The sequence below is a fragment of the Podarcis tiliguerta genome (genome assembly GCF_965153285.1).
Source record: "Podarcis tiliguerta genome assembly, chromosome: 11".
NCBI lineage: Eukaryota > Metazoa > Chordata > Lepidosauria > Squamata > Lacertidae > Podarcis > Podarcis tiliguerta.
In genome coordinates, this window is record NC_139544.1 from 26,431,761 (window position 1) to 26,492,708 (window position 60,948).

At 40.9% G+C, this 60,948-nt stretch overlaps 1 protein-coding gene and 1 long non-coding RNA gene across 3 annotated transcripts in view; one reads left to right on the forward strand and one right to left on the reverse strand.

Annotated features, from left to right (window-relative positions):
* Nucleotides 1-629, reverse strand: part of LOC310660165 — an 18,479-nt gene extending 17,850 nt beyond the window's left edge. Inside the window, exon 1 of the long non-coding RNA XR_014503263.1 lies at nucleotides 463-629. This is a non-coding gene — a long non-coding RNA (uncharacterized lncRNA). The remainder of the gene's footprint in view (nucleotides 1-462) is intronic.
* Nucleotides 630-17,461: 16,832 nt separating this feature from the next.
* CHD1 (chromodomain helicase DNA binding protein 1) lies at nucleotides 17,462-60,129 on the forward strand. 2 transcript variants are annotated; one of them, XM_083403598.1, is made up of 37 exons: nucleotides 17,462-18,048; nucleotides 19,784-19,981; nucleotides 28,282-28,483; nucleotides 29,264-29,368; nucleotides 29,882-29,949; nucleotides 31,189-31,338; nucleotides 32,564-32,829; nucleotides 33,269-33,494; nucleotides 34,431-34,531; nucleotides 34,800-34,978; nucleotides 35,415-35,542; nucleotides 36,411-36,627; nucleotides 39,576-39,665; nucleotides 39,928-40,118; nucleotides 42,010-42,198; nucleotides 42,360-42,522; nucleotides 43,018-43,170; nucleotides 43,278-43,349; nucleotides 43,719-43,868; nucleotides 45,278-45,426; nucleotides 46,036-46,132; nucleotides 46,217-46,312; nucleotides 47,147-47,323; nucleotides 47,462-47,622; nucleotides 48,541-48,582; nucleotides 49,462-49,592; nucleotides 50,861-50,999; nucleotides 51,654-51,804; nucleotides 52,914-53,036; nucleotides 53,123-53,260; nucleotides 53,975-54,232; nucleotides 54,645-54,785; nucleotides 55,358-55,536; nucleotides 56,491-56,587; nucleotides 56,743-56,800; nucleotides 58,116-58,326; nucleotides 59,065-60,129. In XM_083403598.1, the coding sequence occupies exons 2-37, from the start codon at nucleotides 19,929-19,931 to the stop codon at nucleotides 59,405-59,407; spliced, it is 5,394 nt and encodes a 1,797-aa protein (XP_083259724.1). In that variant the 5' UTR covers nucleotides 17,462-18,048; nucleotides 19,784-19,928; the 3' UTR covers nucleotides 59,408-60,129. The 2 variants fall into 2 exon arrangements, with proteins under 2 accessions (XP_083259724.1, XP_083259725.1); XM_083403599.1 differs by having other exon boundaries at nucleotides 56,746-56,800.
* The last annotated feature ends 819 nt before the right edge of the window (nucleotides 60,130-60,948 follow it).

Sequence of the window (60,948 nt, forward strand, 5' to 3'; positions counted from 1 at the left end):
AATTGCAGCAACCCAGAGAGATATATGTTGTAGGAAACAGAAGTGCTGAAATCTTTGTTGCCATGACAACAAACCCCTAATTCCATTTCCAAGGGGAAGCTATTTCCTAAATGGGGAGGGGGGAACGACTCTGCTTCTCTAAGCAAAAATAGCATGTACACATTTTGGGGGATCAATGGATCTCAGAAACAGAGGGAAAGGGGAGCCATCTATAGGCAATTTTGCCAAAAAACAAAGAGCAGTGTTATTTTTTATTATTATTATTATTTTTTAAAAAAACAAATTACTTGCTGTTATGCAAACATCCCGTGTATGATTGAAGCAGAGAATCATTTCAAGTGTGCCCAGGGGTTGCATTTCAAGACATGTATTCAGTTCACTAAAACTTGTTCATTATAAAACCTCAGATAGATCACCAGAGACAATTAGAGGAAGCACTGAAAATATTCTCTTTCTCCTCACCCCAAACTGCAGTTTTCGGAAGATCATTTCAACAGATGAAACTGTCATAAGGGCGGGGGGTGGACTGCTGTCATTGTGAATCTGTTCTGTTCCCAAAACCTGTAAGAAAAGGCCAGTCCATGCTGGTTTCTACCAGTTCACAGCGATAGGACTGTGAATGCAGAGTTTTGCACCTTCCCACTCCTAGAGCAGGTAGGCAGGTGTCTGTATTTTTTCAGGGACACTTCATTTCTGACTGTAGTGGATGCACTGCCAAAACACGACTAATCTACCCTTAGCGCTCTCAGTCCAAAGCGATGAAACCTCGCCTGGGTTGTGTCAGCAGCATTAGCAATTGGGAAAATGACAAGCTCAAGTGTGCAGAGGCTGCTATGTGTTTATTTTGAAGGAGGAGAGGAGCAGAAATGCCAGCTGATGCCAGAGGTTGCAGCACAACCTCCATCCCTCACCCCCATTCTCCCACAAGCATAGAAAAGGGTTCCCCATGCAACTGGGAGCCCTGGGAGGAGGAAGCAAACTCCCTGCAACTGCCTCTTCACTGGCCAATAGCATACCCTCCAACATTTCTCCGATGAAAATAGGGATGTCCTAAGGAAAAGCGGGACATTCCTGGATCAAATGAGAAACTGGGATGGCTTCTGTAAATTCAGGACTGTCCCTGGGAAATAGGGACACTTGTAGGTTCTATAATGGATGGAGCCAGTCTAGTCTTTCCTCTTGATGTGATGATCTTCTTAGGTGGCAGGAGGTACTAACTCCCAGTGGCTCCTAACTTGTGGAAGAAAGCAAAGTGTGCCCCACTTCAGCTCCACAGTCCCAGTTCAGAGACGAAAACAGAGTTCAGGGTAAGGAGAGAGAACTCAAATAAAGTTATTCCAAATTTAAAAGCACCCCACAGAAGTGCAAGAGGAGTGGTTTTGTAGAAACAGAAATTATTTCTGCTAGAATCCCATTTTCCCCCTTGAAAGGCATCTTAATTTAGCTGATATAAGTGCCCCCCTCAACCTCCCACCACCACTCATTCTCAGCCTTGTCTTATCCTCAGTTCTTGTTTCCAAAGTCTCCTGACCCAAACTTTCAAAAAATTCCCAAGCAGCAGTTTGAGAAAGTTGCAGAGGGTAAACACGAGACTACCCACAATGCTTCAATCCAACTGACGTGCCCTTTTCATTCCTACTTCAGCCCATGTATGCTTCCACCTCTCTGTTGCCTTGCCCTTTTGCTCATTGGTGCCAATCAGACAAGTCCCAGAGTTGCTCATGTTGTGCAATATATATATCTTTCCGAGCACCTTGCTAATTCCATTGGGCTTTTTGACACCTGAAAGGAACCTCCATGAGCCATGATTTGAAGGTACTCTGGCTAATTACAAGGAGTGAAATGTGAAACACAAAAACCAGGGAAACTGTAATTTGAGGACAGAGCTGTTGTGAGTAGGCAAGTACGATGATAAAGTGTGGCACTGAGGACATCTACTGACAGCTGGAGAGAATTATTTCTTCAGTAAAAATAGGGCTCTGGTGAGAGAAGAAAGAGCAAGTTCTTTTCCTTTGGTCATTAACTTTAGTTAAATCTCTGATAAGGGTCGTAAGTTTACAAACTGAACTCCATTGCTAAATTTGCCGTTTGGCCAATCATTTTGCAGTTCAGGGCACTAATCTTTTATTATACTCATTTGTTCATTTCCCCTTTAGAGAACATAAGAAGAACACAGCTGGATTCGCCCTCAAGGCCTGTCTAGCCCAGCAGCCGACAAGATGCCTTTAGTGAGCCTGCAAGTGAATTCTAAGGGCAACAGACAGAGTGAGGATACACATTCAACTGCCTAACGGTGCCCGTGTCACACAGGAGATTGCAGCCACTGAGATAAGGAATGAAAAGTCGCTCCATTGTTTGGAGAGGCCACTTCCTGTTTCACATGGATAAGCGGTTTTCAATGAAGCCCAGTAATGGAAGCACACAGCTATAAAGGTAAAAAGTAAAGCACCCCTGGAAGGTTAAGTCCAGTCAAAGGAAGACTATGGGGTTGCGGTGCTCATCTCGCTTTCAGGCTGAGGGAGCCGGTGTTAGTCCACAGACAGCTTTCTGAATCATGTGGCCAGCATGACTAAACTGCTTCTGGTGCAATGGAACACTGTGGCGGAAACCAGAGTGCACGGAAACACTGTTTACCTTCCCACCACAGTGGTACCTATTTACCATATCTACTTGCACTTTGACATGCTTTCGAACTGCTAGGCTGGCAGGATCTGGGACAGAGCAACGGGAGCTCACCCCGTCGCGGGGATTCGAACTGCTGACCTTCTGATTGGCAAGCCCAAGAGCCTCAGTGGTTTAGACTACAGCACCACAGTTATAAAGGTAAAAGGTAAAGGACCCCTGGATGGTTAAGTCTGGTCAAAGGTGACTATGGGGTTGCACCTATATTGCACTGGGTGTTGAAAATTTTGCACCCCTAACAATTCTCCACCTGGGGCAACCATCCCCTGTGCTGTCCCACACACATACTAAACCACTGCCAGTAACTGGTATACATCCCTTCATGAGCAAAGGCTGTGTGATGGGGAAGATCCCAATTTCATCATGCATTGTTTAAATTGATAGACAAATTAAAACTGTTGGATTCGAAGAGCTTCCTTGGTTGCAGCTTTTTGATTCATTTTCAACAGCACAAAGAGCCCGGCTGAATTATTACGTCTGCAATCCGCTCAGAAACGTGGAAGGGGGCATATCTAGCTCCTCGTCCCGTCCCCCCCATGTCTTGACCCTGCCTTTGCAAGAGAAGCAGCTGCAGTGCTGGTTTCCAGGTTCTCTCACTTCTCCTGTGGTGGTAGTGGGCCACTGCTGGAACCCAGAAACTACTACTGTGGCCACATGACTCTGGTAAGCAAGGCTTGGGGGGGGGGGCATGGGTGGAGCACCTTACTGTTTTGCCTCAGGTGGTAAAACGGGGCAGGCTGCCCCTGGCGCATCTGCTGAATGAATCAACCCTGCCAATAAAAACTTCCTGTTTGAAGGGCAAGTGAGGAGTTCAAGTATTGTGTGCATCCCTTCCCCAGAAGCTGATTTGCTGGCAGAGTGAAGATGATCTATTCCACATGGAGATGTTCTTGATCAGGGAAGACGCTGGGCCTTCACTGCTAACACACACACACACACACACACACACACACACACGTGTGCATACCGCACGACCACTTCATAGTATTACTCCAGCCTAAGACACAAATAACAGAGCATATTTCTGAGCTGTACCACAAACAGTGGCAGAGGAAGCCTTGTGGGCACCTGGGGTGGTGCACCCAGGAGCAGGGCGAACCACCCATAGGGACTCGACACGCCGCGCCGCGCGGTCCCCATAGGGGCTAGGGATGGGGCGTGCCACACCATGCCCATAGGGACAAGCAGAGGAGGAGCTAGCAGCGGTGCTGCGCATCCCAGGGGGGTGTGCCAACCGCAATGCGCATCCCAGGTGGGGGCACCGGCGGTGGAGAGAGTTACGGGGGGTGCCGCCTGCTGGAGATGGAGGCTCATACGACTGGGGATAAGGCAATAAAACTTATTGTTGGGACAGAAAGCTAACTTAAGAAATTGTTTCAATATACTGCTGATTTTACATATACTGATGTGTATTATACAGTGGTACCTCGCAAGACGAATGCCTCGGAAAACGAAAAACTCGAAAGACGAAAGAGTTTTTCGTTTTCTGAGTTGCTTTGCAAGACGGATTTCCCTATGGGCTTGCTTCGCAAGACGAAAACGTCTTGCGCCTTTTTTTTTAAACCGCCAATGCATTCCTATGGGAAACCGTCAATACACAGTGGTGCTTCGCAAGACGAAAAAACTCACATAACGAAAAAACTCGCAAAACGAATTAATTTCGTCTTGCGAGGCACCACTGTATCTGTATTTGTTTTTAAAGTTTGATTTTTATCTGTATTTGTTTTGAATATTTTATATTGTCATATATAAAGAACTTAGAGGTTTTTGCTGATTAATCAGCACGATCATATCTTATGCACATTTAATTTAGTTTCAAGAGATCCTTCTGGAGCTCTTCCCAATCCATCTTTGTTTTAACCCTGAAGAATTTAGGACAGTTGGCAAACTTGGCTACCTCACTGCTCACCCCCAACTCTAGATTGTTAAAGTTAAAAAGCGGTTGTCCTAAAACAAACCCTTGATGGGTGCCACTTTCTACATCCTTCCATTGGGAGAACTGTCTATTTATTCCTACTCTCTACTTCCTGCTACTTAACCAGTTCCTGATGCACAAGAGGACCTCTCCTCTTATTCCTGGTAAGCCTGTTCAGGAGTTTTTGGTGGGGTACTTTTTGGAATTCAAGGAACACTATTCCAACAGCATCACCTCTGACTATATGCTTGTTGACGTTCTCAAAGAACTCTTAATAGGTTAATGGAACAGGACTTGTCCTTTCAGAAGCCATGCTGATTCTGCTTCAGCACCTACATATTCTGCAGTTTATCTTCAACCATACTCCCCATCCATTTTCCTGGAAGACACATAAAACTAACTGTCCTTCAATTTCCAGCATCTTCACTGGATCCCTTTTCAGAAATTGGTCTCATATTCACCACTTTCCAGTTCTCAGGTATGTTGGCTGGTCTTTGGGGCGAGTTGCTTATTTTTGTTAGAAGACATTCTTTGGAACACGAACGGACCTGATTTGAAAAGTTTATAAATATAAAATTTAACTGAAATAGTTACCCATTTCCTAAATTTTGTTAGTTTTCTCCCATCCCCCATTTCCCCCACAGTCACTTTCCCGTCAAATCACTTTAGAAGCCATTTTCGTCCAAACAGGCCTGTAATGTCTGGTTTCAATGTTACATCCTCCGTTTTGTCTAGCTCTACCCATTACTGCACCTTTGAGAACTTTAAAAGTCCTAAGCAAACAATCAGCAACACACCATCTGTTCCGGAGTAATAGAACTGGAAGCACGCAAGTCCACACACCTGCTAAGATCTACAGTCTGAATATTTATATTTACTTTTATTTGAGTTGATTGTTCGTGTGAAGTTACCCCAGTGAGATTGAGTCAATAACAACATAGAGATTTACCCAATTACTGCTTAATTATAGCTATTATAAAATCAATAACCCTTGTATTTTGATCCTAAAATCTCACACCTGCAACAGTTATTTGCCTTGCATAGGGGCTCATTTTCTAGATGAATGGAGGCTTTCACTGTGTAAATCATTAATAATACTCTTAGTTGCTATTTAACAGCCTCAGGCAAATCTGGAAAAAGATTGTGTGTTTTTTAAGCACAAGTAGCAAACCGGAGCATACATATTTATTTTCAGAGAAAAATTATAATCCTGAAAAACAGATTGATTAAAATGATAGAATATTGTCTAGCACAATTTTCAAATAAAACATGTATTGACATTTCATGGTCTACCTACATATCAGAAATGCAGATGTATTCCTATACTTATACAGCAGTGATGTCATTAAAAACAAACACCCCAATCCACAGAATCATAGCATAGACACATTCCTAATTATAAAGCAGCTCACAGAACGGGTATAAGGAGCTGCTTCTTTAATTAGAAATGTGTATAAGCTATTATTCCACAGCAGTGCAGGAAGCGATACGGGGAAGGAAGGGAAATCAGCTTCCTGAGAAGCTCAGGTTTCATTTTTTCAAAAGGTTTTCTAGCCCTCATGAGGGTAAAAACTAGTTTGAAATTATGTGGGCAACGCTTGCAGAAATCTCAAAATCCAGCAGCACAATTTACCCCTTGCCATGATTAGCTATGCAAAACCAAACAAAAGCAGAATTATAATAACCCAGTAAAATATAGAGTGGCTTACATTGCAGTGTTTATGCAGCTCACAAGAATTCGTTTTATGCTATTTTTAAAAACAGCACATGTAGATGAGGCCATTGGCATACTCTGACCAGCTGTAAGGTCTCAGCCTTACAGGTCTTTTGTAGCTTAAATACACAAGATTCTTTTAACTGAATATATCAAGGAATGAACCTGAGACCTTACACATACAAAAAAAGTGTGCTTTATTAATGACCAAACATTCATCACCTGCCAGGGAAAGAGGGCATTCAAAGTGGTACGCACAGTCTTCTGGAAAACTCACAGCATGCCCAAGCAAGATACATGAGTCAATAGATTCTTGCCCCCATTTTCCTCTGCAGCACCTTCTTGCAAATGATAGAATCATAGAGTTGGAAGGGACCCTGAGGATCCTCTTGTCCAACCCCCTGCAATGCAGGAGTATGCAGCTATCCCACTATGGGGATCAAACCTGCAACCCTGGCATCATCAGCACCACGTTCTAACCAACTGAGCTATGTATGAGCTGTATGTATGCAGTAGCCAAGAGTCACATGGAGAAAAGTGTGCAGACTGCTCTTTGCTGAGTTGTGGCCATCTTTTACGATTAGCTGATTTCCACCGGTAAGATCACAGCAAGGGATGATGTCTCTTATCCTCACCTTTAAAAAATATTTATACAGAATTTTAAATGAATATGGTGCTTAATAATCCTTACTAGAGATCTGAGGCCACAAATTTGCCTGATTATTTCAAACCAATGTGGCTCCTTCCTTTTCTCCACAGCTCCTCACCATGTGTAGCTCTCAGACCTCCTTCTCTTCCATCTGCATAATCCTCTTCACCAGGGGCTGGCTAGCCTGCAATCCTCCAGATGTTATTAGACTACAACTCCCTGGCCATTGTTAGGAGTTCAACATCTGGAAGGAACTAGGTTCCCCATTCCTTCTCCATACCAAGCCTTTGGCAGCAAGTACACTCCTGCCTGCTGAATCCCTCTACCATGGTAACCTGACTCAGTCAATTGAGGCTAAAAGTTCTGCCACCCATAGTGGTACTGTGGATGAGATGCCTCTCTTGCAAGCTGCGTTGTACTTAGACTTCTGGGAAGACTTTGTAAAAACGAGCTATCAGAGAAAACTTAGACTTTCATAAAATGCCACTAAGAAATGTTGCGGGGTGGTGGTGGTACACAAGCCCAGAGGAGCTTGTCTCCAGACTTCTCTGCCAACCTGGCATTTCCCCAAGCAAACTTCCTCTTGCAAAAGAGGATGTGTTGGCAATCTTGGTGGCTGGAGAAAGCAGAAGCTGCATATGGCTCATTCTCAAGGGCTTTGTCAAGGAGGTGCATGGGAATTGTAAGTTCCAGTGCCTACCAGCACAACTTATGAAACTGAGTGGAACTGGAAACCACAATTCCCATGCTTGTGGCAGTGGATACCCCTGGGTTTACAGGGCTACAAAGCCTTTAAAACTGTTATTTTAAAAAGGGTATACACGTTGAAATAAATTGGGGCATTCTGGAGTGAGCATTTTGGACTTAAATGTGAGTAGTTCTGAAATATTGAAATTTGTCACCACCAGTAGTTTTCACCCATGTACTTGGTGCATATTATTATTATTATTATTATTATTATTATTATTATTACTACTACTACCAATGTGCAATTACCATTCTTTTTTAAATAATCCAGTCAACTCTGGAAAAAACTAGCTTGGGGGACAAAAGGGTGGCAAAGGAACTTTGAAGGGAGAAAGGGTTTAATCCATGTGAAATAGAACCTTCATATACTTGGGCTGAAGGATGGTGGAGCAAATAGGGATGCGGCAAATTTTTTTACCAGCACTTATAGAATTGTAGCATTGGAAATGACCCAAAGGATCATTTAGTCCAACCCCCTGTAATGCAGGAATATGCAGCTGTCCCATACAGGGATCGAGCATGCAACCTTGGTGTTATCAGCACCACACTCTAACCAACTGGGCTATCCAGGCAACCTTTCACTGTCCCTTGAATCATCCATTCACATATTAGTATACGCCTTGAGAAAGATGATTTACCAAATGCTCCTCAATTTTGGCCATTATCACAATGAACTGAAAACTTAGCTGCCCAAACAAAACAATGCTTGGCATCCGGTTCTTTGTTGCAGTTGCTTGCAAAGCTGGAGTTGAATGAGATGGCTATTGACAGCTGCTGGATAATGTGTCTACAATTAACTTATCATTTGTTACCGTTACTTTTTTTAAAAAAAAGTGCCGTAGAAAACTCTAGGGAAGGAAAAGGGAACCAAAAATAAAATCACGTTTCCCCAAACGACCATTACCAGTAAGAGCAAATTGCTCAATCTATTCCACCTGCTCATCTTCTGAAATGACTCCTTGTGTGTGTATTTTGCCCAAGGCCATCCCAAAGAGACTTGTAATGTCAGCATGGGGCCACGTGCAGACTCATTACGATAATATTGTTCCTCTGGTGGAGCTCTAGCCCGCTAATCTGCATCTTACGAGCAAAACAAAATCCCATGTGCCTTAAATTAGTGGAGCACGACCATTAACCTCTCACTTAAAAAGCACAAGTGACACACAATTATATTGATATAGTTAAGCTTAACCTAGCAATTAGACCTTAATGACCAAGACACGGGGAACTTCCTGGGGATTAATGAGTAGAATTCACCTCAGGTCAGCAATTCTCTTCAGAATGGACTAGCCTTTGAAGAAGTCATTGCAACCAGTTATTGTTGTTAGCCTCCTAAGAAGATAGATGCTTGGCCTTTTCTTCTTATTCAAGATGTGGATTCCATGAGGCAGGTGAGGAGAAACACACAACTGATTAATTTATTGTTGAAATTACAAAATACCCAATCCACTAACGGAGATACATATTTTGTAAAAGGGCCAAGGGGAGAAAGGATGCTGTTACAGCCTCTTCTGGCCACCAAAATTGCCTCCCGCTCTCCTCATGCATTTATTTTTGCTGTAGGGCAAAATTAGAGCCCTGCTCACAACAGGGACAAGGGTCCAGGCCTATGGGATGAAAAGGACAGCTGTTCTACTACCCCAGTCTCCTTTTTCACAGGTACTTCCCTGACTGAGATCTAGCAACCGGAGTCAGAATTTTATTTGCTCCATAAAGAGCATATCAAGACTGATAATTGTTGGGGGCTGAGAAGTAGGAACAGCAAATGTGCTTTCTTACTCTGAGTTGAAAGACAAGTTACAGCCAAGTGACTGAAAGCTTCTCGTCACCAAATGGATGGCCTTAGAAACATAGGGCTTCTCAACAGACGATGGAATGAAGAAGGGAGTCTTGAAACTGGCTGATCTCCCAAAATCACCTCAGCTGTAAACTCAGTTTGCAGCTATAGTTGTGCAATTCACATGAGGAAGTAGAACCAATTTCATAACAGCTCTCTTCCCCGGATGTTGAGCTGGCAACGTCACAGAACCTGACTGAACAAATTCAGCACAGGTAAAACTACAAGAAGCCCACCTTTGCTTTTAAATCTTACAAGAAAGGAGCTGGGGATAATGCCTAGAGAAGCCTTTCTCCTCTGTTCTGTTAAGCCAAGGCCTTTGTTGGAGCAGTGCCTCAGATACTATTGAACTCCAGACACATGGATTTAGGCTTTTTGTAGGATAATTAGCAGGGAGCACCTATTCTAACCAACTTGTCCTAAGCTTGTTTATCATTCCTCTGCACTCAGACTCAGTTCCACACACTCTCAGCTTTGTCTATATTGCGTTCATATATATTTATCGTAAGAAAAGGAAACCAACTTATGTAAGCCAGAGGAGGTGACAAATGGGGCTTAACATTCTCAACGGTTTTCTACACAAGGCTTTCTGGGAGAGGGATTCTGACCTCTATTCACTACACCTGATCCCTGCAAGCCATGTGGCACTCAAAAAAAGATAAAAATTAAAGTTTATAGCAGTGGAGTCATATGAAGTTTCCTTATCCTATGTAGGAATTTGCTGCTTTCACATATAGCTATGAAATTCTACATGTGACCTCTCACGTGCAAGCATTTTATACATCGATATTTGGTATATTTCAACTAACTTGGGACAATTTCCTTCTTTCCTGTCTCCAGCTATCCTTACACATATTTCTCCATTAGAGGGAGTCAGGCTCTGCAATGACTCAGAACTATTGAGCCACAAACAGAATTATGTTCGTCTCATTTGTTTTTTTTACAGCTCGCAAGCCCCAATATTATGAAACTACTTAGGAGCCTATAAAATTAGAAGCAAACTGTTATGATTTATGAGCTCAGGTTTAATTTCAGGATTGTAACCTGAACATGTAATTAAAAGGTTAGAAGAGCTTGAAGGTGTTGCGTGGGACGAGGCAAATCTACACTTTCTCAGGACACATTTCCAAATGTAATGAACTTGTTGTGTAAGATTTATGATCAAGTAAAAGGGGGACTGTTGGAGTTCTAAGGTTGCAGATGCTCCATTCCATTCCAGCTTCTCTCACAATTGCAGGGGGTTGGACTAGATGACCCTCGTGTTCCCTTCCAACTCTATGATTCTAAGTGAGAATTCTGAGCTCACTGGGCATGCTCAGTCCTCACTGGGCTACTTTTGGGGTCACTCCCCTTAAGCGTTGTTTTTTTTCTACAAGTGTTTTATACTATGCAAACTTTGGTGTCCTCTCAAGCCCTCTTGTGCTTCGATGGCACTATTCTGGCATCGTAAAGAACAACACTGAGAATCAAAATGATTATTTGTATGAATGTGGATCTCCTTTTTTCAATTAAAAATGCATTCTGCTTGGTATTGCTATCCCATTCGGAGACTGAGGCAGCAGCATACTTTCTCCAGTTAGCTTTGATTCACATCTTGGCAGATTTAAATCCACATTAATAACACTGGCAAGTCCTAGAGGTATTATTGCACAATTTCAGGATTTTGCAGTCACTTCATTGATACTGTTTGAAATAATAATCAAGAAAGGCTGCTGTAGAAAAAACACAGAAAAGTTCCATTACCAACAAAAATACTATATTCTCTGCAACAAACAAATTTGTTGGAAAATGGGCTATTATTTGCAACATTTAGGAACCACTTATTTCAAGAAAACATCCACTTAAATGTTGTGTTTTCTTTGCTGTTACAGTTTTTGTTACAAAACAAAGAAATACATACTTGAGCAAAAAAACCAACAACCCCAACAACCATAAAACAGTAACTTTTGGCAGGTTTGACATATGTTTTAACAGCATTGATCAAGTTAATCAGAACACACTGATGTTTATATCATAAATTGTCATAATGATTTCAGATAACAACATGGTTTGGATGACTGAGTCAATCTTCCCTCCACCTCATCTGCACGTTTACTTATTTGGTATTATTTTTATTCCTTTCTTCAGCTGTAAGATCAGTAATTAAAAGCCTTTCAGTATGCTCTCACTTCAGCAGATGACTGATCTTCATGCTTTTCTCTTAATGCCGTTGACTGATATGCCATTGCCCAGTTTTGCACTGACTCTGTGCAGAAAAGCATGTGTCACAGCTTTTTCTGATATTGCAAACTGGATGAGTAGCTCAAATCTAAAAAACTGAACACTTAGAAGTGAATTCAGATGTCCACAAGCTGTTTTTCTTAAGATTCAAAGCTGCTTCTTTATCATTTAGAAAGGGTCTTTCAAATTACACCACAAAGAACATTGTTTCAGCGCTGGATTGTCACAGAATCTGCTAGATCCTCTTTCATTTCTTTCTTTTTTTAAAATATAATTTTCATTATTACAATTTCCACAATCACATTGACATTCAAATATACATCTCCACTGTTAATATATTTCTTTATACAGTGGTACCTCAGGTTAAGAACTTAATTCGTTCTGGAGGTCCGTTCTTAACCCGAAACTGTTTCTTAACTTGAGGTACCACTTTAGCTAATGGGGCCTGCCGCTGCTGCCACCACAAAATTTCTGTTCTCATCCTGAAGCAAAGATCTTAACTCGAGGTACTATTTCTGGGTTAGCGGAGTCTGTAACCTGAAGCGTCTGTAATCTGAGGTACCACTGTAATGAATTCCCTTCTTCCCCTTCCATTTAGTTTACTTTCTCCCTTTATTATTCATTATATATTATATATTATACTGTTGAATTTACCTTAATCACTTGTTTAGTTATTTTCCAAATACCCCAAAAATTTCCCACTCCTCTTTATATACTTGATCTTCTTGCTCTCTTATTTATTAGACCTGCTAACTCTACATATTCTATCATTTTTGATTGCCAATCCTCCTTATCGGGGACCTCACTCACCCGCCATTTTGGGGCTAACAAGATCTGAGCTGCTGTAGCGGCATACATAAAAAAAAAATTTCTGATACCTGGGTACTGTACTTCCATCTGTAGCATTCCCAAAAGGAATGCCTGTGGGTTATTTATTTTTTTAACATTTAGAACCTGCTAGAACCTGAGCTGACCCTGCTGTGACACATGGCAGCAACAGGCCTGATCCAGGTCTCTTTGCTGCAACAGCCGGGGAGCTGGCACAGCAAAAAAGCATTTTTCCTACATACCCCACACCCCATGAAACTTCTGTGGATCCAGCACCAGTTGCATCGTTCGATTAAGCCCTGCTGCTCTCAGCCAGCAGCTATCGGGTCATTTTCTTTGGATGAGATAGCACTGGAACTTATAGTAACTTTGTAATATTTCTCTTATTAACGAATGCAGTAGAGCATAAGTAGAGGCATTCAGATTAAATAGCAGCTCTGCTCCCCGCCCTAACAACACAAAGTAATTTTTTTTACTGCCAGTTGTTCCACCTTCAGACAACTCTGATGTGCACCTCTTTTAATGGATTGCTTTCCGCACAGTTGCTGTGTCTTCAAAATTACCTTGGTAGATTTTAGAAAACAAAGCAATGTACTTTGTGTATGTTCACCATATACAATTTCTTTATTCTTCATTATGGACTGCTCAACGAAAGCAGAGAGACTTTAAATGCTTTTAATGTGCCTCTCTCACAATATGCCATGTCTTCTTAGCTTTCTGTTATAATGCTGCTGCTTTTTTTCTGGCATTTAGTGCAACATATACCATGTGGTTTATACCACGCAGGTCTAGGGCTCATTGTTCAGGTCGGCAGTTCGAATCCCCACGAGGGGCTGAGCTCCCATTGCTCGGTCCCAGCTTCTGCAAACCTAGCAGTTTGAAAGCACATCAAAGTGCAAGTAGATAAATAGGTACCGCTCGGATGGGAAGGTAAACGCCGTTTCTGTGCGCTGCTTTGGTTCGCCAGAAGTGGCTTAGTCATGCTGGCCACATGACCTGGAAGCTGTACGCCGGCTCCCTCTGCCAGGAAAGCGAGATGAGCGCCGCAACCCCAGAGTCGTTCACGACTGGACCTAACGGTCAGGGGTCCCTTTACCTTTATACCATGATAATATGCCTTTTTGCCAATGAAAACAGCAACATTTATACATGTCAACATTCAGTTGCTTCATGTCCCTTTCAAGGTGTTGTTATTGTTGTTAGGAATATATGTAACTTAAAGCTTTCACCCATGGATGAAGGATTCACAATTCTCAGGTCAGGAAATCATGAAAGCTTTATTGATAAAATCACCACACGATCTTAGCATCAACTCCAAGTACAGGTTCAATCGTAAGTAGAGTTCCAGGATACATGGCTAGGCATAAGCAAAACAGTTGTCTCCAAACTGTTGACACATACAGTCCAATACCTAGTTGTTTCCTGCTTCTGATATATTTAATGCAGTGTTTATTGTTTATCTTTTTTGCCATTTATTTCTCACTTTCTTTCCCCTCCCACTTATTGTTACCTGCAATTCTTTTCCCCAGTATTACTGCTTCTTTTCATTCCCCTTGCTTGGACAAGACCTTCAGGCTCCACGGAAGCCTTCTCAACTATTACAGCTTCTCTGACTCTACTTGTAAATGACATTGACAAGCTCTTGGATTTGTTTGCAGCTTTTCAATCAGTAGCATACATGCTAGCCAAGCTTCTGTTATTGTGGTTTTAAATAACTTCCACACATCCTAAAGAGAATTGGCCCTCTTGACACCCTCTTTTAACCAATTAACTCATTATTTATTTTTTTCCCCTACTTTGGAATTAAATGTGGCTATGCCTTCCACTTACATATTTGTTAGCACGGTGGTTACTGTTTCCAATCAGTCTGACAGCACATATATCTCACATCAGATCTTGGGCACCTCTTGGGATGCAACCCTGGACTGAATCCTAGGATTAAGTGTTCCAAAGCATTTACTGTATCAAAAGGATGTGGGTCTTTCTAAGAATTCCAATGTGCACTTTCCCAGTAACTGAAAATAAAGAACCATTTCAAGATTATTCTCATAGCTTTGGCGAAGGCATGAAAATACAATTATCATACCCAATCTACCTCCCTCAGAACAAAGCATAGCATGGCAGGTATGTTGCTGCTACAGTTCTTCCCATAGGCAGCATTCCTCCCCTTTTTCATCTATGTCATGCCATGACTTCTTGCATATTCTGCCCTATTGTTAATTATATGACCTGGAAGACTTACACCATTCTTCTTTATGGAAGGATCATCCTGAACCCAATGAGTCTAAGCTCCTGATGGCTTTCAAATAGAAAAGAATTTAAAAGTTGATCTGCAAGCTTTCTGATATCAAGTGGCAGTTTTCCAGTTTTGCAGTGGTTTAACTGTAGATCATCCTACCAGCTTTGCTTCAACCAAAATTTCCCCAGTACCTATGCTATATAAACCCCTTTCCCACACCACCACCTGTTATCCACTGAAAGTAGCCCCGGATTTGGACATTTTTATCCCTGAAATGCTTCTTTGGAGATCCTGAATTTAAAAATCTTAGCTAAGTTTTCTTCTTCTTCTTCTTCTTCTTCTTCTAGGACTGCAGCACTACTTTTCTCAACAGCACTGGGATCAACGTGCACCAAAGCCATGGATTTCTCTTCTGCATTTTCTAGATGGCATTCAATATCCATATCCTTCACACCTTGCAGGCAAGCCACCTTGCAGTAAGCATGCCTGTTACAGCTCCACCTCATTGCTGTTCATCATCAAATGGACCCCTTTTAAGCAACTCTTCCTCAGTATGATGCCTTCCTATCCCCAAGGCTCCATTCTGCATCACAACAGATTATATTGTGCCATAACCTTGAAGATCTCATATACAGACCTCTCTTAGCTTCTCCAGGTTAGCTACCCTAGCCTCAAAGGAACAAAGAGCCAGGAGCTCATTGTCTTAGGGACACACCAACAATTTGTTCCCTGCCAGCAGATAATCATACATGTGATGCCCTGTACATTACACAGCCACAGATTCTTTCCAATGAATTTTGGAGTTAGAGTCTTTGAAGTGTGGGAAGCAGGCAGGAATCTAGCAGCCTTGAACACAATGTTACTATCTATAAAACTGAATTCTAACCAAAACTTTTAAAAACAACAACCTATAGTTCTCAGATTTCACTGCAAGAAACCAAATTGATCTTAGTTAAAACACGGTTGGTAGCATACAGATGCCTTAAGACTGGATGTGCTGTAGAGAGCAACTGATCTCTACTGGATGAGGGGTGACCCATGTATTTGCTTCATCTTTCAAATGTCAGGAGATGTGCTGGAAGCATAGCTATATTCATGACAGCTGTGCTTTTAGAGATGACAATGGCCATAAAACGTAAGGTAGGAAGAAACACGGAAGAAGCTGGACAGAATACATGTTTTGCTGGTGTGGAGTTCACTTTTGTAGTCCAGTTTTGATCTGAGAGATAAAAACTGTTAATGTGCTTTACGGAAAATTTGTCTCAGAAGGGGGTGGGGGAACACAAGTTGATAATTAAGAGCAGGAAATTAAGTTTGAATTCTGCTTCTGAAATCTCACTTGAAATCCGCCTTTCCTACCACAAGCATTTGCCAGATGTGAAGTGTGGCTGTGAACTGAGCTGTTTTACAAACCTGGCACTAGAAGGCTATATTCCCAACCAAATTTTGGATTTCCCACTTATGTCCCAGTATTAATCACAGCTTCCGTGAACTCATCCACAGTTCACAGTCTTACATAATGCTCCTATTACTCAGCTACTTTGAGGAATGCACAGCTTGAGCAGTTTTCTCGCCTTAAACCAGTGCACATAGCCTTCCAACTGGGGGGGGGGGGGCAATATAGCTTTCCACAAGCAACTACTTTTTTTCTAAGTTATAAAGCACATACACTTTAAAGGCATATGAATGGGGTGACTTTCACCAACCAAGCGCGAAAGTCTGTCCCTAAGCAAGCTTACTCCAGAAGAAAACAGCCACTGACTTCAGAATTGCAGCCTGAAACTACTACAAGGCAGTAGGACACAGCTACTGAGTTCTCAAGCAGCTGAGAAGTCGGTGGTAAATACAGCAAGTAGGGTTGCCACTTTTGGTTGGGCAAAATATGGGGCAGGTCAGGCAAAGAAAAAGTGGGTTGTGGGGGGGGGATTGGGGGACTTAAAAGTGCAAAAATGATTTCAAAGCAATCTATTACAATGATCAAATGGAAGCCAAGTTCAAACTGTAACAGCAAACATTTCAACAACAATCCTGAAAGGAAATCCTCCCCACCTATTGAATTTCTGCCTGCTGGAAGGATGAATGTAGAAACCCAAACAAAAACAAAAAAGAGAGAAAGGGAAGGGGGAAGGGACTAGAGAGACAGCAACAAGTTCTGCTTCTCTTTCTCTCAGAGCTTTGCCTCCAACATCGTAACAAGGTTTGCATAACCCCTCATCGAGGTACAGTGAATCTGAGAGACCGTAAGTTTTGGGGAGCAGAGAAAAGCAGCGGTGCCAACTTGAATATAAAAAAATGGGAGGGGGGGCTCCCAGGTAAGCCCCGCCCCACATAATCCATCACATGACGCGATGCACACACACTATGTGAATGGCAATGCCCATCAAGTGGGGATGGAGGGGCTCACCCCCTTAAAAAATTTGATTGGTGGGGTGAAGACCCCCTCGGCCCCTGGGAGTCGGCTCCTATGGAGAAGAGTATTTGCACACGCGGGCAGCAAAAGCGAAGTGGGTTTATAAAGCGGAGCCACTGACGGCGCCTTCCCTCACCCCACGAGCCGCAATTCCCACAGACCCCTCGTGACCACTCCACGCGCGCCACAGGCTCCCCGCTTTCTTCCCTCCCGGCAGGCCTGGCGCGGCCCTCTTCTCCTCCTCCCTCCCTCCTCCTGCCTCCTCGCGGCCGCCGCCGTCGCCGCCGTCGTCCTGCGCGAGCCGCGCCGCCCGCTTCCCTTCGCCCGTGACTCCTCCCTCCCCTTCCCGCTCTGTCCCAGGGCTGACATCACGCCCGGGGTTTCCATCGGACGAGGGGAGGGGAGGGGGGTGAAGGAAAGAGGAGGAGGAGGACGCTGTACGGAGCGGCTGCGGCAGCGTGATGGCGGCGGCGGCCGGGAGGACTTAAAGCAACGGCGTCGCGCGCCCGCTCACCTCGGGGTGGTTTTTTTTAACCCGTTCTTTTCCCTCCCGCCGCGCTCTTCCCTATTAAACCGCTTCTCTCTGTTTCTGAGGGGGCTCGCGCTGCTTCTCCCTCCCTCCCGCCCCCCTCTTTTTTCCCCGGGTAGGCCAAGAGGGAGGGCCAGAGAAGCGGCAGAGGGAAGAGGAGAGAGGGAAGAGATCCCGGCAGGCCCCGGAGCGCTCCTTCCTTCCTTCCTTCCTCGAGGCCCGGCTGCAGCGCTCTCCCCCTCGCTGGCTCCTCAGGAGAGGCCCAGGCAGGCCTGGCGGTAAGTGCGGCCTGACGGAGAGCTAAGGAGGAGGGCAGGCTGTGGGGATCGGAGAGAGGCACGCCATACCCGGCCTGGGCGCCTTGTGTAGGCCGCGGTGGGGCAATGGAAGGGCGGAGAGGGAGGGAGCCAGCCAGCTAAACGGGAGTTGGGAGCCGAGGCTCCGGCTTGAGGGAGGAAGGAAGGAAGGAAAGGGCCCGGCCCAGGCGGCTTTGCTCGGTTCTGTGTGGAAAGCGGGCGAGCTGGGGGGGAGAAACGCCGCTTTTGTTCAGCCGCTGCGCCTCAGGCCGGTCCGTTTGTCCGACCGCCTTCGCTTTCTCGCTCTCAGCCCCCGCCCTCCACCCCCTTATAGAGGCTCGCAGGAGCCGACCGCGGTGCTGCTGCTGGTTGTCTTTTCCCCCCCGCCATCTCCCTTTGTTTACCAGGCGGCCGAGGAGAGGCGGTTATGCAGGACGCAGCGAGGCTTTCGCAAGCGGGGCGAGGAGGGGAAAGGCGGGAGGACCGCGGCCGGCCTAAAAAAGAAGCGGCGGCGGCGGCAGTAATAGTGGGAAAGGCGCCCCGCGAGGAGCAGCAGGAGACACCCGCCGCGATAAGGGGGGAACCGGAGGGAGGGGAGAAAGCCCATTTGTTTTGGCACCCACTAAATCCACGAGGCCCGCTGCTCATTGGCTGACAGGCTGGCTATCAGGGACTCGGTGCGGTGCCTTCCTGCTGCTCTGATCAGTGGCCCCGCCTTTTGCTTGGGTTCCCTTAAATAAATATATATATGTAACTGGGTTGATTGAGACCAAGTGGATGATCTTTGCTGCTATGGTATTCCCTGTAAGCTTGTATGGTGCCCAAAGGACGTTGACTTTCTAAGTAGCTAGAAATTGCTCTTGTGCTGGTGGCATTAGCAGCACAAGAGTAATTCCAGCTACTTAACAGAGCTGGCCTTAGTATAGGATTTTGAAAGGGGCAATGCCATAGAAATCATAGTTGGGATCTGTGATTTGTACATTCACCAAGGGTCAGGAAAACAATTTTGTTATAAATCAGTCTTACCTATGTTTACTTGCAGTTTCAGTTCTCAAGTAAGCAGTCAGGAGACTGTAGTTTTAACGGGAGTGAGCAAGCTGCATTTTACTGGTGCTGCAAATTTATAAAATGGTTCACGTATGCATGTTGCTTACAGCACAGTCCTATGTATGTTTACTCAGATGTCAGATGAATTGTTATAATAGGACATGCTCTAGTGAGTTGGTTTAGGATTGCAGCTTTACTTTCAGAAGAAAAAAGTTCCAGCCTGCACCAGCACTACTCCCTTGCTTTCCCTTGGCACTGCCACTAATGGCACTGCTAATTAGATCAATGTCAAAATGCTTCAGAAAGGATCAAATTGGGTTTTCCTGTGTATGAAGTTACTTAGCCTCTGAAGAATAATACTGACCCTGCTGTATGAACTTACAGGGTAAAGATCACTGAGAGAATCCATTATGAGTGTTCACTGTCAAACTAGGACTGGAGAGACTCAGGTTCAAATCCCCCACTAAGCAACATTGGGCCAGTCACTATCTCATGGGTTTGGTGTAATTCGAAAATGGATGGGGGATGGGAATGCAGGGTTATAAATGTAACAAATAATTCAAGAATCTGATGAACTGCACATATCCAGCTAGTTTACTGCAGTATCCTCAAATAGATTACAGATTTGTAAACATTTCACATCTTTATTATTTGTGTATTCATTTTTTAGGGTAACTTGGGGAAAACAAATAACCGCTGAAGTTACATGTGAAATATCTGAAGAGCGAGGAAGACGACTCTTAAGTGGACATTTCATATCCAGCTTCCAAACTGGAAGAACTTTATTTATATTTTTATTTTGGTGAATATTTACAATGAATGGGCACAGTGATGAAGAAAGTGCAAGGAACAGTAGTGGAGAATCAAGGTATGTACTTAAAGATTTGTCTCTGGTAAATCTTACATTTTTGTGAAAGTGAAGTCTTTACCATAATTAAATTGTTTATTTTGAAGTATCGGACCAAGCATTCTTATTTCAAATAAGGACTCTGGAAACTAATTGAATTTACTTAGAAATAAGAGTGTGCACAAGGCTCAGGACCCAATTCTAGTGAATCCATTAATGGTGTGCCTCAGGCAGTAATGGAATATGGTTAACTAACACTCAAATATGCATGTCTTTGCAACAACAGTACGCGTAATGGTTTAGATAGTGTGCTTAGCCCAGCCTGTCATATGTATCTGATTACACAGGACTAAGTGATCTCCATAGGATACATTTTGTGACCATAGCTTAGACAGATTCCTGCTCCAGAATCATGTTCCTCACTTGCATTTCTCACTTTCTGTCTCAGTGGTACTTCATGTCCTCCTTATGTTGTGTTTTAAGGGTGAGAGGAGGGAGTACCACCTCCATATTTGCATGGAACCAAGGAATGGTTTCATCTAGAGTGAGTGCTGGAACTGGAGTAGCTAATTCCTGCATTCCATACTTACCTGGTTAAATAAACTTAAATCCAATTCTATACCATCTTAAGATTTGAACCTTATTTCAGAGTAAACCCATGTGAAGTAGCACATAGTATCTTGGGACTTGTACCAGTGAGGGTTATGTTCATTCTCTAGTGTTGCAGGCAGTATGCATTTGAATACTGGAAATCACAGGTGGGAAGGCTGCTGTTGTATTCAAATTCTCCTTGTGAGCTTCCCATAGGCATTTCGTTGGCCACTGAGGACAGGCCTTTGGCCCAGTCCAGCGGAGTTCTTATATACACTTATATGTACTTGTGTGTTACCCAGCCTTGCAGATAAAGGATCCAATCCTATGCCATTTTCTTTGCAAGTAAACACTGTTGAATGGAACTTAAGAATATATATATTGAATTGTACTGAATTGTACTATAGTGAATTAAATTGTATATATCATGTAGTTTTCCTTGTATGTTCGCATCTTACGTGCTATGGGGTGTCTTGAGCAGTGGTTCTCACAAGCTAGATATCAGAACACCCCCTAGCTGAGTAGCTAGCTGTAAAATTGGACTTGTCTCTGATAAGAAGGCCTGTCTTAGAAGGCCACTTAATGTGTTTCTTTTTGTTCTTCAAAGGATTCCAAAAAACAAATGGATAGGTTTGTTTGTTTGTTCATGTATGTTGAAAACACTACATGTTTATAAATTGGAAGCTTTAGAGAATGTAAGAGGAGCCCTGCTCTAATCCAGCATCCTGATCACAGTGTGGCTATACAGTGGTACCTCGGGTTACAGACGCTTCAGGTTACAGACACTTCAGGTTACAGACTCCGCTAACCCAGAAATAGTACCTCGGGTTAAGAACTTGGCTTCAGGATGAGAACAGAAATCGCGTGGTGGCAGCGGGAGGCCCCATTAGCTAAAGTAGTACCTCAGGTTAAGAACAGTTTCAGGTTAAGAACAGACTTCCGGAATGAATCAAGTTCTTAATCCGAGGTACCACTGTATGTAGTGAATTCTTCTGGAAAACCCACCAGTAGGACATGAAAGGAATAGTCCTCTCCCCACAACCCAGTAACTGCTATTCAGTAGCATAGCGCCTCTGAACCTGCATGCACTGCGTAGCGTATATTGATGGCATGCCTCTGAATACCAGTTGCTGGGGAACGCAAGCGAGAAGAATGCTGTTGTGCTCATATCTTGCTTGTGGGTTTCTCATAAGCATGTGAGAACGTGATGCCAACTGCTGCTTATTCCTGTACTTCACGACCATCTAATCCTCCTTTAAAGCCATCTCAGGTAGTGGCCACCACACCAAATTTCAGCAGTGAATTCTATAAAATGTGTTGTATGGAAGATGTAGTTTGTTTTCTCTCTCGAACCTACTACCACTCTGAACTTAAAATGTGAGGAACAGCTCAATTATTTTCATGGTTCTTGTAGATTAAAATTACAAGGTTTCCCTTTGTCCTAACACTCCCATGAATATTCTGTATTTGGTAATGTTTTGGTACAAAAATAATGCGACCCTCCATTTTTATTGTAGTGTGGAAACTCAAGGACAGCTGTCATTTGAGCCTTAGCTATTATGGCACAGACAGCTGTGTCACAAAGATGGTTACTTGATTTGTAGATAGGTGATCCCCATCAGTACTAGTTCTGGAAGCAGCCTGTAGTTACTAGTGAGCTTTGGCATTGCCTGTTTCTGCAGCCTGGTGGAATGTGGAGCAGAAGCTACCCAGAATTGCTCCCGCTTTCCATCCCAGCCTTCATCTCCTGCAGACTGCAGATTGGTAGTTTGTCATTTCTCTTTATACATCTGGAAATTATATTGGAGACTTGGAAGTAGTGCATGAGAGGTAGTACAATTGTGCTTATATGGATAAAACTTGGGATGCAGATGAAGTTGCCAGATTATGTTCTGTTTTAAGAATTTTGATAGTGTATTTGGTGGAATAATTCATATATTTTCTATATTAGTGGAATATAAAAGAGATTCCCAGGTCATGCTCATTGGCAGGCTAATATGAAACAAGATATATTTGTAATCAAGCCATTCTTATCATTTATAAAGATGCTCTATATGTCTGAATAATCAAGTCTGCCTGTCTACTTGCTGTTCTTAACAGCTTTGTTGCATTCGTGGGAAAGTTTTGGTCAGAAAGTTGTGGAATGCAATAGTGTCTTTGTGGCATCTGACTTCTCAGCTGTGGAAGTGCCCCTTCAAAACCCTCCCAAAATGTCTATTTCCCTCAGGGAATTACATTGAGTAAAATCACTTTAAGGCAGCCTGAGAAGGCTTTGTGATATTGCCAGCCACTACCACTTCAGTCCCATGCTTTTGTATTCTTTCAGCTATTTGTATTCTACTGAGAAGGTGTATTAGATACCCAAGGATTAACTATAGCTATGTAAGGCAGGAGGAAAGATGACATGGAGAGAGGTGGGCTAGGGTTAGTTAACAGACAGAGGCCAGGAGGCTGAGGAAATGAGAGAGGAGGAGGCTGGAACAGTGTCTGTGGAGTGGTGGGGAAATTAGAAAAGCATGACTTACCGTATATGGTTGTAGGAGAAAATGAATGTAGGATGCATGTACTCAGGGATGAGGGAGGGGAAATGGGTTCTGACCAGGGGCATAGCATGGGGGAGGACTGCTGGAGTGATTGACCTGGGTACATTTTTTCAGGGGAGGGGTGCTGCTGCTCACACCGCCCTCCCTATGCCAGCCTTGCGCTGCTTTGTGAGGCTGGGATCATTCCAGCCTCACAAAACAGCTCAGGGCTGGTGCTGCTCCAGTGGCAGCAAGGGCTGGGCTGGTGCGCAGTGAGCTCCTTTTGCCTCCTGCACCCGTCCCCCCAGCGCATGTGCGCCCCAGGCACTATTAAAGCATGCTCCGCGGCTAGTTCTGACTCTTGCTTACCGCATTAAAATACATGTTCCCATCTGAATGTCTCTTCTGTCATGAATTTATAAGATGGTCCCTCTGTCTTAATCATCATTTGTGAAAGCAGGGCAATACCAACAGCCTACCTTATGGGGATTTCTTTTCTTTTTGAATAGTCTGATATGTATTTGAAACACTTTAGAGACTAAAGAATGGAATAAATGTGTGTGGTTATTATTAGCAGTTAGTATGATGATACTACTTTTCCCTGCTGGGTTTGCCACGCTGATCCTTAGAAGTATGCTTAATTAAAATAATGAAAAATTTTGAAATCTGGGTTTAGCATTTGATATCTCAATTTATTGTTTAGTAAATGATCTAATTATTTGATTAATCAAAGTAGCATATTGTAAATCTATATTCAAAAGAATAGAATTTCTTGATTGGTAACTAGTAATAAGTAAATGTGTCCTATCCGACAAATAGTTTGTTGGGGTAGAGCCTGGTTTATGTGTCATGGTGCATATTCTCAAAACTGATTCTAGATTCTCAGTCTCCCCTGGAATCAACAGATTGGAGCCTACTGTCTCTAGTTCTTTTGTCTGAGACAGTTTTAATTATAACTTAATTTATAAATTATAAATCAGGGTGTTTTTTTCCCTATTGGGTACACTGTCCTTTTGCCTCAACACTGCTATGATCTAAATGAGCTGTGACATCTGTAGTTGCAAAACTGCTTTGAATTCAACCAATTTGATTTTCAGAGGAGCCTGGGAAGCACTGAGTACTTTTTTCAACTAATACATTGAACAGGCTTTATTGGTTTGGTAGTACTTCAATTCTTTGCAAGGCAGAACAATAAAGCTAGGCTTCTAAGGTCAGTTTAAGGTCTTTAGTAGTCAAATCTGGTCACAGAGGTCATATTGTGGGAGGTAAAAATTCTTAACTTGTGAAAATTGGATAAATGTAAAATCTGTAGTAGAGATTATTTAAAAGTGCCAATACATGTACAGGAAATAGTTTTGAACTTAAAAGTTCTTTTCTGAACTTAAAAGATTAACATGGCATAAGTTTTAGACTGAAAATAGTAAGTAGACTCTGTTGGTCTGCTTATTTAATGTGCATTTGATCCTGGTCCAATTGCACTGGGTACCAATTAGTTTCCAGGCCCAAATCAAAGTGCTGGTTTTTACCTATAAAGCCTTAAACGGCTCAGGACCACAATACTTCAAGGGTTGCTTCTTTCCATATGAACCAGCTGGACCCTGAGATTATCTTGTGATGCCCTTCTTTGTGTGCCTCTTCCTTGAGAGGTCAGGAGGGTGGCAACATGAGAATGGGCCTTTTCTGCAGTTGTTCCCCATCTGTGGAATGCTCTCCCCAGGGAAGTTCGCCTGGCACCTTCACCATACACCTTTAGGCGCTGGGCAAAAATGTTCCTTTTTAACCAGGCCTTTGCCTGACCTGATCTACATCCTATACCCTTTTTAAAATGCTGGCTCTTTTTAGGGTTTTTTTTTATTCGGTTGTTTGTATTTTGATTTTATGTATGTGATCCTCTATGTGAACCGCCCTGAGACCTTCAGGTATAGGGCGGTATAGAAATAAAATTAATAATAATAATTAGGTGGTCTGCTTTTATGAGCAAAAGATTTTTTAGCGTGAGGTTTTTGAGACTTAATTTTGTTGGTGCAGCTGTTAGTATGTAAAATCATTAGCTCTTTGCTTTCAGTGTGACACTGAAATATATCATAACGTTGTAGATCCCACTATTTTCTGAAATGGTACCATTAGTTGTACGTACTTTGTATTCATTTGAGACAATGTTACTTTAAAACGTTTTTATTTTCAAAGGCCTGTTTTCCGATCAAGCTGTGTATTTGTTTTTTTAAAAAAAATGATAATAACAATCTGCAGCAAATCTTGGCCTCACATATTCCTCCCTTTTCCATTTGCAAGTGGAGGAGATTGAAAGATTCCATGTTAAATTGCACTTGTTCGGATTCTGTGAGTTCAGATTTGAGTTTGTTTGAACTAACAATTGGAATAAGCCAGTTTCCTGATTTTGGATATCACAGAAAACGTACGTACAGTGGTACCTCGGGTTACATACACTTCAGGTTACAGATTCTGCTAACCCAGAAATAGTACCTTGAGTTAAGAACTTTGCTTCAGGATGAGAATAGAAATCACGCGGTGGCAGTGGGAGGCCCCATTAGCTGAAGTGGTACCTCAGATTAAGAACAGTTTCAGGTTAAGAACGGACCTCCAGAATGAATTAAGTTCCACTGTATTGAAAATAGTAGAACAAACTTGAACCAAAATTGCACATAATGCTTTAGAGACAATTGAGGAGCTCGTGAGTTTTCATATTAAAGTTAAGGATTGGATATTATGCTTGCTCCAACAAAGTCAATTCTTGGCTAATTCAAAATACTGTTACTGATAGTGTATGAAGTAAATATAGCAAGATACTTGTCTTGTTTCGATGATCATATCTCAAAGGATATATGAATGAGACCTGTTCCTCCCCATGCAGCTATTTCATGTTGCATGAGCAAATGAAAAGCCAGGAAGTTTCAGTTAACTATAGTTTCTCACTATATCCAAACTGGGCACAACAGGTTAATGGTTTCTAAATATGCCATGTTATGAAACTAACTTTAAACTGTGACTTTATATCTTGACTTTTTTAGAAGCCATAGTTTCCTAGTTCAGTAGTAAAACTGATTCTGAGAATTCCTGGTTTATTTCCCAACCTGTGAGAAGGAAAGAAAAAATTGTCTATGTGTTTTCAGATGTGATCATCTGAATGCAATCTTATACTCAAATATGAACACAATGATGTCTAATTAGTTTGTCTGAAACACTTACAAATTTAACTGATACTTACATAATTGCTTTTTATTAACTGATTAGTAGGTGAACAGGAAACTGAAAGCTGATAATGAAATGCAATGAGGGAGGGGGAAATGATATTTCAATCTGGAGGCACTTGTGTAGTATGGTCAAATTGATTAAATCAACACCTTAGCTAGCTTGGGAACAGATGAATAATAATGGATCCTAGCCAATACAGAAATTGTATATGACTAACATCAAGTTTTAGTAGGGAAATTACATCCATCTAGTTAGAAAAAACATACTGAAATAATAGACGTTGAGATGTAGCAAATAGTAATGAAAAAATTATTCTGCTACAGATGTGAAAGCTTAAAAAACACATACAATCTTTGCATCAACGGACCTAGGGAGCTTATCAGTAGAATAGCCCCCTCCTTGACCTGGAGAAAATCATTGTTTCCAAGACTCAATGTTAATCAATTTAGTATTTGGAAATCATTGGAAATCATAAATGGAATAGTCTTATCTCAAGTACTCTGCAGACCACCTGATGCTTATAAACATTACTAATGCAAGCTGTGGTGAGGAGAGAGAGAGAGAGAGAGCACTCCTACTTTATTCAAATGACCATTTGGAGGACACCTCATTTCCATTGGATGTGTAGTTGTAATACCATTTATAATAACATAAAGAGAGCCCCTGCTGAAAATAGGCCACCATCCGATTTTCCACAGTGGCATACTAGATGTCCCTTGACAACAATGGCCTTCACCCTTTAATGTTCTCCACCAACAGGTACTCAGAGCCATAAGATCAATAGCTATTGTCACTTATAATTATTGATGGAGACCTTTCTGCAGTGCTATTTTCCCATTAAAAATAGTATAAATGGAAACAGGACCAAGTCAGAAAATTACTTAATGATGCTGAGCCAGAGTGGAGTACTAGAAGTTTGTTATTTCTCTTTCAAATTTACTGCATTCCTGGGAGTTTATGGTGTTCTACTGCTCGTCAGAGGAGGAAGGGAGGAACATTCATCTCTTTCAAGACAGGCAGAGTGTGGACACTGTCAACTGCTGTTTCAGTGACCATGTTTTCTGATGAGTACAGTTCTTGATGGTACTCTGCCCATTGCTTCATCTGCTTGTTGCAGCTTGTGATGATCTCTCCCAACTAGGTTTTCAGTGGTCCATTTTTCTTGACTGTTTGTACAAGGCTTTCTTCATGCCTGCATCCATTTTGCAAGTGTTACCACTGACAGTAGCAAGTTGAATGCTCTGGCAGTAGTCATTGGCACATTGTCTGGCAATCCACTGGGCATCACTCCCTGCCTGTCTTAGTACATCTTCTTGCAGGGTGCACACTTGTAGGTCATAAGAGCTCTCACTTTGCAAGCAATAACAGGCTCCATTTCCTTAATGTCAGCCTCAAACCAGTCGGAGATCTGTGTCTATCTCTCCGTTTGAAATATATCGACTATTGGTTGCCAAGCTCCACAACACAAGCCATTAGAAAAACTACATTTTAAATATATGAGTCTGAAGTTTAAAACACATTTTTGTCTGTCTGTTGGAGGAAGTTGCTTGTGTGCAAATGTAAGCAAAAGCATGCAACTGCACGTCCATAGCTCTAAAGCATGTGGCAAATTAACATTTGAGCAATTGTTACTTGGATGGGGAAACATTAACATTCCTGTGTCCGGCATGCAGTGTTCAGTTAACTAGCAACTAGATGTCTAAGGCCATTCCATTCTGTACTTTATCCTATGTCCTAAGTATGTGTGTTCAGGGGAAAAAAAGGATATTCAAGGCTCCTTAATTCATTGACACTCCATTTGAGGGATTTATTGGGAGAACTCCAACTTGCAGATGCAGGCATTACTGCAAAGACTGATAATCAGCTGGTCATACTGTTGAAGCAGCAACATTTACTATCTAAGGCTAACACTTAAGGGGCTTTTAAATGAGGACTGCACACCTGAATCTGTTCTTCAACCTTCTTATAATATTTACTTTTAACTTAAAATTGCAGCCAGTCAGATGATGATTCTGGTTCAGCATCAGGTTCTGGATCTGGTTCAAGTTCTGGAAGCAGTAGCAATGGAAGTAGCAGCCAGTCGGGAAGCAGCGATTCAGACTCTGGTTCAGAGTCTGGCAGTCAATCGGAATCTGAGTCTGATACATCTAAGGAAAAGAAAGTCCAAGCTAAACCTCCAAAGGTTGATGGAGCTGAGGTAAGGTGGACTCTCTCCACAAATGAGAAACTCTATTTAAATGGTTGTTGTATTAAGTGAGCACCTGCATAAATAGTGTAAATTAGAAAGTACTTTAGTAATATGAAACATTGGAAATGCTGATAAAAATATCAGATGGCAGCAGTGCCAAACTTTCACCTTTCTAAGAAATACCCAGTGTTGACATTAACACTGCCTGGGATATTTAGCAACGTGTGTTGTATCCACTGCTGCCATTCCACTTGTGGAACAGACTTGCGCTTGCACAACTTCACCCTCCTCTCCCATGCACCCTCACAATCTGCTCCAGAGGATTGGAACACCCTCCAGAGCAGGTCTGGTGGGTGCAAGGATTCAAGAGGAAAGAGAAGTACCACATGTGGAACTCAGTTCATGCAGCAGCTGAATACATTGGATGTTTCTGGCAACTCTTAAGTAAAAGTCTCTTTTAAGTTTAGAAGGGACTTACAAAATAATATATTAAAGAATCGTGTCTAATTTTTGCCACACAAAAGGCAACAGTCTTACAGCCTTCTAGATGCAATTTTGACGATGGCATGATATCAATATAACTAACCGTTTCAGTTGAATCAAGTCTCCAGGCCACCCCACCCAGTGGAAGAACTATATTTCAATTGTGTTCATTTGTTTCTTGATAACTTTTCTTGTATTTTGGATCTACCTGATACTTGTAAAGTTTGTGGACTTTACTCAAGAATGTATTTTATTGCTTGTGTTTTATGTGACTACATAATTGTTTTTATTTGAATTCTGCTTTAGTTTTGGAAATCAAACCCAAGTATTCTGGCTGTACAGAGATCAGCAATGCTCAGGAAACAGCAGCAGCAGTCAAAAGCAGCATCCTCAAACAGTGGCTCAGAAGAGGTGAATAGTTAGCTAGTATTTTAAATATAAATGTAAACACAGATCTTTACTAGCCAATGCTAGTATTTTAAAAGAGAAATTGGAGTCAAAGTATCCTTTAAGTAAAGTACCTTTCAAATCATTGACTTGTATACTACTGTAGATGCCAACTGTTACCTTTCTTGGGGCCAGCACAGTATCTTTAAGACTGTATGTCATACTTGCTTTCAGTATTCACAAGATTATAATATATGTAGTTGAATTCCCTTGTAAAAGAAAAAAGGTGTCAAGTTCAAATGGGCTGGAGGACCAATTCAGGGGCTAATTTGACAAGCACCTTTAATGAGGCAACCAGTAGTTGGACTGAGGATCAACTTTTCAAATGTCCCTTGCCATCCAAACTTAATGTGCCATCCTTCCTCATCTTACCTGCAAAATTTCCTGCAACTTTGGTGTTGAAATGGAATAGCAGTGTTAAGAGAATGACTGTTTGTTTACATCCTTATGGATCTTATATTTTATTTTTCTATGCAGGACTCATCAAGTAGTGAAGATTCTGCCGATGACTCATCCAGTGAAATCAAGAGGAAGAAACATAAAGAGTAGGAAATTAAGTATTACATAGCTTGATGTAGTGTTTTAAATTTATCTGAACAGCAGAGCACATGACGTTATCAATGTTATTTTATCTCAGTGGTTGCATAGTACCCAGTGAATAAACTACTTGCTTATCTGTATACTTGTATTGCTATCCATATAGTGACATGTTAGGATTTGCATATTTAAGATCTTTGCATGGAAACATTCTCATTTTAGAAACAGACAACTGCAACGGTGTTAGGAGTTTAATTGCCCAGAACATATTTCTTTCCAAGAGGTTAAAGCCCCTTAAGCATAATCTGGTGAATGTTTTCTGTGCAATTGGCCAACCAAAATGTTTGCTTTCTATCACCCCATCATTCTCTCACTGAGGCAGATCAGGTCTCTGACATCACATTGTTGTATATATACTCACATAATGCCTCCAAAGCATGTTACTAGCTCAGGACAATTCCATGCCCCTTCCCTCCTGAGCTTGATACTGAAGGGAGAGAGAGTAGTCATCTCTGCAGTCCCACTGCACTTCTGAAGCTTTCAGAAGTGTGTCTGATGTTGAAGGAGCTCTAACTGTCCTTTTTAATTAGGAATTTGCCCCTGCCCCTTCTTCCACTGTCCTTTCTACTGAGCTTAACCTTAGAAATTATCCACCCCAAGGAATTGTCCTTTGGATTATCCAAAGTTGTTCTTTACTTCTAAGGGGCTCAGAGTGCCTCCAAAAAGCAGTACAGTACAATTATAAGGACGATCCCCTACCTACAGCTACAGACTTAGAAGGAAGGCTGAGGCTAGAATTTGGATCATGGCCACTGCTGCTAACATATTTGTGGACCACAGCAGGTCTCATTAATGTGGAAAATCTATATAGTTAGCATTTCATTTTAATGAATCTGGAATTATCCCAGATAGTTCTCCTATTGTGTAAAAGCTGTAGAGACAGAATTTTTAAAGAAAGTGGCAAATAACTACTTACTGAAATATTCACAAATTCCTGTAAAACATTAACTTCATTTTAGTCATGCAAAGTTAAAGGTTTAACCCTTTTCCTGTAACACCTTCCATCTCCATTAATTTTTCTGCTAATTTCACTTGTTCAACATTGCTGTTTTCAAAATGTGTCAGGATAGTGGCTCACTCCCTTTAAAATTTTGTACTAAAAAACTTGATTTTGTAAGATTATTCTTACTTCTATTGATCTACATTTAGGTATATAAATGTTCTTTTTGTAATTTTAATTTATGTAGTGAAGACTGGCAAATGTCTGGGTCAGGATCCGTCTCTGGAACTGCTTCAGATTCTGATTTGGAAGAAAGCAGAGATAAAAGTAGTTGTGAAGAGAGCGAATCTGACTATGAGCCAAAAAACAAGGTCAAGAGCAGGAAGCCTCCAAGCAGGTATGTGAAAAATATTTTCGATTGTAAAGTGTCTCCCTTGTTTGGATAAAAAATATATATATCCTCCCTGCATGTTGCCATCTAGGAGTCCAGTAAGTAGATGAGCTAGTCTTTGTACACTGGGATGCAGAAGAAAGAAAAGTTGTCTTCTTGCTGAGGGGGCATCTCCCATTTTCTCCATATATAATATTTTTCTTGCCTCCATTGCAGAATGATCTGCTATGTAGTTTAGACTGCTTTAGGCCAAAGCTTGTCTTTGTTTGCGAACAAGAAAGAAAGAAGGTAGAAGTCTTTTTGAGCACTGAACCTTATTTGGATAGTGTGCAGTTGGGCCCGTTGAAGCCTTTGTCCATCTGCTTTGTTTTGCTTTTGGGGAATGTGATGACTTTTTATTTCCCAGCGAGGCCAGGTCCAGTTAAGACTCTTCCGTGAGAAGCTTACAATCTCAGGCATGTTAATCCATTCTGATGTGCTTCAGTGTGGCCAGAGAAGCCACAATGCTTCTTTGGGGTGGAGCCTAGAAGCCTGACCTAGAACCCAGCTGCGAAAACAAACCGGACCTGTTCAAGAAGTACCATCTGATAATAGAAAGCTGGGAAAGATGGGAGAAGTGGTTTTTGGGTGCTCTTACCCCACCCCACCCCCAAAGAGAAAACCTTCAACCATGTGTTTCCTCCACTTGGAGCATAAAAGTAATAAAACCCAGCAGATTAACTGCGTGGGAAGCTGGCTGTCGAGAGAGAACATTTTAGATGTTTCCCTGTTGTGGATATCGCTGTACTTCAGAATCCGTCCATAGTAAATGCTATGCCAGCAATGTCTGGGTTAAAAACAAAACAGCCAAGGTTATAATGTGTCTTAATGCCCCAAAGGGCTACTCTTTTCACAACTTTGGCCCTTGCCTTTTGATGTGTTCAGATTCCATTGGCATGGTATAGGAAACTGGCTAGACTCAACTCCTTAATGGTGTTGGGAAAGTTGGATATGTTATTTGAATAGACAAACATTTAGTATAATAAAAATGTTTTTAAAATGACAAAAAAAAGAGAGAAAGAAATCTGATAGTCTGCAGATTCAGAGATTTACTACAGGAAGTTAATAAAAATTGGTGCTCCAGCACAACCTACAGGGTTCTGAGCATCTTTGCCTGCCATTTATTCTAGGGCTTTTACTGATGAGTGTTATAAAAGTCTGTTTTTCTTTTATTGTTCTTCAAATGTTTAAGAATAAAGCAAAAAAGTGGAAAGAAAAGTGGGGGGCAGAAGAAAAGGCAGCTTGACTCATCAGATGATGATGACGACGATGACGATTATGATAAAAGAGGATCTCGCCGCCAGGCCACAGTAAATGTTAGTTACAAAGAAGCTGAAGAAGCAAAGACAGATTCAGATGATCTGCTGGAAGTCTGTGGAGAGGATGTCCCACAACCTGAAGAAGATGAATTTGAGACAATTGAAAAATTTATGGATAGCCGCATTGGACGAAAAGGAGGTAATATTGACTTATATTTGTAAAACTTCTCAAGCTGATGAATAATGTTTCAAATTATTTCTATTGGATGAAATATATGAGAAGTACATGTTGTGAATGATACAGTAACTGATATTTTAACAACCTTGTTAATCAAACTGTTAGGTTTTTTTGTATGTATTACAAAATATTTTGGTTATATATGTTGTTTCAGTGCTGTCTTATTTTTCTCTTTATTTGCTGTAGTTTTGCTGTATATGTTGGTTTCAACACATAATTCTGGCATTAGTATAGTTTGTATTGAACTTTTAAATAGCACAGCGATGTACCAGCATTCTAGTACAACTTCATGGAGGGATTATAGATGCTTCTGTCATCTAAAACCAATCTAACTATGTTTGCTGTTCTATCTAAAGCCATTTAGTATTGCAGTTGATGCTGTTGTCATGCTCTTTTTCAGCAACTGGTGCTACAACCACTATCTATGCAGTTGAAGCTGATGGAGATCCAAATGCAGGATTTGATAAAGCAACAGAACCTGGTGACGTGCAGTACTTGATTAAATGGAAAGGTTGGTCTCACATCCATAACACTTGGGAAACGGAAGAAACCCTGAAACAGCAGAATGTTAGAGGAATGAAGAAACTGGACAACTATAAGAAAAAGGATCAAGAAACAAAACGGTGGCAAGTATTGTTTATTGTAAAAGTATAATACAAGCACATATTGTATATTATTGAAGTATTCATTTGGCACGTGTCTTTATTCATGCATGAACATAATTGGCAGAATGCTGAATAAGGCAGATGTAATTCATTCATAATGGTTTTTTAAAAAATTCAAAGTACTGTAGTACTGTTTATCTGCAGATTTAAGGTTCAGCATTAATGGTTACTGTGTGCTGTATCCAGTTGTGGCTTTGTGCCAGCAGGAATGCTTCCACTACAACAAGGCGAGGTACCCTATTTTCACCAATCTTCTCAATTGCAGCCCTTTAAGCCATGTTACAGGGATAACCAGTGTGGTGCCCTCCAGCTGTTTTGGACTACAGCTCATATCATCCTGGGCCATGCTAGCAGCGGTGATGGGTGTTGTAGTCCACAGCACTTGGAGACCACTCCATACTGTTCCAGAAGAACCAATAGCCTTTTGGTAGGATAGAGGGGCTACATTGGGTAAGAAAGAATTAGTGAAAATATGGATTCCAATATATTTCTTCGACTCAAAACTCTAATAGTAGTTATTGACTTGTCAGGGTTGCCAACAGGATTCATTGGATGTAGTACATTGAATGCAGACTGAGGTCTCTGCATCTCCACACACACACACCCCGCCCAATCTATTGGCAAGAACCTCTTATGTACATATATCAACTGAACCTCATTTATGTTGTGGGACTGCTGCAAAGATAAAAAGAGGAAGAGGAGAATAACAGAATGTTGCCTCCAGGTTGTGCTTTCTAACTTTATAGATTTCCAATTTACTTACCTTTTGTCTCTTCCCCCCACCCCCACAAGAAAAGTTTCTAATCAGTCTTCCTGTACTTCTGTTGAAAGTTAGAAGAATAGTAAGCTATACATTCTACAGGGCTATAATGAATACGCTGTGTAATTTCATTCCAGGTTAAAAAATGCTTCTCCAGAGGATGTGGAATATTATAACTGCCAGCAAGAACTCACAGATGATTTGCACAAACAGTATCAAATAGTAGAAAGAATAATTGGTAAGTGACAGATTTTGAAACTTGAAATAATGATGATACACCAGCATAATTCATGCATTTAAGTTTTTCTGTGTTCATGTAGTTGGAAAGAAGTTGTATCTCATCATATTTTATAAACTATTTTAAAGACTTTCAATGTACATGTTAGTGTTCCTACAGCTATATCCATAAGTTGTTCATCTATTCATGGGTTGTTCAGCATAGTTCCTTATTTGCGCCTAATTATGTGTCAGTGTTAAATTTTATTTTAAACATATATTTCCCACAGCTCATTCAAATCAGAAGTCAGCAGCAGGTTATCCAGACTATTATTGTAAATGGCAGGGTCTCCCTTACTCAGAATGCAGCTGGGAAGATGGTGCTCTCATTGCAAAAAAATTCCAGTCGCGCATTGACGAGTATTTTAGCAGAAATCAATCCAAGACAACTCCTTTTAAGGACTGTAAGGTGGGTACATTAGTGTTTCTTTTAACAATGTCTCCTTCAGTTGAAGTAATATCCGGTGTCAGGCAAATGGCAGCTCAGTTCAAAAAGAAGAAACCTGCATCGAATACTATTGGTTAGGAATAAGCGATTAAGCCTAACATTCTTCCCGACATCTTATTTTATGTGTCAGAGAATTATTTTGTATAGAGGGGCATTTGACTGAATGATGCCAGGCATAGCTTTACCACTTGATCTGCTGTATGTGAAATCTAATCCAACAAGAAGAAATATAAGATTTAATGGTTTCAACTGTTTCAAGAACTATTTTTTTAGGCACGAAGTTCAGGGTGGAAGTTGGTCCTTGGCTGTAGTAGATTCTGTTTTTCACTTGCATAACGATTGTTTATCATTTTTTTCTTCCAATTCAAATTAATTTTCACCACCCCTCTTTTGTCAGGTTTTAAAGCAGAGGCCAAGGTTTGTGGCCCTAAAGAAACAACCATCTTACATTGGAGGGCATGAAGGTTTAGAGCTAAGAGATTATCAGTTAAATGGACTGAACTGGTTAGCTCACTCTTGGTGCAAGTAAGTACATAATAAAATGTTGCAATTATATGTTTAACACACATGCATATTTTTATTTTATTTTACAAGCTTAACAGGAACACAGTCATACACATTTGCCACTTAATAAATATCTGTGTGCTTGTGGTAGTTACGTTTAATGGATTGTACAAAAATAGTTATTTATATCCCATTCTTATTTCCATGCAGACTTTTTTTTTTTTAAAAAAAGCATGATCATTAAAAATTGTAAGCTAGTTAAAATCTGAAGATAGGACTTAAACTGACATGGTTCAGTTTTTATTGTTTGATATGTGTGTTTAAATGAGCGGTGTGTTTTGATTCTGTGTGTACCCTGAATTACAAGTTGAATGGGGAAAATTTGGGGAAGGTTCTCAGATCTTAGGTCAGATTGTGCCATTAACAAATCATTTCTGTCCTGTCAGTGACTACCTAAGCTTCTGAATCACTTTGCTGCACTCGTTGTTCAATGGTACAGATGCCCATGACCTAACCCCACCAGTGACATATGCTGAGGGGGATATTTCCATACACTAGACTTTCCTGAGTCTGGCCTTTTTTGCCACCCTTTCGCACTATGCAGTGATGAAATTTTGCTATCCTGGGGGAAATAGAGGCTATATCCCCAAAATTCCTTGTGGGAGGGAACAGAAGCCCCTCTCAAAATCCCTGGGGTAACAGGGTCTTTGCTAGGCTCTGAAATGTCCCCCTCCAGTCTTTCCTTGGGAACTATTGTCTTTTTCCCACTGCCCCCCCCCCCAATGATTCCTCTTGTACCCACTGCAAAATGGTGAAGTCTGCTCTTGTGGGAGAAATACTGCAACTGTCATTCTGAAATTTGCCATGTTTTATATACCTCACTTTACAGGAGCAACAGTTGCATTCTTGCAGATGAAATGGGCTTGGGCAAAACAATACAAACTATCTCCTTTCTGAATTATTTGTTTCATGAACACCAGTTATATGGACCTTTCTTGCTGGTAGTACCACTTTCCACTTTGACATCTTGGCAAAGAGAAATCGAGATATGGGCTCCCCAGATGAATGCTGTAGTTTATCTGGGGGATATTACTAGCAGAAATGTGGTAAGTGATCAAATTGTACAGTGTCACCATATTCTTAGTAGATCCAAAATTAGTGCTTATACAGAAATGGTATTGGAAAGATTAAAATTAACCAAATTTCACATTTATTTTAAAGAGTTGCTTGTTTTTGGTAATATTTAATATTTTTGTAAGTAAAATAAAGTGTGTATTCTCCAATATTTTGATACTATGTTGAATAACAGAGACATATTAGCCTTTCATTTTTGCCAAATACATTGCTGCTATCTAGGAAATGGCACAGACACTTCCATTGTCTGCTAAGACAAAGGGAGGCCAACTAACCAAAAAGCAGTATTCATTCAAGCTTCAATTTACTGAACTCAAGTAGTTAAAATGTAATAATTGATTACTTTCATTAGAGAGGTATTTACAGATAATAGCTTTATTCAGTAATGAAATGGACTGTAAAACATGAAACTATAGGTCTTAGCATGTTATATGTGAAATTTACATTATGCTTATCAGTTCTTTTGAATCTGCTACAAATGCAACTGAAAACAATACTTCCAATCATTTTGATTTCATCTTCTTTGTTATCCTTGAACTAAGCAATATTTTAACACAGTAAGAAAATCAAATTTTCTTAATAAAATTCACTGACTGCTTTTTGCTGTTGCTTGTTAAAATAAACTTCCTCATCGTTGATCAAGAAGTAAAGTATTATACTGATCAAGCATTAAGCACATTTAACTCCAGTACCTAAGGAGCTTTAATTCTTTCTTGGGAACAAGGCATCAATTTGAGCTACTTTGAAGTCAGTCTCTCTTTGATGGCAGAATACAGGATTCAGATTGACAAGTTATTCTCAAAGTGATTTATTTGCAGGGGTGAAATGCTTTCCTGCCTCTAAAGAGAAAGAAGTGTTTGGAGCAAAAGGGAGGGGGAGAGAGAAGGAAGGAAAGCTAGGAAACAAAAAAGAACTGCAGAATAACAGTTCCATCTTTCAGTTCCTCATTTGTACAGTAAAACAGGGCAGGTGTGGGGTGGGGCAGATGACCACTCTGAGGAACAAACCATTCAGGCAAGAACATGATTAACTGCTACTCTTTATCCTTCTTTCTTCCGGGGTAAGATATATTTAGCCAGGTAGCAGTAGTGACTATAGCCTTGCCAAAAACAATCCTGTTCCACAGAACTTCTCCTGTCTTTCACTATCATGATTGAGCCTTCAGGCAGTACTCACCTAGACTCAGAAGGACCTATTTATAGGATCTCCCAACTCACCAGATACCCATTTTCGAACCAATGAAATGTTTTCATGTGTCTCTACATATCCCCATCACGCCATAGGACCCAACACTCCTAAAGGCCCAATAGCATAATCTGGATTAAATGTTACTGTCCGAAGAGAAGGGTGCAGTGGGAATTGCAGTTGCAGTAGTGTAGCAGCTTCAGGTATCAGAGGATAAAGGGTTTTCCAAGACCCTGCTAAGTATCTCAGTGTGCTTTCTAATCAGTGGCACTACCCTCCTGTCCTGCTTTGTTAAGTGGGCAGTCATTTATAGCCTTTGCAATCTGAGAGATGACAGCATCAGATCAGTTGATCCTGGAGAACGTCAGAGAATCAGTAATATCTGCTTCAGTTTCAAGCTTTAGAAATGGTTCTAGCCCATGAGGCATTGGGCATATTTTTTCACCGTGCTGGAAATTAATAGGGGGAAACAAGCCATTCTGTTTCTCAAGTACTTCAGCAAATTGCTGGAGAAAAGGTGCTCCAAGTTGTGGATGCTGAAGTTCACAGCAGCACAACCAAGATATTTCCTTGCTTTGTAGATACAACAGAAGTCCGTTGCTGTATTCATCACCACTTGCCTGGGCAAATTGTGTTACAATTTGAATTCCATAGAATTCCTCAGAATTCATTTGAGTCAAAGTATACGTTGAGCTCTAAGCAGCGCTGTTAAGTCTCCTGGACTTTCAGTATCAGTTGGCAAATAAACAGGCGTAATTCATATAAACAGGTGTACTAACAAGGTTTATATTAGCAGGCAGTTGAGCAACAGAAACTTGTCTCATTAGGTTATTTGGCACAGTTCCTAGGTCGGCATCTTGAAAAGGTGGTGGTTGTTTTTTTACTTACGGACTTCTCATATAGTTATGAACCTTTGCTTATAATTATCTTTGTAAGCCTACACACACTTCCATAGATAGTTAGTTACAGGTTTTACATATGTAGAGATACATGGATATAAAATGTGTGTTGATAAATAGATATAATGCAGCATTTTAATACCACCAAGGAGGTCTGGGCAGCCTACTTGATTCTGATCCCCATTCCAATTTTATCTTCACAACAACCTTGTGGAAAAGGTTAGGCTGATAAGTTAATAAATGACTTTTCATTCAGTGGATTTAAGGGAAAGCCCTTCCCTCATCAATCTTAATCTTGCTTCTTCTCATCCCAGAGGGAATGACTTTGCCACAGTCTGGGTTGTTATCTTGTTTCTCAAGGGAAATAGAGATTTACAAGTAAAGAAAAAGACAGAATATGCATTTTCTTTTGTGAAATGTGCTTGTAAATAAAAGCTAGTTCCCTGGCTTCTGCCTCTGGTTAGTGTAATGGATCTTTCTTCCATAAAGGCTCTCTAGAAGGACCAGAATGAGCAAGGTAATTGCTTGTGTTGTGTACTGCATGTGTGGTTTACACTCAAAGTTGGATCAGTTTCTCTGTTTTGTAACATAGCTGCAAAGGGGCAGTTACAAAGAAACAGGTTAAGCTGTGCTGGTGCAGAAGTATATTGCATTGGTTGTGCAGCACTGGCTGCTTTCTCAATGGGTAGCTATTCTAATCCGATCCTACTTACTCACTTTCATATTTATGAGCACTTAGCTTGTGTGTAAGGTAATGTTTAGAAGCTAACAGCATCAAATATTATCAGAATTTGGGTTATTTCATAACCTTAATTTCTCACCAACTTTGTCTGCAGATAAGAACACATGAATGGATGCATCCACAGACCAAAAGATTGAAATTTAACATCCTTCTGACAACTTACGAAATTTTACTGAAGGATAAGGTAAGTAATTTGACCACCACTCACTTCTCAAAATGAAAGCAGACTACTGAAGGAACTAGACTTGCCTGTCAACAGTTCTTAGGTTCAATAGAAGAAGTGACTTGTGAATTTTATTACTGAAAAAGGCAGTCGTTTTCAATTTTGTGGAAGGAGGTAGAAAGTCTTTAATAGATTAGATGTTCATTTTTCTACAGCATCACTTAAATTGCCATTTTAAATGCTCCAAAACAAAAAGTCACTCATTTTTATTTTATTTGAACAGTCATTCCTTGGTGGTCTGAACTGGGCATTTATAGGAGTAGATGAAGCCCATCGATTAAAAAATGATGATTCCCTCCTGTACAAGACGTTAATAGACTTCAAGTCCAATCATCGCCTCCTTATCACTGGAACACCTCTGCAAAACTCCCTGAAAGAGCTTTGGTCCTTGCTGCACTTCATCATGCCAGATAAGTAGGTAAACTTACTATACTAGCCATGTACAGTTAGTATAATTATTTAACTAGCACTCCTTGAAAAATGGTAGGGACTACAGCTTTGCTGGTTTGCCTATTGCTTTGTTTTGGTGCATAATGTCTGGAGAGTTTATTTGTTTATGTTGTTAGCCAGCTTTAAGTGACACTGGAACCATGTTAAAACAAAACAAATAGTCCAATGCCCCTGGGAAGCTTACAGGCAGAACATAATGGTGACAGCCATCACTGGTCACCTATTTATTTTAGCTGCTTTGGCTTGTGTCCAGCTAAGTTCTGCTATTAATGGGCATGCCCAATTTATGTATACTAATTTCAATGGGTCTAGAATTTAGTTGAGAACAACCCTTTGTTTTGTATATTTTCTGTATAGTCTCGCAATAGAGGTAAATAATGGTCTTCTGATATACTGGCTACTTTTATTTGTTTATGTAAACCATACGTCTTCAACATAGATTTGTTTTTAGGGTGGCAAAGCAAAATAATAAAAAACAGGAAGTTAAAATTAAAATGATAGTAATGATTACCGTATTTTTCACCCCATAGGGCGCACCTAGTTTTTTGGTGGGGAAATAAAGGGGAAAAAATTATTCCCCCCCCCCCAGGCGCGGGGCTGGGGTCGGGGGAAGCCTGAGCTTCCCCCGACCCCAGCCCCCAGAACAGGCTGCTCTCCGCAAGCTGTGGGAGGGCTCCTGCGGCTTGCGCAGAGCTACCCGATGCCCGGGCGTGACTGCTCAGCGCACCCCAGGCTTCGGGTTGCAGGCAGCTCTCCGCAAGCCATGGGAGCCCGGTGGGAACTCCCGCGGGCTCCCAAGGCTTGCGGATAGCTTTCGCTGAAGCCTGGAGAGCGAGAGGGGTCGGTGCGCACCGACCCCTCTCTCCAGGCTTCAGCGAAAGCCTGCATTCGCTCCATAGGACACACACACATTTCCCCTTCATTTTTGGAGGGGGAAAAGTGTGTCATATAGGGCGAAAAATACGGTATTCTAATAATACAGAAAACTAATATAGCAAATAAAAAAACCCCTCAAACAGCAACAGCCAATTTAAATAAATTAAATAGAATCACTTAGACCAGTTTAATTTTAAAGGGTGCTTACATTAGCAGTTTGTAAATTTGTGTAACTACAGAAAGCTGCTGAAAAGACTCAGATTATTAGTTTACTTCTACTAACTACTATACAGATTTCTATTAAGATAGAAACCTGAGCATTGTGGCTGTACTAGGAATCTTGCTGGGGATTATTAGAGAACCCTTTGAAGGCAGGGGTGGGTTTTTTTTGTATCCGTATGGTCTCTGCCAGTAGAATCTTTTATATCTCTCCCAGTAAAGTCTTGTTTGTTCACTTTTACTTTTCCTTCAGTATGTTGAGAGAGTGACAACAGCCTAAATATTGCTACTTGCCCATATTTTTCTTATGGACAAGTATGAACAAAGTGGAAGGAAATTAAAATGGGGATGAACTGTCAGAAAAGAAGGGAGAATAAATTAACAGACTTTTTTCTTTTTTTGGTGTGTCACTCGGAAGTAAGTCCCATTGAATTCAAGTGGGACTTACTCATAAGTAAGTGTGTATAGGAATGTGTACAGTGCTTAAACTGCTTTAAAACTTAGTAGCTTAGAACTTAGTGAAATGTTTAAAAATAGGGGTCATTTATTTTTCATAATTCAAATTTTCTATTGGCTTACTAACTTGGCTGATTATATGCTTGTTTTTCTCAAGTCTGAGAACTTGTGTGTATGTCCAGGATGTCATGTATAATAGTACAGTAAGACTACTGGCATAGCATGTATGTTTATTTTGAAAATCTGCCACAATGGTTATATTGAAAATTTGCCACAATTTAGAATGTTACATTTTATATTGAAGGTTTTCTTCTTGGGAAGATTTTGAAGAGGAACATGGGAAAGGAAGGGAATTTGGCTACGCAAGTCTTCACAAAGAACTCGAACCATTTCTACTAAGGAGAGTTAAGAAGGACGTAGAAAAATCTCTTCCTGCCAAGGTTGAACAAATCTTAAGAATGGAGATGAGTGCATTGCAAAAGCAATATTATAAGTAAGTAATTTATTGTGGCTGTCAAAATAATTCACACAGTGAAAAGTGAGCAGGTTTCTTTCATACAGTAAAGAGTTTGCCTGCCTGCCTGCAAGCATTTTTTAAAATTTTCTGTTTTCCACAGTTTCATTATTGACAGTACACTTTTTTTTTAATATCAGGTGGATTTTAACTAGGAATTACAAAGCCTTAAGTAAAGGTTCTAAGGGCAGTACCTCAGGCTTTCTGAATGTCATGATGGAGCTCAAAAAGTGTTGCAATCATTGCTACCTCATTAAACCACCAGATGATAATGAATTCTATATTAAACAGGAGGCCTTACAGGTAAAATTTCATGTCTTTGTAAAACTACTCTGCATATATTGTTCTGCATATAAAACAAATTAAAATGCAACGATCAGATTACTGGGTTTTTAAATGTTAGTTAAATAACCTAGGAAAGATTATATTATATTATATTATTATTATTATTATTATTATTATTATTATTATTATTATTACCACTACCAAGTAAACATATCTGGGGAGGAAGTTCCACAAACATGGTGCTGCAGCTGAGAATGTTCCCCCTGCTTGCCCACTGCCTCACTTTGTTTCATAGCAATATTCTGAATGCGTAGTGTAGCTTTTTAAATCTAAGAATTCTATGCACAGGAATAGATGTAATTGTGTTAGGCATATTCAGACTTCCTTAAATTTTTGATTTGTGGTTTCTACCTTTGGTTTCTGGTAGTTCCCACAAAATGCATTAACGTTAATGTACAGACATATTCTGCCATGCAGTCGTTGATTTTTTTATGTCTTGTGTTTTCTTTCAAGAATTTAATCCGGAGTAGTGGGAAGCTCATTCTTTTAGACAAGCTGCTGATTCGCTTACGAGAACGTGGCAGCAGAGTGCTTATATTTTCTCAAATGGTGCGGATGCTGGACATCCTTGCTGAATATTTGAAATATCGTCAGTTTCCCTTTCAGGTAAGAGCTTACTATTAAATTATATCACTGTGCACACATTTATTTATTGGCCTCATGCTGTTTACACACTAGCACAGTCTTAGTCTAATTGGTCTTTTTCTCTCTAGAGGCTGGATGGGTCAATAAAAGGCGAACTGAGGAAACAAGCACTGGACCATTTTAATGCAGAAGGTTCTGAGGTAATGTAAAACTTGCCTATTTTGTGTTTTGTTTTATCTTTTAAGGAACGTGTTTTGTTTCTAGCAGCAGAAAAGATTATTTGCCATCTTATAAACAAAAACCTTCATAGTGAAATCCAGGATTTTATGTTACAAAATGGAACTGTAGTACTTTGTTTAAGGTTAGCAGTTTATTTTACAACATTGTTTGTGTTGGAGACAAATGTTTTGGTACAGTTCTGGGCAGTTTTAGAATAATTGCATTCTTAAGTAGTTTAAAACAATTTTAATGTATACAGTACTTTGAATGTCAAAATGTATCAGTTAACTCTCCTGTTAGGTATATTTTTACAGTTTTTGTTTCAGTCTTCCTGTCTCTCTTAATTCCAGGACTTCTGCTTTTTACTGTCTACCAGAGCTGGAGGTCTAGGCATAAACTTGGCATCTGCAGATACTGTTGTTATATTTGATTCTGACTGGAACCCTCAGAATGATCTGCAAGCACAGGCTAGAGCTCATAGGATTGGGCAGAAGAAACAGGTACATACGTTTTGTTTGATTTAGGTACTTGGTTGGGGACAGGGACAAATTATATGAAATCCAGTTTACATATATACGTGTGTTTATCTGTGTTTATGCCCCCCGCCCCCCAAGTGACGTAGTTTGAATGTCTGGGTCATGTTTTATGGATGTGTTAGATTACTTGTCTTTACCAATCTGTGGTTTGTTTGTTTTGGGTGTTTGTGTGTTACAATTAACTAAAGAATTCAACTTTTTAGTAGAAAGGCAACTTTAACGTGCCCAGTTCCCAAAACTAGCAGCCTGACTCCAACAAACACAGTACTAGCATATAAATGTTTATGATAGAGTATATTTAAAAGAGTGCAAGTACACTTCGTATACCTTGGCTGCAGTCCACCAGCAGTGAACTGTGTGTGCTCCCATCTCCACAGAGACAGAGGAGCTGTTATCCCCATAAACCATGCACAAAGTTTTCAGGCTAGCCATGGAATTCTGGAGATGTTCCACCACTGTGATCAGCCTGACATCTCCTTGCATCTGTGCAGTGATGATTCACAAAAGGGGAAGGTGCTGATAGCAAGGCCATAGGAAACTAGATTTGGGTTTCACAGCAGCAACAGCGCTCACATATGAAATTTTGTTTATTTATTGCCCACCCTTCACCCTAAGGTGCCAGGGCAGATTGCAACACTAAAACACAGTATGAACACTAGTTATAACAACTTAGAATCACAAAAATAAGGTGGATCCTAAAAATATATATCTCAAATGTAAAAGCCAGGCTTAAAAGCTGCATCTTCAGTGTTCACCAGAAGCTGTACATTGAAGGTGCCAGACACACCTTTGTAGGGAGGGAATTCTACAACTTAGCGGCTGCCACAGAGCATATCCTCTCCTGGGCCACTACCCCCTGTGTTGTTAGAGCAGAAATGGATTATCACTGCAGAATTGAGGGCTTGCATGGTTTCTTGTTGTAGAACTGCAGCCTCTGGAAGTAGAAACATGTCTCGTTGGAATATACTGTTCATTCAAATACCTCTAAAAGACTGTCACATAATTGCTCCAAGCACATTACACATTTAAGAGGAGTTAAAAATATGAATGTACAGTCGTACCTTGGAAGTCGAACGGAATCCATTCCGGAAGTCTATTTAACTTTCGAAACGCTTGAAAACCAAGGCGTGGCTTCCGATTGGTTTCCTATTGCACAGGCGCGCCAGAAACAATAGCGGAAGCCGCGCCGGACGTTCAGCTTCCAAAAAATGTTTGGAAACTGGAACCCTCACTTCCAGTTTTTGATCATTCGGGAGCCGGAACGTTCGGCTCCCAAAGCATTCGGGAGTTTTATTTGTGACTAAAACTTCACATTATTTCCTATTACTTTAGTGATTCCCGTAAATCTTTATTTTTTGTTTGGTTGTTCACAGGTAAACATTTATCGGCTAGTCACTAAAGGATCTGTAGAGGAAGATATCCTGGAAAGAGCCAAGAAGAAAATGGTTTTAGATCACCTTGTCATTCAGAGAATGGACACTACAGGAAAGACTGTGCTGCACACAGGTTCTGCTCCTTCTAGGTATACCTTTGGGGATGAACTGTAAGCCTATCTAATAGACTACTTCCCAGAAATGTGCAGATAATCCTTCACAATGTTAAGGGAGTTATGTTGACTTGTCCAAGGTTACAAAACTTGCCAATCATCTTCTTTCCCTCAGGATGCCAGGGCTAAATCTCCTGGCTCATGAAGCTAACAGATAGGCATCACCTGAGATGCCACTTGCTTTCCCATCATGCAGTCCTTTCTGCCCTTCTCAAAGATAGAAGATGGCTTCAGACTGCTTCCTTCCTCCCTTATTAAAGCAACTGTTCCGAAGGAGCCAAACTGAATTGACCCAGAACTGCTGTAAAATACAATAATGGAAAGATAAACATGGGGGAGGGTTGAAGAAAGGAGGGCAGTAACCAAAGGAAGAGAATCCCTCTGCCTGACGTTTTCCCTATTGCTGTGGATTACAGTGACCTAAGAAGCTTAAGGAACCAAGACACAATTCTAGGAGAAACTCTGAATTTATGTTACTGCTTGAATGTGTCAGCTCATTGTCTGTGGGCATCTAGTATCTTAGACACACACACATTTTTGTGCCTTGTGCTGAGTAAAAGAGTAACATGTTCCCTTTATTTTTAGCTCTACTCCTTTTAACAAAGAGGAGCTGTCAGCTATTTTAAAGTTTGGTGCTGAGGAACTTTTTAAGGAACTGGAAGGTGAAGAACAGGAGCCACAAGTAAGGTTAACATCCTAGCATTTGATTTTTTTGGTCTATTCAAATCAACATTCCACCGGTAAGATTTTATTTTATTTTTTTCAGGAAATGGACATAGATGAAATCTTGAAGAGGGCTGAAACACGGGAAAATGAAACTGGCCCATTAAGTGTCGGAGATGAATTGCTTTCCCAGTTTAAGGTACTGTACTTATTCATTCCATAATTATGTTAAGTAAAAATTACTAAAAGCAACTCCATTTTAGAAATGCTTTCTGTTAAAAGCTCCAAGTTTTTCCTTGGGAAACAGTTTTTCAAAATCTGTTTAGAAGAATGTAGTCACTTCTGTCCCTTTTTAAACCCTTGAATGTTGAGATTTGTTTAATTTTTTTAAAGCTCGCTAAGAACTTTTGTGCCTCTTCCCTATATGCAGACCCATAAAGGGGGAGGCAGGTACACTTGCCTCGGAAAGCTAAACTGGCAAGCCCCCCCCCCCCCCCCACCAGGGACCAGATGATTTTTTTTGTTCGAGTTAATAACTTTATTCTAGCAAGACTCCTGCCCTGGGCCTCAGACAAACTATGCATGGTCCTACCTGCATGTACTCCAGAGAGAAAAGAGGAAAGCTTATTACTGCTGTTAGAAACTTCCTTGAGTTTCTGGAGAGGTATAGTGCGTGTAAATAAATAAATATATAATCATCTGACACTGTGGCTGCTATCCTGTGAACATACTTGAGAGTAAGTATTTGGACTCGCTGGAACTTAACTTCCACATTAGCATGCATAAGATTGGTCTGTAAGTTAGCAAGACCTCAGTAACTTTATGCTAGGGCCTCTAACACAGACAAACAGAAAAGATGACCGAAACACCTTTGGGGAAGAGTGCACAAAGGATAGGATCCCGGATTAATCATGCTTAGAGTTGACCCACTGAAGTCATGGTGCTCAGGTTAGTCCTGTTTGTTGTATTTGGAGAGAGAGAGAGAGAGAGAGCACATATGTAATTACTTTTATCAAAACTACAATTTTAACAGGTGGCAAATTTCTCCAATATGGATGAAGATGACATTGAACTGGAACCTGAACAAAATTCAAGGAACTGGGAAGAAATCATTCCAGAGGTCCATAGGAGAAGATTAGAAGAAGAGGAAAGGCAAAAGGAACTGGAAGAAATTTATATGTTACCCAGAATGAGAAACTGTGCAAAACAGGTAAAGGTTATTTTTGAGAGATTTTCCTTCCCATTGAGTTTTGTGTTAGAGCAAATTGCACTTGAAATGTTGAAATTTGCTTTGGCTTCACAAATGAAACACTTAAATTTTGCACTTTCCTTTTAATAAAAAATACAGATCAGCTTCAATGGAAGCGAAGGCAGACGTTGTAGAAACAGAAGGTATTCTGGGTCAGATAGTGACTCCATCTCGGAAAGAAAACGACCCAAAAAACGTGGAAGACCACGGACTATTCCACGGGAAAACATTAAAGGATTTAGTGATGCAGAGATTCGGCGGTAAGAAATGGGGAAGGGGGAAGATCTACAAGGGGAAAGTAATAGGAAAATTCTCCATTGGAAGCTTGAAATGCTTGTATGTTACATGCCTTAAAAATCACGCTTCCTTTTCAATTACGTTGATAAATACTGTTTCACACATTACATTAAGCTATTAAATTGAGAGTACATGTTTGTTTAAATTCAAATAGAGTGGTTACATTTACAGAATTTTGGGTTTATATCGCAGTATCTTCATCTTCCCCACCCCATTTAAAATTCTACAAGCCATTTTAGAAAGAAAATAAAATTATTTCCTTTTGTTTGGATTGCCAAATAGTATGGATTTTGGATTGAAATAAATTAATATTCATATAATCTATAATGGCAATTCAGTATAGAGAAGGTTGTAATCCAGCATCTCTTTCTCTCTGCATGGCATCTGATAGTGTATGGAAATATTTAATAGAATGTATTTTGACAGATTACACACTTTACTGTAGTAAACATGAATCTGGTTACTTTCATAATTTAAAATATATTCTTACTCTCCACTGCCATATTTTGACAACCTAAAACATCGGTTTCTGAAGTGACTTTGGTCTCAATTCCATACCCACAAAAAGCTCAGTGGAACCTACATCTGAGTAAATGCACATAGGATCACGACATTTTTTGTATTATTTGTGGAATATAGTACAAATTTTTAAAAAAGAATTTTGAAATTTAGCTTTGTATTTACACATTATATTCTCTCATAAAGATTCTTTATGGGCACTCTAACTTCAGTAGAATATTCTATATAGCTTGTCTTTATTCACTGAAGTTACCAAATATTTTCCCTTCTTAACTTTACCTAGTGTATTTTTCTTGCATGCATATTTTACTGGTTTATTTTGAAAAAGATATGATATATCACCTTTTGTTTTTACAAAAAAGGTTTATCAAGAGTTACAAGAAATTTGGGGGACCTCTTGAAAGGTAAGCTTGCCTACCTATTAAAATCCATTTATTCATGGGAAAGTATAATTATTAATACTGCTCCTTGCATGTTCAAGGAGCACAGATAAGGTGGTTTTGCTATTTTGGGGGGAGTCAGTAAACTGAGTGGTGCAGTTCAAACAAACAAAACATAGCTTAGTGCAAGCCTTGCCTCAAACCATGGCATCTTCTTTCTGCTTGGCCCTCCATGATAAATCAGGAAATCTATTTCTTGGTTTGAAGTTGACTGAAGACCTGGCTTGTTCTGAGCTTGGTGACCATAGTTGCCATGTTTGGACATAACAGGAGACTTGCACTCCAAAGATGTAAGAGGCAGCAAGCAAAGTCAGAAGCATAATTCACACCTGAGATGTTCATTAACGTGATATTTTTCCAACACAGAGAAAGCAGGTGTGTGTTTTAGAAAGAGAGGGGAAATTGTCCTAAAGCTAATTTACGTTACTCACTTAGCAAGGGACTATGTATAATCAAACCCTCTTTCTCTGAAATTAGCAGTGGGCTCCCACTGTGTGTGTTAGAAGCTTGGGGTGGGAGGAATCTACTCATTGCTGAGGAGAGATCTGCCGCTGCCAGAACAATGGATAAGGAATTTGCCGGTGCAGTATGCTGAGTGACCAAATAACAAGTGTGCCTTGTTAGAGCACCTGGGGAGGCTAGGGTAGAACAGGTGTTTTTTAAAAATATGCATCCATTGCCTGCTGTGACCAGGGAGTGCTACTACAAGAGGCTATTGGAGAGGGTTGACGTCTTGAATTTCCTCATTAAGAAGGTTGTATAAATATCTAGCATTAATGCATATTCTGTTTTTCATTTCTCACATACTGATTCAAGAGCTATGATACTTCTGCTCTGTTGCAGGTTAGATGCCATAGCAAGAGATGCTGAATTAGTCGATAAATCTGAGACAGACCTCAGACGGCTTGGAGAGCTGGTACATAATGGATGTATCAAGGCTTTAAAGGACATCTCATCTGGACAAGAAAGAGCAGGTACAGTTTCCAGGGGGTGGAGGCAGAGATTGCTTATAACCCATGCCAAGAACTAAAGAAGTGAGCTCCTGTGACACTTCTTTTTCTGCCCATACAAGCAGTCCCAGCCTTCCTTGGCCATGTTCCTGAGTGGACAAACACAGCCTTTGAACAGAGATATGGGATTGGCAGTAGTTCCCATGATTGTTCTGGTACTTCTTCCTAGCTCCAAAGCAGCTAGACTCATAACTGTACAAATAAATAAAATAAAATTTCCAGTAGTACCTTGGAGACCAACTAAGTTTGTTCTGGGTATAAGCTTTTGTGTGTATGCACACTTCTTCAGATGCATGCAGGGAGAGAGCAAGAGATGGGATGCAGAGCCCTCCATTAACTGCCTAGAGACCAGCTCCTTCTGTTCCTGAATTGTTTCCAAATCAGCCTGCTTTCATAAGCACTTTAAAAACTGGAGCCTGGTCTTGCTTCCCCGCCCCCCAATCTCTCTCCCCATTCCTTTTTCATTTTCTGTTGTGTCTGTTTAGATCAGTGGTTTTCAACCAGTGTGCTGTGGCACCATGGGGTACCTTGAATGATGGTCAGGGGTGCCATGGGCAACACTAGCCTCTCCCTCTTTCCTTCCCTCCCTCCTCTGATGCCCTCTTGCATCTCTTCCTTCCAAAGGCTTGCACAGCTATTAGTTGCAGCAGCGGCTACCCGGCGGTCCCCCAAGGAGAGGGGATAGGAGGCTGAGGGAACGCTCCACAAGGGAGGGTGTTCAAAAAAAGGGTGAGAGGCTGCCAGCTCTGCAGACAAGGGGCGACATAACTGGGCTCCTGAGCCCCACAGGGGTGCCACAGAAAGAATGTAGCTGGTCAAGGGAGCCGTGGACTCAAAAAGGTTGAAAACCTCTGGTGTAGATTATAAACCTCAGGACAGTAACTTGTTTTTTAAACTTCTCTGGGTGTCTATTTTGCTGAAGCACAAAAGCTGGATGTTACCAATTAATGGATTAAGTTATGTTGTGATAAGATTTACGTAGGTGTGTGAGCTATAAGTGAGGCCATATTCTTCACTTGACCTGAAACTGTTAGTCCATGTCAGCAGCACTCCTTGTTGCTTTTTTTTCTGTCTGGCACATTGTTGGTTCATGTCCTTGAAGCACATTTGTATTGATTACCTCTTCCTTCTAGTGACCTCATGTTGAAAGGGCATCTTGTTCCTTCAGATTTTGGAATAGTGATGCATAAAACTGATCTAACATTTACCTGTTTTATCTTCTTATTTGAAAGGGGGCAGACTTGGAAAAGTTAAAGGCCCAACGTTCCGAATATCAGGAGTGCAAGTAAATGCAAAACTAGTCATCTCACATGAAGAAGAGCTGGAACCGTTGCATAAATCCATTCCTTCCGATCCAGAGGAAAGGAAGAGGTTTGTTACATTTGTTTTATTTTGATTGGGGGGGCAGGTATGTTGCTAGGGAGTTCTGACCACATCATTGCTCAGGAGTTTGAATATCTCCATTCACATAACAGCACCCTCTGCTTTGGCCACAGCTGATTTAGCTTTTTTCCTGTTCTAGCCACTCTTATGCACAGATCTGAGGAGTGAGACCTATGAAGAGCAGAGCAAGTGTCATATAGTGGTTAGAGTGCCTGACTGTTCAGGAACTCATGGCCTATTTGGTAGAGCCCCCTTTCTGATACCAGCATTGTTGCAGCTTACCTGGGAGGAGGTTGGGCAGAGGCGTGGTGAGGTCAAGGCTATGCAGATGGACCAACAGAGTCAGTATGGCACTCTCACCAGTGTGCCTTCACAGTTTTGTAACTACCTTTCTTCCCTCCCCCTCCCCCCCAGCCCTTCCAGGTAATTTGCAGCAGTACCAGAGGGTACCACCATGGCTTGCCCCACACATGGGTCACTATTGCTCATAGCACTGATGTAAAAATAAAATGAGAGGGAACCATAAAATGAGAGGGAACTCTTTAGAGGAAGAGTGCCAGTAAACTTCTGTTTCTGCTTCCTTTTTTAATGGTTATATTGTATCTAGCTGCCAGTAGAGGTAACTTACTGTTTTTCATTTAGATACACCGTTCCTTGTCACACTAAGGCTGCTCATTTTGATATAGACTGGGGCAGGGAAGATGACTCTAATCTTCTAATAGGCATCTATGAATATGGATATGGTAGTTGGGAAATGATCAAAATGGACCCAGATCTCAACTTGACACACAAGGTAAGTCCTGCTGTCTGTCTGAACATAATGTTATTCAGGAGATCAAAAATTGCTGGTTGAATGGTTACGGTGGTAGCCAAGTGGACTGTATTCTGATTTGAGACATTTAGATGAGACTGACTGTTGTATCTCATTTCTCACATTCTGCATTCACACTTTAGTGTTATATTTTTAGTTTTTCCATGGTATCCCTGGAAAATTTTTAGAGAGGGCTTCCTTTGTTACTGGTTAATTATTATTGTCTTTCCTCTCTAACGGACAGGATGAGAGCCAACAAACTGAAGCTCCGTCTAGATAAGACTGAGGCACTTATTGGGTGGTTCCTTAGACAGGGTGGATGGGAGGTTGCCTGCTCTTGATGGGGTTACATTCCCTCTGAAGGAGCGAGTATGTAGCTTGAGGGTAATTCTGGATCCATTGCTGTTGCTTGAGCTCGTGCGATCTCTTCAGCTAGTCGCCCAGCTGCACCCCTATCTGGACAGGGGTAGCCTAACTTCTGTTATCGATGCTCTGGTAACTTCTAGGACAGATTACTGCAATGCATTATATGTGGGGCTGCCTCTGAAGATGGTTCAGAAACTTCAGCTTGTGCAGAATTCGGCAGCCAGGTTGCTCACCAGGGCAAGACACTTTGGGTATATTACCACGATCCTGGGTCAGCTGCGCTGGCTGCCGATTAGTTTCCAGTGCTGGTTTTTACCTATAAAGTCTTAAATGGCTCGGGACTGCAGTATCGCAAGAACCGCCTCTCTCCATATGAACTGACTCTCCCTGCGATCATCAGCTGAGGCTGTTCTTTGTGTGCCTCCTCCATGAGAAGTGCAGAGGGTGACAACATGAGAACAGCCATTTTCTGTGGTGGCTCCCTGTTTGTGGAATGCTCTCCTTGGGGAGCCTTGCCTGGCGCCTTCATTAGATATCTTTAGGGATCAGGTGAAAACCAGGCCTTTTAATAACTCTTGTGTTCCATTTTTGATAAGAAAAAGAAAGTTGGGCTGAAAGAATCTAGATTCAGACAACTTTTCTCAGTTTAGTGAATCTTTTCTTATCCATCAAGCTGATAAAACACTCTGTATTTGGGAAAAACGCATCTTAAATTGCCCTTTCAGATTCTACCAGATGATCCAGATAAGAAACCCCAGGCCAAACAGTTGCAGACCCGTGCAGACTACCTCATAAAATTACTCAGTAAGGATCTTGCAAGGAAGGAAGCACAAAGACTATCTGGGGCGGTAAGTTATTTTCTGTGTGTTATCTTTTTAAGTGCACCTACTTGAACTTGAATAAATATCTAACATGGCACTTTTCTGATATTCAGGGGGGCTCAAAAAGAAGGAAAATGAGAACTAAGAAGAGTAAGACCATAAAAGCAGCAAAAATTAAGGAGGAGACAAAGAGTGATACATCACCACCACCTTCAGATAAGTCTGAGGAAGAAGAAGAGGAAGATAGTAAGGTGAATATCTAGAAGTTTGAATTTTTGCAAAAAGTAGTAATTTTTAAGCGTTAGATTTATTTGTTCGATTGGCCATTTTGAAGTTTTATCACTCATATTTCACCCCCATATTTCAGCCAGGGGACTGTAGTGGAGAAAATAGTGGTTTTCCTCAGACCACAACAAATTCAGATGACATTGCATCTCATGACTTCACCTCTGGTGAACTAGCTCTCTTGACTTGAACCAATAGCAACTGAAATATGGCCAGAGTATAATTAATTGGGCAAATGACAGGCAACTTGCATGGTAATTAGGTTCCAGGGATTGAGCGTACAGCTAAAACCGTGCATAGCCAAAACAACCCCAGAACCCCCACCCCACCTTTCTAGAGCCGAGTGGGCCTTGCCTCCCACATGAGGCAGAGAGTTTCTAAGCTCTGCTTGTCTTCTTACCCAGCTCTGGGAGGCTCCCATGAGAGACCGACAGTAAGGGGAACAAACTGAACATTGAATTTAAATTGGAAGTGGGTGCACCAGTCTGCTGAAGCTCGCTTTTCCATCTACCTCTGCTCCATTGAATGTGTCGGTGAAAAAGGAGCAGCTGTGGCAAACAAAAGTTTGGCAATAGAACCGAATGGAGGGCTATGTCACCAAAAGAAATGGCCAAGTACTAAATGATTCTAATCTGAACTTCTTAAATTAGCATTTTGATGTTTGTGCATGTATGTTCCAGGATGAAATGGCTGCAGTAAAACATCCAAGCAAAAAGATAAAAGCAGAAAAAGAAAATGAAGAAAAATCTGATGCAGATATTGTCCTGAAGAAGGAGGCTGACGACAAAAGAGAGGCCAAGGAAAACAAGAGGGAGCTGAAAAGGGAGAGAAAAGAAAAAGAGGACAAAAAGGAATTAAGGGAAAAAGATGCAAAAGAGAAGAAGGAAAGTAAAGCAAAAGAGTACATGCAGAGAGAGAAAGAAGTAAAAGAAGAGAAGGTAATTAAGTCGGAGCCATATTAGACCACCTCGTGCCCATAATAAGCATGCTGTGTTTTTAGTTCCTCTCCTGCAGGGGTGGGGTCTGAAGGGGAGGTAGGCCTGATGCAGAAGTCAGAACTAGGTGGAACTTCCTTGCTCTCCTGTTCTCTTCACATGGATTGTGACTAAGCTCTCAAAAGGAAGGGAAAAGCCTTGTATGCTTCATTTTGCTCTCTAGTAACATCATTGTGTACCCAGTCTATATATGTTATGTGTGAAATGCTGCCTTACCTTAATGTACATCACTCTGCTTCGATGGGGGTTTTTGGTGGTTTTTTTTTTTTTTTCAATCAAGCAGTATATGATTATTTTTTAATGAAGTGAATATTTAGCACATCACTTCAGAAATCTTGAATCTCTTAATTTCTAGATGAATGAGTCCAAATCTGAAAGCAAAGACAAAAGCAAGAAATCTCCTTCGGCAGACACTCCTGTTCATATAACAGCAAGTAGTGAACCAGTTCCTATATCTGAAGAATCTGAAGAACTGGATCAGAAGACATTCAGTATTGTAAGACTTCTTCAGAATATTTGGTCATACTAATTGGCATGAGGCATGTGATTCCCTGTTAGCAGAAAAAGCGTTCATTAGGTCGTCGGTTAAATATGGCTCTTGAAAGATGATGGCTACCCAGTTTGTACTCTGCAAACTGTCTTTTAAAAGTTTAAAACCATGCTTTATATGTTCATATGGATTAAGTTTGATGCTCCATATAACATTTAAATATTATTTTATTTGTACCCTGCCCATCTATCTGGTTTGCCCCAGCCACTCTGGGCAGCTTCCAACAAATACAAAAGCATAATAAAACATCAAACATTAAAAACTTCCCTATACAGGGCTGCCTTCTGATGTTTTCAAAAAGTTGTATATTTATCTCCTTAACCTCTGATGGGAGGGCGGTCCACAGGGTGGGTGCCACTACCAGAAGGCTAAATTGGAGATAAATTGCATTTTCTTAGAAAACACAGTAAAAACAAGAGTGGTGGGCAGAATCTTCATGTTATAGATGTCTAGTGTCTATAAATGTCAAGTTATGTTGATAGAATGTCAGATCTCTGAATATTTCTTTATTTTTACAGTGTAAAGAAAGAATGAGGCCTGTCAAAGCAGCACTGAAACAGCTGGATAGACCAGAGAAAGGTCTTTCAGAAAGGGAACAACTAGAACATACTAGACAGTGTCTTATCAAAATTGGAGATCATATTACGGAGTGTCTAAAAGAATACACAAATCCTGAACAAATAAAGCAGTGGCGAAAGTAAGTAATCTACGAGGAAGGAAAAAATCTGTCTTCTAAGTGCCCCTGTTGGCACCTATGGGCAAAACCTCTATTTTACAAAAAATATATTTCCCAACCTGTGGAAAAGCACTTGGAGGTGTTGTGATATCATGAGAGAGGCTACTTAACCTTTTGCCAGCCGTTTCTTTGATCAGGACCAGCCACTTCTCTCTGTGTGAGGTGAAAAGCAGCCTTTGTAATTACGATGGTGGAGGTGGGGAAGGAGTGTCAGAGCCTGTCATGGAGATTCCTGATAGCATCTTTAATTTACAAATTAATGAAACCTATTGAGAAGGTTCAGCATGGGTTCATACATCTGAAATTCCTGCAGTTACCGGAGAGAAGAGATCCAGAAAAACAGTCTTCTGAAAACGCTTATGTGTACAAAAGCCCCATTTGTACATAAGGTTCAACTATTCAGTTTTTATGGGTGTACTGGAAAAAGCAGTATGGTTGGCTGCCTAACTAGCTTTTTTAATGCCTAGGCACTTTCTTTTTAATTGTCTACTCTTTATGGCCACGTGGAGGGAAAAGTAGTAAATATGGATTGCAGAAAATGTGTTCAGCCCATTTACAGTTTGCAAGATGACAGCTGAATTATATTTTTAATTTAAAGTTATGTGAACCAACAGAGCTACATAGCTGCTATATCATAGTGCAGTCTGTATACTAACCACTAGATGGAGGCTCAATTCTGTTATATCTCTGACTAGCTTGAGGTATACTTTGCTGTGCAGATTTATATATGTGTAACTATTTCAGAGCTGCTTATAAAATATTTTTTTGTTTTTAATATGATGCAATTCACTCTATAATAGTAAAAGCAATAACAGTGATAGTGATGTACAAGTAAAATAATGTACTGTAGAACCAGGAACGTGACCTGCTAATGATCTTTTAGAAAACTAAACCACTTTTTCTCTTCCATTCTAGAAACCTGTGGATTTTTGTTTCCAAGTTTACAGAATTTGATGCCAGAAAGCTACACAAATTGTACAAACATGCAATTAAAAAACGCCAAGAAACACAGGTATTAATAGACTGCCAAGTAGTACAGAACAAATAAGTTTTTACCTGTGTTATTCTAACATTGGTATTAGTACTTCATGCAAATGAGACATATTTGGAACTTTATTATTTCAGTTTAATTTGGTAATAAAAAATTTCCTTATTTTTTTTCCCCAGCAGCACAATGACCAGAATATCAGCAGCAGTGTGAATACACATTTGATTAGAAATCCAGGTAAGAACCTCAGTGTTGGGATGCTAAATTTTATACAATAAACAAATAGTTCCCGTTCTAGATAATAGGTTCGATGTAGAGAAAATTGCATGAATGGAGCTGCTAGAAACTGACTTCCCCACTCCTCACCCCAGCAGCTCTCCAAGCCACCCCACCCAAAGAGGGTGGGAAGGACTGAGGGGAAAGGAGTAGTCCCTGAAAGACAGGTGTGTTCTCTGAATGAAACCTGGGGGACTGTGAGAACTGCCTAAACATGCATATGTGTATGTGAGTGAAGCAGGGACGCGGGTGGTGCTGTGGGTTAAACCACAGAGCCTAGGACTTGCCAATCAGAAGGTTGGCGGTTCGAATCCCCACGATGGGGTGAGCTCCTGTTGCTCAGTCCCTGCTCCTACCAACCTAGCAGTTCAAAAGCACGTCAGAGTGCAAGTAGATAAATAGGTACCGCTCCGTCGGGAAGGTAAACTGCGTTTCCGTGTGCTGCTCTGATTCGCCAAAAGCAGTTTAGTCATGCTGGCCACATGACCTGGAAGCTGTACGCCGGCTCCCTTGGCCAGTAAAGCGAGATGAGCGCCGCAACTCCAGAGTCGACCACGACTGGACCTAATGGTCAGGGGTCTCTTTACCTTTACGTATGTGAGTGGAGCTAGCATCATATCAGTGCGAGCCAGCGTGGTGTAGTGGTTAAGAGCGGTAGTCTTGCAATCTGGGGAACCGGGTTCATGTCTCCGCTCCTCCACATGCAGCTGCTGGGTGACCTTGGGCCAGTCACACTTCTCTGAAGTCTCTCAGCCCCACTCACCTCACAGGGTGTTTGTTGTGGGGGAGGAAGGGAAAGGAGAATGTTAGCCACTTTGAGACTCCTTAGGGTACTGATAAAGCAGGATATCAAATCCAAACTCTGTGTAGCGATGTACTGCTATCTCAGTTGGCATGTATAAATTATTTGTTTGAGCAACAAGTCTTGAGATTAGCCTGCAATTTACTCAAATCATTAAAATGCATGCGAATTGGTAGTTCTCATTATGAATTTCAGTTTATTACAGCCAGCCATGAGAACATTGGGAATTGGTGAGACTTCTTTACAACTAAGGGTGTTAAGGATCAGGCTGCAAGTTTCAGTGTTTTTGAATCAGGCTTAGAATGTGTGGGAAAAGCAAAAGCCTTCTGTTTAAATGTTGTCAAATGGATTATTTAAATACATTTCTTTAGTTCTTCACTTTTTCAGCCCATTTGCTGATCTCCAAAACATTCAGCTGGTAATTTATGTTGCCTATTTACAGCTAAACAAATCTCTGTACTTTCATTTAAGCAGATGTGGAACGCCTAAAAGAGAATACGAATCATGACGATAGTAGCAGAGACAGTTATTCCTCTGACAGACACTTATCACAATATCACGATCATCACAAAGACAGACTTCATGGAGATACCTACAAGAAAAGTGACTCTAGGAAAAGGCCTTATTCTAGCTTCAGCAATGGAAAAGATCATAGAGATTGGGATCACTATAAACAGGATAGCAGGTGAGTTCGTGACAGCCATTCACAGAACCCTCTTTTCCCAATTACTTCACAATTCTTGTGCAATATTTCTCACTAACGAGATGATTAGGACTTTTTGCTCAGAAACTGTTGGCTGTGTGTAGGGCAAAAACATGCTTGATGATAATACATGTCTGAACGCGCTGCTATTTTTGGTTTTATATTTGGGAAAAGGGGTGGCCAGGAGTGTGATAGGGCTGCAGTTTGTTGGTGTGCAAACCCCACAACTGATGCAGTTTGCATTTTAAAAGAACAACAGGTTAGATGCAAAGATCTATTTCATGCAAGGTCCCTCAAACTGGTCCTGGCGATCTGGGGCATGTCTGTAAAAATATGAATAAAAGTCATACATAGGACATTACAGTTTCAGCAACAGGCAGATATAACATTAAAAGGTCCGTCGGCTCCCACAGCATTTTTAAGTGGTCCATGCAGGGGGAAGTTTAATGTCACCTGTAGTTTGGTTCACAGTTGCATTGCTGAGAGAGAAAAGTGATGCAATGCTACGCTGTGCTATCCTGTCCACCTCACAGAGCAAACCAGGATGCTAGAATCAGTTGGTTTTTCCCCTTAGTTTTCAGGAATCTTTTACTGTTTTGTTCTTAGAAGAACAAGTGTGTGTGTGTGTGTGTGTGTGTGTGTGTTTAAAAAATCCTGTTGCGTTTCTACAAGGCCTACTCTTTTAAGATAGCTTCTACTAGTATTTATTTTGTGTTTCAGATACTACAGTGATGGAAAGCACAGAAAGCTAGATGACCATAGGAACAGAGATCACAGGTCCAGTCTGGAAGGAAGCTTAAAAGACAGTCGGTCACACTCCGATCATCGGATACACTTAGACCATCGATCCAGTTCAGACTACAGCCATCATAAATCTTCGAGGGACTATAGGTATCACTCGGACTGGCAAATGGACCACAGAGCTTCCAGCAGCGGTCCTAGGTCACCATTAGATCAGAGGGCTTATGACTCCAGATCTCCCTTAGGACACAGATCTCCTTTTGAACATTCATCAGATCACAAAAGTACACCGGAACATATGTGGAGTAGCCGGAAGACATAGCAAAGACTAACATTTCCTGGACTTTTTTTTTTTTGCCATACACAATAAACTAACACAGCAATTGCCTTACATGACTTGAAAGACATGGACCGTATGTGCTATGAGTAGCAGTATTGTTACTACTTTCCAGTATGCTAGGTCTATTATCCCAACAGAAGAGAAAATATTTTTGTATTTAAAGTTTTAATGCTGCACTGTGCTACAAATGTTGTAGCGCATTTTTTTAAAGAAAATATGTTTACTTTTTACAGGGACCTCAACACTGCCCCACTCAGACTGGATCTTAATCTGAACTCCTCCTCATCAAAGTGGTTTTATTCTGAACACAATTTAAATTATGTTTTTAGATGAGCATTTACATGTTGACCTGTGATCATATTTCAGGAAAGAATCAAGAGGTTGTTGTTTTTTTTAAAAAAATAAAGATTCAAGGACTCTGTTCACTTTCCAAAGCTACTTGTTTACATTGTACACTGCGACCACCTTGCCGCTTTTTCATCACAAGCTTGAATATTTAAATTCTGTACCTAGAATTGTAAAATAGCCACATGTTCCCCAGTTTGATCAGTTGTAATGCCCTTTTACAAAATGGCTGTAAATTATTGTAAATTAATTAAATGAGCTTCTCCTCCCCCCTCCCCCAGACATTTCCGTTCAGACTTGGCCTACCTTCCTCAAATGTGAAAAAGTATTAATTTCTAAAATAAAATATCTGATGCGGAGTCATTGTTCAGACTAAAACTGAGAAAAAGTAACCTCTTTACCATAGCTATATAATAAGACATTTTACTTAAATTATTGGTTAGCCTTTTAAAAACTAAAATTCTGCTTCTTTGATGTTGTAGTGTGAGAACTTCGAGTGATGCTTGGATTTTGTTTTTATAGCATAAACAAGTCTCACTAAGTGAGCATGGATATGAAGATTGCACATGCATAGTCATTTCAATAAATTTTCATCAGTGTTTAAACACTGGCCATCACAATTTCAATTAGTTTGAGATAATTCATTTTAGCAAGACTAAACAGTACATAGTTACTTTAGATTTCTATTTCTGCTGTTCCCTAAGGACTGAGATTGACAACTTGTTCAGTACCAAAATGCAAATGTATCCTGAATCAGAGGACCCTGACTAATGTTTTTACTTTACCCTCAGTGCCAATTTATAAATATGCTCTGGTTCGATACAGCAATTTTACTGGTTGGTACAGTGCTGACTATATTCATACTACCTGAAGGTCAGCTGAATATTTAAAAGCATATGTAGTCACCATAGATGCTTACCATTGCGGAGCAGGCACGTTCCAGAATTAACTGGTTGAATCAACAATGTTAATTTAATCCATGGTACTTCTGTACTGGAGCAAGGAGAAGACTACAACCCAGATGTTTCACTACTCTGCTATAAATATGGAGACTCAATCAAAGGGGGCGTGGGGTTCCCCACTTCTACTTCTAGAAGACTGACCAAGTCCTGGCAGATGAGTATTTGAGTTTTGTTCCGGACGACTTGTGTTTACATCCTTGCTGAATTCTGAATATA

Excerpts from the sequence above, each read along its gene's own strand:
- CHD1 (XM_083403598.1), top strand. The coding sequence starts at position 19,929 with ATGAATGGGCACAGTGATGAAGAAAGTGCAAGGAACAGTAGTGGAGAA. Across the intron at positions 34,979-35,414 it reads CTCCTTTTAAGGACTGTAAG|GTTTTAAAGCAGAGGCCAAG; the intron begins GTGGGTACATTA and ends CTCTTTTGTCAG. Across the intron at positions 54,786-55,357 it reads ATCAGAAGACATTCAGTATT|TGTAAAGAAAGAATGAGGCC; the intron begins GTAAGACTTCTT and ends TTATTTTTACAG.